Genomic DNA, 72,089 nt, shown 5'->3' with positions numbered 1-72,089 from the left:
CATGTCTGTCTGTGAGATTGTGTTCGACTGCGCGGTATTGGTTGGAATCAGTCAATGTTCTGTTGTAAAGTCAGTCAGTTGGCTAATGCTGGGATTGAAAATAAACACAAGAAATGCTGGAAATACTGAGCCCCAGGCTGCTTAGATGGAAAGGGAAACGTTACCACGCGTGTCGTAGGCCTCCCTGAGAACAGTTCTGAGGCGAGACACTTCAACTGTTTTTTCTCCACAGTTTTCGTTTTGTCCAGATGAATGTTTTCAGCATTTCCTGTCTTTTGTTCCGTCCTTCGGCTGTTCTGTCGCGGTCGGGGAGCGCCATGGTAATTGATAATTGTCTTATGGAAGAATCCCACCAGCAGCACGTGGATTTATTCACGTCATACGCACGAGACGCCGAAGGCGCCGTTCGTGAACGTTCCATCCATTAATGACTCTGAGGAGTTCGGTACTCAGTTTTAGCTTTGAGCTGTCACTTCACATTTCAGTCATTAATATTCGCCTCTGCTCAGTATTTTCTTAACTTGCTGTTCACTGTCTCACTTCCAGCGAACTTGGTGGCGATTGTGATCCTGTCCCGGGGAAAGTGCGGTCTTTCCAAATGTGTCACTCGTTACCTGGTGGGAATGGCCGCGGCCGATCTCCTGGTCGTTATCTTCGATCCGCTGCTGAGGGTGACAGCTTGGAGTTATTTTCCCGGATCATTTCTTGCCATCACTCCCGTGTGCAGCCTCCGTGAATGGCTTGTTTTTGCGAGCACTGCGATTTCCGTCTGGCTGACTGTCGCCTTCACAATCGATCGGTTTGTGGCAATTTGCTGTCAGAAGCTGAAAGCAAAATATTGCACCGAGAAAACAGCGGCTGTGGTTATCGGGACAGTGAGTGCGCTGGCCTGTTTGGAGAGTGCACCCTGGGGTTTTAAATTTGAGCCTGCAGATATAATCCATGGGGTTCCCTGGGGTTGTGTTCCTAAACCGAGCTACTATACATCTCCCTCATGGGCGGCGTTTGCGATGTTTCACCGCATTTTAACGCCCTGTGTCCCGTTCTTTCTGATTTTGCTGTTCAATATTCTGACTGTCAGGCGGATTCTTGCGGCCAGTCGAGCTCGCAGGGGGCTCCTGGGACAAAAGTGTGGAGAGAAAGAAAAGGACCGAGAGATGGAGAACCGACGAAAATCCGTCGTTTTGCTCTTCAGCATAACCGGTAGTTTCATATCGTTGTGGGTGACACAGGTGGTATTTTATATCTATCAACGGATTTCAATGATTTTTGTTTATTCTGTCACTGATCCCCGTTACATCACAGTATATACAGCAGCAATGCTTCAGGTTCTCAGTTCCTGCACCAATTGGTGCATTTACACCCTGACTCAGAGCAAATTCCGAGACGAACTAAAGAATGCGGTGAAGTACCCATTCAATCGGATTTTGAAACTCATGAAACGTTAAAAATAATTCCTGTAAGTTATTACCATTCAGTTGCCTCTATTTTCTGTTTATACTTGGGTGAATGGAAACAATGTGATCAACAGGGTTACAAATCAAACACGAGAATATCTGCTGATGCTCGTAATACAAAACAACACACACAAAATCAAAGTCCCGATTACGGGTTCGACCCAAAACGACTGATTATTGTTTTCAAAGGTTCTGCTGAGCTCCTCCAGCATACTGCATGGTGTTACTAAAAAGCAGTTCATAGCTGATGCCGACGGCTTCACTGGCATCTGAAGCCGAGAGACATCGGTTTTGCACCATTCGCACGATTATATTGATCTTGAAATGAAGCCTGAGACATGCAATGATTTGTATTCAGACGTTACCTGCCGGAGATGAAGCTCAACTGAGGTCCTTCATTCAAGGGTTTGCTCCTGATTTGTTGTTCTGTAGAGTCAATCCAGTTCATCTGGAGTGGGTAAAATCCTAGCATGAACTCGGAATGACCGTGGAAATTCTGCACCCATTCACCGCTACCCTTTGCTTTTTATCTGCCAACCAGTTTTCTATCCATGTCAATATCTTCCCCCCGATGCAATGAGCTCTGATTTTACCCACCAATATCCTATGTGGGACCTTATCAAATGCATTCTGAAAATCGAGGTACACTACATCCACTGGATCTCCCTTGTCCAATTTCCTGGTTACATCCTCGAAAAACTCCAATAGATTAGTAAGCATGATTTACCCATGGTAAATCCATGCTGGCTCGGCCCAATCCTATCACTGCTATCTAGATATGCCACTATTTCAGCTTTAATAATGGACTCTAGCATCTTCCCCACTACTGATGTTAGGCTGACAGGACGATAGTTCTGTGTTTTCTCCCTCCCTCCTTTCTTAAAAAGTGGGATAACAGTAGCCATACTCCAATCCTCAGGAACTGATCCTGAATCTAAGGAACATTGAAAAATGATTACCAATGCATCCGCAATTTCCAGCGCCACCTCCTTTAGTATCCTAGGATGCAGACCATCTGGACCTGGGGATTTGTCAGCCTTCAGTCCCATCAGTCTACTCATCACCGTTTCCTTCCTAATGTCAATCCGTTTCATTTCCTATGTTACCCTATGTCCTTGGCCCATCCATACAACTGGGATATTGCTTGTGTCTTCCAAATTGAAATCAGATCTAAAGTACTTATTAACTTCTTCTGCCATTTCTCTGTTTCCCATAACAATTTCACCCAGTTCATTCTTCAAGGGCCCTCCATTGTTCGTAACTATCTTCTTTCTCTTCATATACCTAAAAAGGCTTTTGCTATCCTCCTTTATATTCCTGGCTAGCTTCCGTTCGTATCTCATTTTTTCTGCTCGTATTGCCTTTTCACTTAAGTTCTGTTGTCCCTTAAAAATTTCTCAATCATCTGTCCTCCCACTCACCTTAGCTCTGTCATCCTTTTTTTAATGCTATGCAATCTCTGACTTCCTTTGTCAACCACTGTGGCCCCTCCCCCCCCCCTTGAATCCTTTCTTCTCCGGGGGATGAACTGATTTTGCACCTTGTGCATTATTCCCAAGAATACCTGCCATTACTGTTCCACTGTCTTTTCTGCTAGGATATCCGTCCAGTTAACTTTGGCAAGCTCCTCCCTCATGGCTCAATAGTCTCCTTTGTTCAACTGCAAAACTGAGACCTCCGATCTGCCCTTATCCTTCTCAAATTGCAGATAAAAACATCATATTAAGGTCACTACATCCTAATGGCTCATTTACTTCAAGATCGCTTATGAAATCCTGTTCATGACACAACACTAAATCCAGAATAGTCTTGTCCCTGGTCGGCTCTCGTACAAGCTGTTCCAGGAATGCATCCCGTAGGCACCTACAAACTCCCTATCCTGGGGTCCAGCACCAACCTGATTCTCCCAGTTCACTTGCATGTGGAAATCCCCCATAACTACTGCGACATTACCTTTGCCACATGCCATTGTGAACTCCCTATTCAATTTGCATCCAATATCCATGCTACTGTTTGGTGGCCTGTAGGCAACACCCATTAGAGTTTTTTTTCCCCTTACTGTTCCTCAGTTCTATCCACACAGTCTCTACTTCTCCTGATCCTATGTCCCCCCTTGCAAAGGACTGTATCTCATTCCTCACCAACAGGGCCACCCCACCCCCTCTGCCCACATTTCTGTCCCTACGAATGCACGTATACATTCATTTCCCAGGTCTGATCTTCCTGCAGCCAAGTCTCCGTTATCCCAACAACATCATAGTTACCCATTCCCACCTGAGCTTCAAGCTCACCGCCTTATTTCTGACACTTCGTGCATTCAGATATAGAATTTTTAGCCAATTTCTCCTCTCTCTCTTTTTAAATCGCTGCCTATTGTGCTTAACCCAGCTCCCCGAACTCCCATCGGGCTCTCAGCCCCTTGAATTTTGTTGTCCTTCCTAAATGTACATATTCTTTCTGCACATTTCACTCCATGTTCCGTCAGACCATCCCGCTGTACATTTGTCCTCCTTATCATTTGTTCCGCCTCACCTTTCTCTACTACACACTTAATATTCCGGAACCGTGTAATCTCCACCTGTCCTTTATTCTTCATCTCGCTATCCTCTCTCGCATTCTGGATCCCTGCCCCCTGCAAATTTAGTTTAACACGACCCCCCCAAGAAGCACCAGCAAATTGTCCTGCAAGAATGTTAGTACCGCTCCAGTTCAGGTGTAAACAGTCACGTCGGAACAGATACCACCTTCTCTGGAACAAAGCCCAATTATCTAAAAACCTGAAGCACTCTTCCCGCACCATCCTCACAGCCACGTATTAATTTGTATACTCCTTCTTTTCCTTGCCTCACTCGCACGTGGCACAGGTAGCAATCCTGAGATTGTTACCCTGGAGGTCCTGCCCTTCAGCTTTGCACCTAACTCCCTGAACTCACTACGCAGGACTCCCACACTCATCCTACCCACGTCGCTGATCCCTACATGGACCACAACATCTGGGTTCTTGCCCTCCCTCTCGAGAATAACCTGCACCGGATCTGAGATGTCCCGGACCCCGGCACCAGTGAGGCAACATACCATCCGAGACTCCCGATCTTCCCCACAAAATCTCCTATTCGCCCCCCCCCCCGACTATAGAATCCCCTATCACTACCGCTCTCTTCTCTTCCCTCCTCCCCTTCCTAGTCGAGGGTCCAACTTCAGTGCCAGAGACAGGACCACTGCAACTTGTTCCTGGTAGGTCATCCCCACCAACAGTATCCAAAACGGCCACAGGGCTGCTCTGCTCTCTCAGTCTGCTCCCCCTGCCTCTCTTGACTGTCACCCATTTGCCTACCTCCTGTCTTTTCGGTGTGACTACCACCCGATAACTCTTATCTATCTCTCCGTCTGCCTCCCGAATGATCCGTAGTTCATCCAGCTCCTGCTCCAATTCCCTAACTCGGTCCGATAGGAGCTGCAGCTGGATTCACCTTTTGCAGGTGTGGTCATCAGGGACAACTGTGTTGACTCTGACCTCCCGCATACTGCATACGGAGCACACCACTGCTCTAACTGTCTCCCCCATTACCTGATCCCAGATTAGTCAGAATAAATGAAAAAAGTACCTACCGACCTTACCTTTTTACCTCAGCAAGCACGTACTCAGGCTCACTGATTTCCTCTCACCGAAGTCCCCTTGCGCTGAAGCCCGCTGAGCCAAAGCCCAGCAATCTGCTCCCACGCACTCTGCTGACCGCTCCTCAGCCCGCGCCCGCGCAGTTTTACCTTCCTCCTCAGGTAATGTCCAGGTAGGTCCGTGACTGGTACTGTCTCAGCTACTGTCCCGGTAGGGTTGCTGGGTGCCGTGACTCATTGTGCCTTAAAGAGCTGTTACCGCTGTATGTTTTAAATAAACAAATAATAAATCAATAAATAATAGGAAGGTTGGTGGTGTTGTAAATAGTGTAGAACGTGTTCATAGGTTATAACGGGACACCGACACGTTGCAGAGCTGAGCTGAGAAATGGAAAATGGAGTTCCATCCGGAAAAATGTGAGGCACTACGGAATGAAAAGTGAAACTGGATTACAGAGTACAGGTGGCAGAATTCAGTCACAATATGAAAAAAAAATGGCGGCATTTGATCTTCGTGCTTTGGAAGCCCACAGATCCCTTAAGCTTTCCTCGTATGTTAATTGGCTGGTTATGAAAGCTTTTGATGTGTTGGCCTTCATTATTCCGAGCATTAAGTTGAAGAGCCGCGTGACATTATTACAAATCTGCAAAACTCTGATTCACCACACTGAATACAGACAGACAGACATACTTTATTGACCCCGAGGGAAATTGGGTTTCGTACAGTTGCACCAACCAAGAATATTGTGTTCCCTTCCTGTCGCCTGATTATCGGAAGCATGTGGTAATTTTTTAGATGGTGCAGAGGGTATTTGACATGATTCAGCCTTAACTAGAGAACCCGTACGGACTCCCTTTTCTTCCCGGGCGTCTCTAAAACATGGTCACTAGTCCTCGATGGCAGGAACCCAACACAGCACCGAAATAATTGCTGTTCTCCAGCCGCGTACGTCTGAGGATTACACACTTTGTTCCCGCCAAATCGGTTGAGATTAAGATGTCTCTCCCACCCAAGTTCTGGATTTTGTAAATCCTGTGTCACTCAGAGCTCGTTGCCAGGATGTTACAGGCCGCATACTGTAACTAATTAAAGGATGTATAAAAACGAATATCAACTTAAATAAAGAATTTCTAAATCAGATAAAAGCGAAACAAAAGACTAATTATAATTAAACAGACAAATATGCACACGTTGGAGATCAACTCTTCCATAAGTCACATTCGTCGATTGTGAGTAGTCTCTTGCACCTTGCTCCATCGACCATGGTCTTCACTGAATCGAATCTACGACCCGCTGTTCCCTCTTGATCTCACGACGATCAAAGCCAAAGGCTCACACCGGTGTCAGACACAAAATAAAATAAAAGTAAAAATTAAAAAAAGCTTCTCCCGCCTTCTCTCCCGATTGGATAGCTCACATTCCTCAGCGCCATTCATCCCTGACAACCCAAACACTGTTTCTACAGAAAGACCATTACATGGGTTATCCTACAACGTTAGCAGTGAAACCCTTACGAGGGAGTTACACTCTCCCCAAACTAAACATAGTCGTTTTCCCTTGACTTTGAGATAATTGATCCCCCTTCATGAATAAGCCCGATTTTGAAAGGAGTTTCGCTGTGTCAGTCGTTCTGATCCAGGTGAAAATGGCAGTGACATATCTCAATATGAAGATTAGCACAACACACAGCTTTCCGGTGCGAAATTGTCCAAACTCTTTGGGGAACTCCAGACTCATCATCTACTCTTTCGGTCACATCCTAGTTTTTTTTTCTGTCTACATGGGAATGGGTCTATTTGTCTATTACTATCGCCTCCCGACAACTCAGGCCCCCCTGTCGTTTGGCTAATCTCTATTTCAGCTCCAGTTATTAATAAGTCCAGTATCCCATAATTTTCGAACCGAAAACCTATCTGCCACTGCTAGATCCCCCCATTTCACCTGTATTAAAGTTGGTGGATTTGGGAATCTCGTCCTCTGTACTTAGGGAGTTTGCAAAAGGCAACACACCCCATTTGTCCATCTTCTGAGTCGGTAACACATTCAGTTGTTAAGTCCTGCCCAGATCTTTTTGCTGCTTGTCCTTCGGTTCTCCCACGTCGCCGAAGAGTCCTATTACTGAGTGTTGGGACCATGTCAGTCTCTGGCTCAACACGTACCTCTTGTCCCAGAGGTTGAAGGCGTTTCCGATAGAGAATCTTAACAGGCCCATTCCTATTCTGTGGTTTCACCTGGAAAACTAGTAAGTTTGTAATCCGACTCTCCACTGCACAGGACGCATCCGTGCAGCGATCAACCAACTTATGCATCCCAGGTTACCCAGGAGGACTCGGTCTCCAGGCGTGAGCTGGGAAAACCTAAACTTCTGATCGTACCTCTTCTTATTCCCTCAATATTGCTTGGTAGCCGCGACCTCCGCTAGTTCATGGGTCCTTTTCAGTTCCTTCCAGATATCAGACACAAACTTTGTGTGAAAACCCTACCCTCCAGTCCCAAAACAGACGTGCAGCCTCGCCTCGCTTCCAAACATCTGGTACAATTGCGAGTACCTGGTAGCTTCACTCGCAGCCCAGTTATAGCAGGTGTCCAGATGCCCAATATGTTGAATCCACCTGTTCTTCCAACTGATCTCCAAAGTTCCTACCACGTTTAGTAACGTCCGTTTGAAGCTCTCGGGCTAAGGATCACCCTAAAGTTGACAAGGGGTAGTCATCGACATGGAGCTCCTGGCCACATCAGCATCTACACCTCCTCCATCACCACCCACCATTCACAGAAATCTGTCCTTCCAAGTCAGACCTTTATATCGGGTTCTGCCAGTATGGCAGCCCCACATTGGTGAGACCCATTGTAGATGTGGTGAGGCATTGTGGAACACGATCGTTTGCAGTCACTCTCTGCAATCCACGGTCTTTGCATTAGCGAATGGACTTGTGAACAATTCTCAGTATCCCTATCCAAATGGATATGCGGTTGGTCTATAAGCATGGAATCCAGTGATTCCCAGGTTGGTTGGTAAATTGAGTTTCAGACTGCATTGCAACAGAAGGCACAGACTTACGGTGGAGACCTGATTTGTGAGTCCCTTCTTAAATTATTCTACTTTCTGTCCACACACTGCACGTAACAAGAGTAATGATGGAATATTGCCCGCTGAACAGGGAAATGGGTCTTCAACAAGTCGCAAGGTGATGAAAACCATCCAGAAAAGGAACTCCACTTGATCATATTTCATTCAGCACTGGGTACCGGGTGCAGTGATCGTCCAGGCAGCATCTCCAGCGTCTGGAGCAACGACCACAGTTACAGGGAAACCTCGCCACCTCAGAGATCCCGTGCGAGTCAGACTCCCGCTTTGCCAGAAATAAATCTCCATCCGTCACTGTTCTTCGGTCAACATCTTTCCGTTCGCTACTTGAAAGTCTGCAATCGGACAGAACAGAAGTTATTCAGATCCATCTGAGGAACAATCGGAAACAAAAAAAATAAATGATGTTTTGGTAACAACGCATATATCGGAGAAGTAAACAAAACCAATGCTGGCGTGAATCTATTAATCAGTTAATCCGATGTATTGATTAATGGCTCCGTTGGCTATAAAATAGCGGAGTAGGATTTGTGCGAACAGCTGTCGCAATACAGGGCGGCTGCTCACGAGTTAGTGGTGAAAATAATTCACAAGAAAAAGTGAGTAAAACGGTGAGACTGGTGCAGTCAGCCTCACAAATGGTATTCAAAGTGTGAGAGCGGAAAGAGTGTATCAGCGCTGAGATATTCTCAAATGAGCCGAGGGCCACGCATCAGTACGAGGGTCACAATCGATGCATGGTGGCCGACGGCCGCTCCTCGATAACAGCACCACAGTGGATAGGGAGAGGTGGGAAATCCCAGAGTGATCAGAGGCCGCACAGCGATGCCAGTTCCACAATGGATACAGAGTGGTGAGACTTTATTTCCAATAAGCCGAGAGCCGCTCATCGGTACGAGTTCCTCAATAGGTACAGAGAGATGTACTGCGGGAGCAGAAGTAAGTGTGGTTGAAATGTGAATTTGAACACATCCCCAGTTCCGCACATACTTAGATTGGTGACGAAGTGAAAAATCAGAAGATGCTGAATGGGGAAATAGGACAGAGATAGTCATGATGTCACAGATTATTACTACAGAGAAATAGGCTCTTCCGTCCATCTGGATCATTCCTCTGTGATCTTCCACAATAATGCAGCAGATAATACGCTGACAGATCCTTCCACACTCCTCGACCATCCTGGACGGTCAGCTTTAGCACATACCCCTCCTGCAAATTTCAACTTCCACTCCACACCTATGAAGTAGTTTTATATTCACTCAGCGGATAGGGAAAATCTGCGAACAATCACCCTGTCCGTAACTCTCACAAATGAGTTACTTCTGTAAGATCTCCATTCATTGTCCTGCTGTCAAGGGAATGATTTCCAATTTAACAGTTCCTTCTAACACTTGTCCTCAGTTTCCGAACTCCTGCTTTCAAATATTCGCTACACACTTTGAAGCTGATTGACATTGTAAAACGGTAGGCAGCTGGTTAGAGCGGCCCACCATATCCGACCTACGGCAGTAACAACGTGTTATACAGCTTCAACGTAACGTCCCCACTCCTATACTCAGTGAACTGAATGTGAAGGTCAGTGTGGTTGGAACTCAATACGAGCCGATCTTCCCGTGACGCTGCTTTCCTGGAATTATCAATCTTTATTCCCAGGTCTCCTTCTGCACACTAAATTCCACCTATCCAATGTGCATCCTAACCTATTGTATCTACCCTCACAATGCAGACAAACAGATACTTGTCTCTATTAAATTCGTTCTGCCATTTTTAAACCCAATTCCCAGCCAGTCAACATCAAGCTACAAGCTTGGATAGAGTTCCTGGCTGTAACAACACCCACAACCTACGATTCGTCCGAATTTTTTCTGATTCAGTTTACTACATCTAAATCATTAAAATACATGATAAATACCGAATTGCCTGACACAAATACCTGCGGTAGGCTTGTCAGAGTCAAAGATTCAACCATCCACTCTCTTTTAATCCAGAAAAGAACGTTTATCAATCCGTTCACAATCCGCAGATCAAGTCATATGAGCCTTTAACTTTTTATTATGAAATGTCCCTGTAATATTGCTCTCGATCTCGTTTATATACTTAGAAGAGCGTCTTTTATTGCGAAACATGTCATCAGCTATTGCTGTGACTTGCATCAGTCAAATAACTCGAAATGACGAGAAGGAGCGATAGAAAAATACATCTTATCTTCCCCTTCAATAAAGTGCACTCCATTTCACCTGCTGAGCTAATGTACTGATCTCAATGTGAGAAGCGAATGTGCTCCGCCGATGTGACAAAATAAACCTGATGGAAGGTGATTCTCCGTGTTAATTGTTCAAGATGATTGTCTATGTTAGAAACAACACATCATAAAATATCCCATTTCAGCAGCTGAAGCCAGAAATTAAATTGGCAACGTTCATATTATCTTTCGTTTAAAAGTTAGTAACTTGTAACATCCCATTGGGATACGAAGTCATGGCAAGATGAAAGAGTGAGAAAAACAATTTAACGTAAGTGTTTGTGTGGCTGGTTGTCGCTAATTCGACTGACGTGATAACCACCCTAATTGCCTCAGTGGAATTACTCTTAATTGCATACAACACTGTAAAACCGATCACCCGTCCATACGAACCTTTGGAACGTTCTGTACACCAGAACGGGGCTTCTGTCGGAATATGGGATATCCAGCGATTTACAATATCGTGGGCGTTTTCTATCCTGCAATTGTAGCGATCGGTATCCCTGGTAAGATACTGGATCTGGCCACTCTATGTATGGTTCCGTCGTCTTGCTTTCGTTCCGCCGCACTGTTCGGACTTTTACTCAGCACAAATGTGACTGAAATGTGTTTCCAGAACTGAAGACTCACTCATTTGATTTTCTTAGAAATTCAGTTTCCACATTTTGTCGATGTGGTTGTTTTCCTTCTCTTTTGTCAAATACTATGTTGCCGTTAGTTTCATAGCTGGTCATTCTCGGCTTTCTGAAACGGCAGAGATCGCTTCTACAGATCGGCTGTTTCGAATGGCTGGCCAGTCAAATATCGACACGCAGGTCTGTTCTTCCAGAAGTAACGAAATAATAAATTATGTTTTAAATTTCCTGAATTTCTCTTCCAATAATCCCTTCAGCTGTTTCACCTCCAGTAAATGGAAATGGTGTTGCTCATGGTGATGTTTGCAGGAGCCATTGAACGCTCACCGATAGGTGAGAAGCGGAAATCAGATGCCTTGCTCTGAACTATCGGAATGTCGTCGGTCTATTGTGGTCCTCCAGCAGGAGTCTAACAATGGAGACGGCACACATTGAATTTCTGCTTTTCACTTCCAAACGTCATACCATGCATAGTATTGGAAGAATGGTGGACATTCAGGTTGCTGCAGCAAATGATAATCCTGTTTTGCTTCTAATCTCTTGTAGTTAATTTAGCGGCAATTGTGATTCTATGTCGACGGAAGTGCGGACTCTCCAAATGCATCACCCGTTACCTGGTTGGAATGGCAACAGCGGATCTGATGGTGGTTATACTTGTTGCTTTAGTGCAACAGACCAACAATATCTACATTTATTCCAGATCCCTGCTCATCACTCCTGTATGCGCTCTGACACTTGTATTTAGGGTTGTAACGACGGACTGTTCTGTTTGGTTTACGGTCAGCTTTACCTTCGATCGTTTCATCGCAATATGTTGTCGAAAGCTCGGGGAGCGATACAGCACTGAGAGAACAGCAACGGTGGTTATGGTGACTGTGGTTATAGTGAGCTGTGGGAAAAGTGCCCCGTTTTACTTTGCCATTGAACCTTACGTCATTATTGACAACATACCGTGGCGTTGCGCCAGCACGGTTGAATACGCTACTTTACCTGTGTGGAAAGTAGTTGAATTACTGGATAGCATTTTAACGCCGTTGCTACCAATCGGCTTAATTCTAGTGTTCAATGGGTTAACAGTAAGACATATCATTGCGGCAAGTAGAGTCCGCAGAGGGCTTCGGAAGAGCAGCGATAATCAGAAAGATACCGAGGCGGAGAACCGCAGAAAGTCAATGATTTTGTTGTTTGCAATATCAGCAAATTTCATTTTATTTTGGATGCCCTATGTAGCCCATTCCCTGAAATGGCAAGCGGAAAACTATTTTTATCAGGACAAATATTTGAGTTCCCCTGTGTATATACTGCAACAATTTGGGTTTATGTTACAAATTCTAAGTATGTGCACCAATACTTGTATCTATACACTGACACAGAGGAAATTCAGAAAAGAATTGAAGAATGGAATGAAATATGTGTTTACATTAAATGATCGCCTCTGTAGATGACGCCTGTGTCCAATTGCAATTCAGCGGAGGTTTCGAATAAAACGGTTTTAAAATGAGTAGATTTGGCAAATACATCATAAATTCAAACTTTCATGTGTTACGAGTCCGCGGTCTTGTACTGTGAGTGTTACTTTAAGAGCGTCTGTGTGAGTTGGAACTATACTTGGGTCTCAGGCTTAAATTAATGTGTGTGTATACTCACACACACACACACACATACAGACACACACACACACACACACACACACACACACACACACACACACACACACACACACACACACACACAGAGTATATACAGAGAGAGAATGAGAGAAAGAGAGAGAGAGAGAGAGAGGTGGGGGGTTTGGAACTATTCTCCGCCCAGAAGGTTGGGTTCATCATCGGCACGCAGTGCACAATATAAATGTGTCTATCACTTTGTATAATCCATGTGTGCGGATTCGTTGGGGTATCCTGTGGTACCACTTTTGTCGGCCCTTGCTTACAAACGGGGTGCTATTTGGTAATCAATTGATGACGATTTGCTGTGGTTGTCCCCTGGTGATATTTTAACTGGATTCGGTACGACTCGACGGACAAGATATTCGACGACTGTTATTTAGTTTTACCAGCGTGGAACCTGGGGAATTCGACCTGAAACGCGCTCTCTCTACATTCCACTCTGAATTACAAAATCTTTCTCCCATTATTTATTCTGTGGATTAATGTGCAAATTTGCCACCTTCAGACTTTAATTAGTATTCCTAAGCTTGATACTTACACAGACACACGGTTAATTTTTGTTTACTTCGTCCAGTACAAGTTAGGAAGACTAAAGGCGGAGGCTGGGAAAGGCCAAGACAGCAGTAGCTCGAGGCTGGGTTAAAACGAAAAGAGCTCGACATGGAGCTACAACAAAAACAATTCGAGGCTGAAGAAGCAGGAAAACAGCAGGACTTCCAGCTCGAGAAGATAGAGAGATTGCAGCAAAGGGGTCTAGCGTTAGATACTGGTGATAAGTTTGTTGCCAGTCAGTAAGTTAAATTGTTCCCTCCAGTTGATGAGGTTGTGAGAATCCAGATGTGGGTTAATATTCAACATATTAAAATCATGACGTCACCACACGACGAAATCTCCAACGACATAAATGTGCTCTTATCTCCAATCACTGACCAAAGAAAGGATTAAGACTAAGTAATCGATTTGTTGCATCGTATCAAGCTTAACAATGGCCATTACCAGCGTTGAAGTAACAGATTTGGACTATACTGGGAACTTTGTCACATAGACCTCCAATCGGGAACTATAGTCATTAATGCCTTGGGGATGAAGTCGAAGTGGATTCCCTTAGTTAGCATTCATTTTAAGTGGTCTAGCATGCCAGAACAAGGATGTGATGCTGAAGCTTTATAGGGCATTGTGATTCACGTTTGTGCAAGTTTTGGAACATAACGCATCCATTGTTATTGATGCTGCTGTACAATCTGTACACTTCTTTATTCTTCAAACTCTTTAATGCGTACTGGGATTGAACTGACTTCCGAGGAAAAGAATCAGGTTAAGTCGCTTTGTAGGGAATGTAGATCAATGGTTGGCATCTCCTGTTGCCAGTTGACTCGTTCTCATGTGGACAGAAGGACAGAGATTGTTCAACGTCAGATGTTTGTCCGGTGAACTCGCGTGCGTCCTAAACAGACAGGCACGTTCAGGCCTGAATTTCCTATCAAATCCAACTGATGGTCACATGACAGATTCCAGAAGGTTACCGACCGTAATATAAAACAGGTTATGTAGAATTACATAAAATTATTCAGGATACATGAAATTATTCATACATATTCCCACGAACTACAGGAGCAATAATACTCATTTTCCATTACCCCTGTACTTGTCAAAGGGCTGCTCCATCGTCAGGATCCGAAGGGATTTGACCCGTTCCATCGATTATTTCAGTGTATATCAACTATTAACTGATATTGCCTGCTGTTTTACAGGGGACAGGCCGCTTTTTGATATCGCAAGGACGCGGCCTAGAAGCTAAGCGCGCCTTTGGGTTTCCGAGGCCTTGCAGCCCTGTGGAAGAGCCGACTGAAACGACGCGGGAGAAAAGGGAACATCGGGAACAGCTGATCGGCTATCGGGGGCTCTGTACTCTCCTCGGTAAACTGCGCGCTCTCTCTCTCTTTCGGTGTCTGAGACTGCGTTACCGATTCTCAGGGAGATCTCAGGGGAGAAAAGTGACGCGACAGATTATACCATCGCAAATCAGCGAGTTGTTTTGTTTATGACTTCCCTGAATTTCTTTGTTATTACTTTTAAGAATAGAAACAGGTAATATCAGTAACGGGGAGGTTAACGCGAGCCTGACCTATCAGGAAGGGAGCTTTTATAATATCGGTCAGGCGTGAAAGGAACTGATTTCCTCGGATACCCCCGGCCCAATTTATCCGAAGCTATTTGTTAAACAATCATATCATCGGGCTCGTACACACACAATCCCCAAATGTCACTCATCAGACTGGATGCATTTCTGCATCCAGACTCCGAGTGAATAACAAGGTCCAAAAAGAAATCGGCTAAAGGTTTGACGGCCATGCACAGAAGCTCTCTTTCAGAAGGAAGCTCTGTTGTCGGAATTCGGGGGTGACGACACTCATCGTTTCACAAACCCATGCTGTGCCCAGACGGATGGTGCTGAACTGACCACCTATTTGAGATTATTTTACAACTTTACACGCACGACATTGCCATCATAATCACAACATAATTAAGCAAAACCACAATGATGCGCGAAATGGTTAAAATATGTTAGACCATGCGTTACTTTAATTTATCGGGCCAAGTACAGACCGTTGGAATAGGATAATCAGCATCTTTCGTACATTGGATCGTGGCTCAACTCGTGTTGGAATCATATTTGATTTTGATTCTGTCTTATAGTTCACCTCAGAGTATAACTAAGTTCTGGAATCCTAAACGATTTATCAACAGTCTGATTTCCCGGTCAGGTAAAAACAAAAACGTTGTGCAAAATTGATGTTAGTTACAGCCACTTAATCAACAAAAAAGGAGTTCCGCTCTTGCACAGCCTGGTCTGCAACAGGTCGATAGAGCAGCTCTACCTAAAATCTGAATAATTCACATTCCGCAACGCATCATACCCCCAGAGGAAGTGACGTCAGCGGTCGTTCAGTGGTCCTGCAGAGAACATACTTCCTTTTCAATTCTCGGTGCTTCAGTGAACACTTCATTCTTCCATCTCCTGTGGGGATCTAACGTGTGTCACAAGGATCGTGACAGAAAATCATTCCGAATTAATGCAATAAGCATATATAACAGCACGTCTCTTTGCGATAGGAGAACACACATAGGAGTAAAATAGCCTCTATCTTAATATTTGATAAATTATTATTGCTCACTACTGCAAATCATTGCACATTGGCAAATTATACCGTGTGCATTATTATTCTGTACTTTATTATCAGGTTAATCTTCACACCGCTCAGTCTGTTTATAACTGTTGCTACTCTAACGAATGGTGTTTTCCCCACTCGCGATCAATAAAATATTATTGTTGTTGTTGTTGTTGTTGTTGTTGTTGTTGTCGTCGTCGTCGTCGTCGTCGTCGTCGTCATCATCATCATCATCATCATCATCATCATCATCATCATCGAGGCTGGTGGTCCAAGCCTAACATCTAATTGCCGACACTTTCCAAAATATATACCTTCACACAAACAAAAAGACCGACGGGATGCATCACTGTTTAGTATGGGAATCCGTTTGAACGGAACATCCTACAAAAGGCAGTGGTTACATGGTCTATTACAACCATGGGTAAAGCCCACCCAACCATTGGGACCATCTACATGAAACGTTGTCTTAGGAAAGCAGCATATACCATCAAAGATCCTCACCACCTCATTCAGGCTTGTTTCTCACTGCTGCCATCAGATAGAAGGTGCACGACCCGAAAGACTCTCAGCAAACAGGTGCAAGCAGAGTTATTGCCGCTCAGCAATCAGGCTCTTGAACAAACAGGAATAACCACACTCACTTGCCCATCCATTGAGATGTTCTCACATGCAGTGAACTCACTTTGTTATTTCGTACCCTCGTTACTTATTGCTATTTCTGTATATTTGCATTTGGACTGTTTGTTGTTTTCTGTTCTGTACTTGATTTTGTATTAATCACATTACAGATAAAATTCCATTAATTCTTGAATATGCACGCAGGGAAAATAACTTCAAGGTTGTATGTGGTGACATTTGCGTACTCCGATAATAAAGTTTACTTTGAACTGTGAGAACAGACTTTGCCAGCACAGTGATAATGAGGGTATAGTCTCTCTGACGATAGCAGTCTGCGATTAATAATGGAGGTTTTATTGTTACTTTTTACGTGGTCACTGCAAACAGGCAGGTCCAACCCCCCTCCAGCAGCACTGAATGCACTCATATCAAACGATTGTAATCAGCTTTGCAGGAAAGAGAATACGGTGGACTCCGTTTAATTGGGCATCGGTTCATTTGGCATTTCCCTATTAGGATGAACTCTAAAAGAACAAGGAATAAACCAGGAACATAGACGAAACTCCCTTCGTTTATTTGCGACACTATACCATTTAATTGGAGGTAGGAGATTGATGCCGAAACTTCCTAACTGGCATTAGTCGTAGGCACATGTGTGGCTGTTAGACACTACACTGGGTCTGGAGACAACGGTTTATACATAGAGTCAGTTACGAGCTTTTGAATTCAATAGCAAGGTTTTTGTAACCGATAGCTGGCAAGAAATAAGCAGATTGATAATTTGGAACAGTTTTGATCACCGCAGTTTCAAGCATTTAGGCATTATGATACCAGAAGCAGCTGGGGGCGAAAATATACCAATTTCATAAGCTCAACAAGTTACGAACAAAGAGAATCGACTATTAACTTGAATGTGAAAATACAAATGAATATTTGGAGAATGCAATTCTCTAAAGAATTGCCCTAAGGCAGTCAATGATCTGCACCAGATTTCTGCGCAGATTTTGTCCTTTTTAAAGGTCAATCGGAAAAAAAAACAAAACAGGTGATTTCTATACTCCATAAGTATTAGGATCTCATAAGCAGTTTTATGGTACTGAAGAGGTATTGGTGAATTCTAATTTGTTCTGTATTTCATTTAAATACATACTTTTTTACTCAACGAATCGAAGGATATTCCTTTTCATATCTGAGAATAATTCTATGAATCTTCCCCAACCAGCCCTCATCACTCACGGGCAATTTCTCCTCCAAAAGGAAGCGGTGCAACATTTGTCACTACAGGCGTTCTTGTCAGCAGATGGAGACATAAAATACCCTTCAGATGAGGCACAGATTCTGGACTAGCTCCTCGAAACTCGCCGACTGCATGCACTCTCTTGATGTGCCACCTCTACATCAGCGAGATCTAGCGTACACTTGGTGATTGTTTACGGAAATTGGTAAGTCTGATCAACACCAGTCATCATCAGCTTCCAATAATGGCATTTCAATTTCCCTAATCATTCATACACCGAACTACTATGGGAAGCCTTATTATGCACCTTTTTGTAATCCATATACACTACAACCTCTGGTTTACTTTCATAAATGTGGGTCCTCGCAGCATCAAAAAATTCAATTAGGCTAGAGAGGCATGGCTTATCCCCCACCCACACCCCCACATATTGACTAGCTATACTGAATATCCCTAATCAGGCTATGCTTCTCCAAAGACATGAAAATCCTGTATCGACGAATCCTCTACCAATGATGGTCTACCATGATTCACTCTCAGATAATATCAACTCCTTTAAGGCAAGTTTAAGGGAGGAAAGAATTAAGTCTGTTGGAGTAGCTGGAGCATCTCTTGACCCTGTGAACTTTCTCTCGGAGGCCTAAGCTGGAACATCGTTTGAGAGGGTGAAATCTGGCGTCAGGTCCTGATGACGATCTGAAACCCTTCGCCAAACAGCTGGCTGCAGTTTTCAGAGACACCTTCAATCATTTTTCGCGCGAGGAGTAAGTTCCCATCTGCTTCTAATGAGCTGCAATCATACCAGTGCGCAAGAAGCTTCAACGGCTGTCGCCCATTTACATTTACATTTACTGTGATGGAGTACTTAGACTAGTGATTGATTATAGCTAAACAGGGACCGGGACCTATTGTAAATTGCGGGACGTCATAAGAAGTCTACGGCCGATGCAATCTCATTGGCTCTCCTCTTGGCTTTGGATCACATGGACAAAATCAATAACACGTCAGGCTGCTAGTTGTTGATGCAACCCATTATAAGCTCATTACGAATGAACAAACTCCAAAACCTCGGTCTCCGTGCTTCGCTCTGCAACTAGCGAGGATGCCTAAAACTTTTGCATTGTACTAGAATTGTCAACGTGGAGTGGAGAACGAGTTTGTATATCTATCGGGAGCAAAGAATGTTTGGAAAGGCTCGTGGGGAGCGCCGTAGAAAGATCATGGGACATGTGGCCGAGAAGCAGAGCCACGGTCAGGGGTGGGGATTTGTAGTGTAGGTGCAGACACATCCAGCCCTGAAAATAGACGATGCTTTTTGATTCCAAATAATTGGTTTATTGATTATTACAGAATGCCTCTCTGGTGATTCCCGCTTCTTCTCCATTTTTCCATCCATGATTCCCCTCTCCCTCTTCCCTTTCCGCAATCAGACTTCCATAGGGACCCTTGTCAGAATCAAGTTTATCTTCACTCATGAAATTATGTCATGAAATTAAATGCTTTAAATTATTATTGTGGTAGCAGTACAGTGCATGCATAACTCTACCACAGTACTATGCCGTTATCAGAGTGCTGTAGTTACTTCATACTCTAAGTACTATAGTATAGCTATATATGTGCGTAAAACGTTTGTACAAAACTGTATAAATTTGTCAATTATACAAATACTGTTGGTAGAATTTCAGATGGTGAAGAGGAGGGGTGCGGGGGCAAGGTAGATCTGCTGGTTGAGTGTTGTCGCAACAACAACCTTATACCCAGCGTCAATAAGATCAGTAAATTCATTGTGGATTTCAGGAAGGTGTAGTCAATTGAACACGTACCAGCCCTGGTCGATGGATCAGCAGGAGAAAGCGTAAACGGTTTCAATTTGCTTGGTATCAACATCTCAGAAGAGCTGTCCTGGGCCCAAGGTGTTAATGAAATTACAAAGAAGGCACAAGAGGAGCTCTGTTTGATTAGGAGTTTGTGGACACGGTGTGAAGTTAAAGACTCTCACAAATGTCTGAAGATGTGCGTTTGATTGCATTCTAACTGGTTAAATCTCCGTCTGCTCAGTATTCAATAAAGCTACGGGACATTGAGGACTAAGCTTCTATCATGGACAATAAACTCCCCAGCATCGAAGATATCTTCAAAAAGCGATGTTTCAAAAACACGGCATCGATCATAAAGGACTCTCATCACACAGGACATGCCTTCTTCTAATTTCTGACATCAAGAAGAAGGGAGAGGAACCCGAAAACACATATTCCACTTTTTGGGATCAGCGACTTCTCCTATACCTTGAGATTTAAAAATCGATAGTGAACGAGGGAAAACAATGCATGACAGACTGAACAATCAGTCGTGCTTTTCTCCGTTTCGTTGCATGGGGAACAGCTGATTGTGAAATCACAATTCGCGATAGCATTCATTATCGTGACAAATCTGGTGACAAGAAGGGACTTAATTGACAGTTTGACATTATTATGTCGTCAGACTACTGTGTGAATTACAGTAAAATTTCCCGCTGCACCATCTGCAGAAAAGCGACGAGTGATTTTCTTCCCCGATCATCTAACCCTGGGCAGCGAATGTGTTCCCAGGCTGGGACACACCCATGATTTCTCTAGTCCAAATGCACATGTCCCCACTATGGGGCGAGTACCTTGCACCTGGGAAAATCAGCGTCGGATGAACAGCCAACTGTGCCACCTGGTAGCAGGATCGCGTATCCAGCCGCCATATGCTCAGCTCGAACCGGGATCTACTGGAAGCTTTGATAGAAATCTCAAACTTGCCCGTTAAAAGGAAGTACGGATAATCAGCCCAAAGTGTTTCTATTCCGCTGGTCATGCTGTTCACATAGAGAGCCGATCACAGGATTACTGCCAGTCCTGGTCTGGGTTCCTGCAAAGATCTAAATTCCTTCTCCCCGGTCCGACTGAATGCATTGTCCCTCAGCCTGAAGAAGATGGAATAATAAGGAAGAAATGAACGGATTACACTGTGTGAACAACAGCGATCTGCGCTAATATTTCAACACGATGTTATCGAAAAATATTATTAGAGGAAACAGTAACACCAGTGATTTTATCTACTGAACAGAAGCACAAAGACTCACTCGATCCACTGAAGGCTTGCGGCGGTCAGTATGAAGCGACGGAGAGCGGGGACAGATCGATCTGTGAATGAGTTCGATCCCAGATCCAATACATTCAGAGAAGTGTTTTCACTGAGAGCGGAGGCGAGATCCTCGGTGCAAGAATCAGTGAGACCTGTCTTGTACAGACTGAAGATGAGAGAGATGAAAGACACGCAGAGAAACGTGACAGGGTGAAAATCCCCAATGTTTATCAGTAACACAATTAATGGTCATAACAATCTTCAACCTGAAACAAATTCTCCAGTATTTTGGAACTTACCCCAGATTCTGGATTTTACACTCCGGGTTTCTTAGAGCCATAGACACCAGTTTCGCTCCCGAATCTCCCAGGTCATTACTGCCTAGTCTAAACACAACAGGACAGAAAGGAAAACGATAGGATTGAAACTCCATGTCCGGTATTACAGGATATAACTTTCATGTTGCAGGAAACACTTCAGGAGATTAATAAATAAACGTAATTATTTCCCGCACTGCCCGCCGCTCAGTCATTTACGGAACGTCAGTAATTTATTTAATACAATTCTCTCAGTTTTTCGCCTAATTTAGCCTCATTCCGTCGATTGCAAAATTTTCCGCATGGGAACGGTAGGGGGCGAAAGAGATAACGTTGTCAGAGTTGGTGAATTTATCATTCATTCATCGGTGGAACAGGGAGCCATCCTTCAAACACAGGGCAGGAGGCACAGGCACAGAAACAAAAGAAAGCGCAAACTATTTACAGTTTAGAAATGAATATATTTACCCTAATTGCTGGCATTTGTGCAGCACGAGAACCAGACGCTGGAGGCCTTCACTCTCGATGCGGCAACCCCATAGATCGAGATGTTTGACTGAATCGCAGAACTCAATGGCGTAAGACAGGACGGCGCAGTCAATCGGAGTGAATCGCAGTCCACTAAATGAGAGTGTTTCCATAGATCCCAGTATGGCCTGAGCCAGTCCACTATTCTGCGACTCAAACAGGTAGTGCAACGTATTAATGAGATTCCGTTTTCCGGCTTCGCTCCATGTGTTTCGAGCTTGACGTGCAACTTCCTCCTTCACCCAATCAATCACCCGGCAGATTGTTTGATGTGGAAATGGGCCAAGAAACTCTTCCAAGCGCCATGCTGACCCTGGGGAAGAGAGACCCGCAACAAAACGGAGGAATACCTCAAATCGCCCATCCGTCGTACTTTGGACTTCACTCAGGAGCCTCACAATGTCTCTACGTTCTGGAGTCAGGAATTGTGCAAGGGCGGCTACAAACTCCTGGATGGTCAGGTGTGGGAATGTGTACACCACGCTCCGGGCAGAATCCTCTCTCTCCAAAAGCTCCATCAGGAACCCGGACAGGAACTGGGAAGACTGTAGATTGTACTTGATCAAATCTCCATCTGTAAACACAATCTTCCTCTCAGACACTCCTCTGAAGGCCATCTGACCAACCCGCAGTAACACATCACGGGGGTTGTCAATCTCACGGCCGTGGTTTTTCAGAATGTTGTATATATAGTAGGAATACAGTTGGGTGATGGTCTTGGGAACACGCTGGAGCTCCCTGTCTCTTTTTGTGAAGAAGGGGCCCAGGGCCAGGGCGAGGATCCAGCAGTAGGAGGGGTTGTAGCTCATGGTGTACAGAATCCCGTTCTCCTCAACGTATTTAAAAACATCTGCTGCCACTGCCTGGTCTTTGAAAAACTTGTTGAAATATTCCTTCCTTTGCTCACCAACAAATCCCAGGATTTCCGACCAGACCCTGATATCTGCCTTTTCTAATAAATGTAACGCCGTGGGGCGGGTGGTCACCAGCACTGAACACCCTGGGAGCAGCTTGTTCTGGATTAAACTGTACACGATGTCAGATACTTCACACACACGTTCTGGATCTGTGCACATGTACAAAGGTTCCGTGTCTCCTGAATTGTTGCCAAAGTCGATTCTGTACTTGAATTCATCCAAACCATCGAAAATAAAAAGTAGTCCCTCTGGGTTCTTCCAGAGCTCTGCCACAATATTCCCCAAGTAAGGATACTGATCCAGAATCAAGTCTCTCAGGTTTATTCTACAGTTAATTAAGTTTAAATCCCGGAAGTTGAAACTGAATACAAACTGGAATTCATGGTATATTTGCCCTGTGGCCCAATCATAAACAATCTTTTGTATCATTGTTGTTTTCCCGATGCCCGGGACGCCGGCGACAACAGCAGAACTCCCAGTAGGACATTTCTTGAAGTATTTCTTTATTTCACGTAGAAATCGACGTGAGTAACTTTTGTGGAACAAGTGTTCGGTCGGGATTTTATCCAGCTCCCTCCGGAGATGTTTCTCTCTCCACTCTTCATGGTCTCTGCCTCTTGCCAGCAGCTCATGTTCCACCAGCCTCCGATCTCGAACAGTTGAAATGACCGTGAGCTCAGCGTATCGATCAACCAGCTGGAAAACCTTCACCTTCTCCTTCATCAATATGGTGCTCACTCTCAGAGTTTCAGTTTGCACCCGCAAAGTCTCCTTGTGTTTATCTTGAGCCGCTTCAAATATAAGAAATTAAGGCGTTTATTCAAATATGTTCTTTAATGTAAGAATAATCAGAATCAGAATCAGAACCACGTTTGCTCGCACTGTCACATGCGAAAAGTTATTTTGCGGCAGCAGTGGTGTGTAATACATAAGGATACTGTAAGATATAATAAGAATATATAATAAATTGTCAGTACAAAATTTACTGACTCATAACTCATAAGCTGCTCTTCATGTGTGCATGGACCTTTCAGTAATGTTCTATCAAAAGAGAAGAAAATATTGTATATGTCTTCATTCTCCTGTACCTTTCCGCCTGACAGTAGTAGCGAGAAAGAGGACATGTTCCGGATGGTAAGAAAATAGAAAGATAGAAAACCTACAGCACAATACAAGCCCTTCGGCCCACAATGCCGTGCCTAATATGTACTCATTTTAGAAATTACCTCGGGTTACCTCGAGCTCCCTACTTTTCTAAGCTCCTTGTGGCTATCCAGGAGTCTCTTAAAGGACCATATTGTATCCGCCCCACTACACTCGCCAGCAGCCCATTCCACGCACTCACGACTCTCTGCATAAAAAAATACCTACCGCTGACATGTCCACTTCCAAGCACCTTAACACTGTGCCCTCTCGTGTTAACCGTTTCAGCCCTGGGGAAAAAGCCTCTGACTATCGACACGACCATTGCCTCACATCATCTGATACACCTGATTGCTGGATGACGCCTTTCTGGGAGATCACTTATTTACAATAACCTCGATGCGTGGAAGACCCATAATGAAGCTCTCCGCATGTTTATTTCCTTTTAATCTTTTGCATTAACCACTGAACACCATTTAGAACTCCATCCATAGTACATCTGCTGAAATTTGCTGGAGGATTTGGTGACATACCAGACTATCTCAAATTCCAACTGAAATGCAGCCGCTGGCTTCCTTCGTCGGAATTACATCAGTATGCTGGGCCGACGGCAGAGCTTCAGAGTTATTGACGCCCAGGAACTGAAACTGCTCACCCTATCCACTGCTGCCTCTCAGTCCGACCTAGTCTGTGTTCCCTTGACATTGCTTCTTGGCCACAATGAATTCCTTAGACCTGGTGTGCAAGGCTGCTTCAAAGATACCATTCATCTTAATGATCTATGCGCCTCCTCGTCACTGTCTGAGATTGTGCAGACAGCATTTCCAGCGAATTCAGATATCGTGTTTGCACTACGCCTGGTCACAACGTCATTAATTAGAAAACGTATACGATGTCTTTGATGATTGCCATCGAGAAAGAGCTGTTTTGTACAGATTCCCTTATACCTGTGAGAGCTCAGAGATACAGATGGAAAGTGAACTACGAAGATCGAGGTTTTGAAGTTTATTGATTCGTTCTGAGGATCTGTCTATAGCTCGTAAACTGTGGCAAGTTTTCAGATATTCTGAATGTGAGCAGTTAGAGACTTGTCGCCAGACATTAAATGAGACCTTCCCCATTTCATTATTGCTTAAACTATTATTGCCTATTATTTGGCTGGTGACAATGCTCGTCTCTACCTCTGCAGAATAAGTAGAGGCGGATTCTATAGGCTCTTTTAAGAGACTTTTGGATAGGTACATGGAGGTTAGAAAAATAAAGTCTATAGGTAAGCCTAGCAATTTCTAAGGTAGGGAGATGTTCGGCACCACTTTGTGGGCCGAAGAGCCTGCATTGTACTGTATTTTTTAATGTTTTTATCTTTCTAGAATATGTGTTATTTCTTGGAAAAGAAACGTGACGACAGTCACTGTTCTGCTCCATCTGGTATCACAGTCGTGTCCAGTAACTATTTATCATCACACTCAACGGCCCAATAATCGCTTCCCTTTACCACAGTAGTCGTTTTAGGTATATATGGGTTTCGAAATGAATGAGAATTGTTTGTTTTTTTTTCACTGATGGTCTACCAGGACCCATTCAGTTACAGAGTTCATGTTCTTTCTCTTTATAGCAACATCCTTACAGGTTTTCATCTGCTCTACAAGGAATTAAATGAATTGGAGCCAAATCGTAAACAAGTAGTGAACAAATTTTCAAATGTATTTGAAGTCCCCAGTCAGCGACAACGTCTCAAGAATTGTAAACATAATTATGAGATTTTATTGTATTTGTCATGTTTTCCGACCTAGAGAGGAGTGTATGGAGTTTCAAAATTCATCAGTCAAGGGTTTAAAGGATTTCTACTTTTCCCGGATCATTTCAAATTGCAGTTGGTATCATAATGCTTTGGGATACTTTGAATTCTGACCTGAGATTAAATACAAACATAGAAAACACAATAATGCCCTTCTGCCCAGAAAGCTGTGCCGATCATGTACCTGCCTTAGAAATTAGTAGGCTTACACATAGCCTTCCAACTTTCTAAGCTCCATGTACCTATCCAAAAGTCTCTTAAAAGACCCTATCGTATCCGCCTCCACCACCGCTGCCGGCAGCCCATTCCACGCACTCACCACTCTCTCAGTAAAAAAAACTTACCCCGACATCTCCTCTGTACCTACTCCCCAGCACCTTAAACCTATGTCCTCTTTGGCAAACATTTCAGCCCTGGAAAAAGCCTCTGACTATCCACACGACCAATGCCTCTCATCATCTTATAAACCTCTATCAGATCACTTGTCATCCTCCGTCGCTCCAAGGAGTAAAGGCCGAGTTCACTCAAACTATTCTCATAAGGCATGCTCCCCAATCCAGGCAACGTCTTTGTAAATCTCCTCTGCACCCTTTCTATGGCTTCCACATTCTTCCTGTAGTGAAGCGACCAGAACTGAGTACAGTACTCCAAGTGGGGTCTGACCGGGTCTTATATAGCTGCAACATTACCTCTCGACTTCTAAATTAAATTCCACGATTGCTGAAGGCCAATACACCGTACACCTTCATAACCACAGAGTCAACCTGCGCAGCTGCTTTGAGCGTCCTATGGACTCAGACCCCTAGATCCCTCTGATCCGCCACAGTGCCAAGAGTCATACCATTAACACTATATTCTGCCATCATATTTGATCTACCAAAATGAACCACTTCACAGTTATCTGGGTCGAACTCCAACTTCCACTTCTCAGCCCAGTTTTGCATCCTATTAATGTCCCGCTGTAACCTCTGACAGCCCTCCACACTATCCACAACACCTCCAAACTTTGTGTCATCAGAATACTTACTATCCCATCCCTCCACTTCCTCATCCAGGTCATTTATGAAAATCACGAAGAGAAGGGGGACCCAAAACGGATCCCTGAGGCACACCACTGGTCACCGACCCCTACAGATTATGACCCGTCTACTACCACTTGCCCTTCTGTGGCATCCAATTCTGGATGTACAAAGCAATATTCCCTTGGACCCTAGGCCTCCTTACTTTCTCAATAAGCCTTGCATGGGGTAGCTTATCAAATGCCTTGCTGAGATCCATATACATGACATCTACTGCTCTACCTTCATCAATGTGCTTAGTCACAACCTCAAGAAATGCAATCAGGCTCGTAAGGCAGGACTTGGCCTTGACAAAGCCATGCTGACTATTCCTAATCATATAATGCTGCTCTAAATGTTAATAAATCCCGCCTCTCAGGATCTTCTCCATCAACGTACCAATCTCTGGTCTGCAGTTTCCTGGGCTATCTCTTCTTCCTTTCCTGAATAAAGGAACAATATCCGCAAACCTCCAATCCTCCGGAACCTCACCCATCCTCATTGATGATCATCGCCAGAAGCGGAGCAATCTCCTCCATCGACTTCCACAGTACCCTGGGGTACATTACATCCGGTCCCGGCGACTTATCTATCTTGATGCTTTCTAAAAGTTCCAGCACATCCTCTTTCTTAATATCTACATGTTTAAACTTTTCAGTCCGCTGCGGGTCATCACTACAATCACTGAGATCCTTTTTCATAGTGAATACTGAGGTAAAGTATGCATTAAGTACCTCTGCTATTTCCGCCGGTTCCAAACACACTTCCCCACTGTCACACTTGATAGGTCCTATTCTCTCACGTCTCTTTCTCCTGCTCTTCTCATACCTGTGGAATGCTTTGGGGTTTTCCTATGTCTATCACGGTATTCCTCAGCAGCTTGCAAAAGCTACCTGAAGAATATGAGATTGCTCAGCATCGGGACCTTGCGAAGGATTTCAAATATAATCAAATAAAATTCAAGTTTCATTATCATTCAACCATACATGAATACACCCGAACGAAGCCACGACCACACACACACACACACACACACACACACACACACACACACACACACACACACACACACACACACACACACACACACACACACACTAGCACAAACACACACACACACTCAAAGGTATATTTGAGTATATTTGGTATATTTCAAAAGTGATTGTAGGAAGGTATGGGAGGCGTCCAAGGTTTCGTTTTGAACTGAGAGCAGCAGGGGCAATGAACACAGTACCGAGAGAAGTAGTAGAGTTAGAATCATTCAGGACATTCCGAGGACTCTCAGAGAGGCACATGGAGTAAAGGAAAGTGAAGGCCTATATGGGACAGCAGGGTTAGATTGATGTTTGAGTAAGTTAAAATATCGTATCCTCTCGTATTTGATTTGATATTGCTACCTGTGTAAACTCGTTGTCTGTGCATGATTATTTTAAACACGCCTTAAATGTTATCATTGTTTTTGTTTCTACCATTTCTAATGGGACTGCTCGGGTACCGAGCACCCTGTGGGCTAAAACCTGTTTAGAAACGTTCATTAAAACACCCCTCCCGCTATGGTCACCTGTATACACTTCCCCTACCATTAGTCTTTTCCACCCTCGAAGAATATTCTTTCATTGTCTGTCCCTTCTGTTCCTCTCTCAATCGAGTGGTTTCTCATTCTCCAAACTCCAAATAAACAATCCAGGTATGTCCTTTCTCTACTTAGATCTAATACTCTCTAAAGTGACGACATCCTAACGAGACTTTTCTGCACATGCTCCAAAACCGTCAGCCTTCCTGTAATGCGGTCACCAGAATACGCGAAATACAATTTCACCACAGTACTGAGGTGTTGCAGTTTAACCTCCCGACTTTTATACTTAACATCCAGGCCCACAAATTCAAACATTATTTATGGCCATATATGTTGTGCTGCCACTCCAAGAATGCATGGACCTTGCCATTACCTGTGCAGTCGGCTCTTCAATTGGATCTCACAAGATGAGTTCGGCTGTGACGAATCACAAGAGTGAGTTGCGCAAATGGAGCTAATTTTCAACCAGTTCGCAGTTAAGATTCAAAAGGCAGAGCTTCAGGGCAGTTTCTCTGAAACGGCCTGCGACTAATCATCGAGTGGGATGCAATTGAAAGGGCGAATGATAATAATGCAAGTGTAAACGGAACGGCCGCTCTATTAAGTGCGCCGGTGTTGGTTTGCGTTGCTTAGCTGAGATCGGACTTGGGACAGGTAAAGTATTGTCAAGTTTCTCTCCTTTTTGTACGATGGTGCTAAATCACTAAAAAGGATAAAAAGGCCCTGGTGGGAGTTATATCCAGACACCTAAACAGTAGTGAGGATGTGATGTATAAATCACCAAGGGCGACAGAAAATGCATGCCGAAGTGACAATGTCACAATAGATATGCGGGATTTAAATATACAGATGTATTGGGAAAATCAGGTTGGTGTTGGATCCCAGGAGGCGAAATTTCCAGATTATCTCCGAGAGGGCTTTTCAGAGCAGTTCGTGGTTGTGCCCTGGATTGTTTGTTGTGTAATGAACCAGAATTTATTAGAGAACATGAGTTATCAGAACCCTGATCATAATATGATGGATTTTACAATAAAATTTGTCAAGGAGAAGCTAAAGGCAGATGGTTCAGTATTACGGGATAGTAAAGGGATTTACAGGGACATGAGAAGAGAATTGGCCGATATTGATTGGGAAAGAACACCGGCAGGGATGACGGCATAGTAGCAGTAGCTTGAGTTTATGGAAGCTATTTGGAAGGCCCACTACATGTAGATCCGAAAGAGAAATAAGCTTTCTAAGGGCAGATGACACAACTGTGGCTTACAAGAGAAGTCAAAACCAATATAAAAGACAAAGATATGGCATATGATAGAGAAATGTTTTGGGAAGTTAGAGGTTTCTAAAGCCTTTAAAATCCAACAGAAGGCAATGGAATGGTCATTTAGAAGGAAATGGTGGAATATGAGAGTAGGAGAGCAAATAACATTAAACAGGATGCCAAAAGTTTTTTTCGGATAGGTAAAGTGTCAAATAGGAGCAGGAATGGATGTCTAGCCGCTGGAAACGAAGCTGCATAGGTAGTACTGGGGGCAAAAAATTGGCGGACGAACTTTTTATCAGTCTTTGCTGCAGAACACACTGAGAGTACGATTTAAGTTCAAGAGTGTAAGCGGTTAGAAATGTGTGATGTTGCCATTGTTAGGTAGAATGTCCTTGGGGAGCTGAATGATCTCACCGTAGATAAATCGGATGGATCAAATGGTGTACGCCCCAGGGATCTAAAAGAGGTGGCCGAAGAAATTGTAGAGGCATTAGTAATGATCTTTCAATATTCTGTGTAGTCTGGAACGTTTCCGGAAGACAGGATATTTGCAAATGTCTCTCAAATCTTAAGGAATTGAGAGAGGCAAATGAAAGAAAATTATAGGACAGTTAGCCTGACCTCAGCAGTTGGGAAGATGTTGGAATCGATCGATAAGGATGTGGTTCCACGATACTTGGAAACACATGATAAAGTAGGCTGCAGTCAGCATGGGGTTTACAAGGCAAAATATTGCCTGACAATTCTGTTAGAATTCTTTGAAGACATAACAATCAGGATAGACAAAGAAGAATCGGCTGATGATTTGCACTTGGATTACCAGAATAACTTTGTCAAGGTGCTGCACATGAGGCTTCTGAACAAGTTCTGAATCCATGGTAATGCAGGAACGATATTAGCATCGATAAAACTATGGTTAATTGGCGGGAGCCAGAACCTTGGAACAAAGGAAAATTTTCCGTTGACCTGCGGTGACTAGTGGTGTTCCACAAGGGTCTATGTTTGGTCCGCTTCTTTTTAAGTGACATGTAAATGACTTGGATGACAGAATTGATGGTTTTGTTACAAAATTTGCGGACTATACAAAGCTAGAAGTAAGGGTTGATAGTTTTGAGGAAGTCGAGAGATGTCAGAAGGTAGTTTAGGAGAATGAGAGAAGTGGCGGATGGAACTCAGTGTCCCGAAATGTATAGGCACGCATTTTAGTAAAGAAATAGAATGGTGACTATTAAAAAGAAAAAGAAGCTTATCTGTGGCCCTAACGGGGGTCCCTTCAGAACTGAGATGACGAGCTTTTATTTTCAGTGGTGTATCTGAGGAATTCGTTGCCTTGGGCATCTGTTGAAGCCAAGATTTATGCATATGTAAGGCAGAGGTTGTTTGATTCTTGATTGGTCACAACATGAAGGGATACAGGAAGAAGGCAGGAGTTTGTGGCTGAGAGGGATGATCAGTTAGCCATGACGAAATGTGGTAGGTGGGTTTAATGGCCTAATTCTGCTCCTATATTGTATCGTCCAGTGGTCTAAGTGCAGGACACAACACATATCTGGATTCAGAATAACGTGTTTCTTCTCCTCCCACAGTTCAACTGTTCTGTTTCCTGCTGAGGAATCCATTGACAATATTGCTCGCTGTCCATAATTCCCCCACTTTATTGCGTCTTCCGCAAACCTGCAGCTATTCCACGCACATTTTCGTCACTAATCTTCACTGAACAAAGCTAGTGTCTGACTTCCAGTTAGGAGAAAATTTCCCAACACACGCAGTGTCTTTCATTGCTAAGTCATTTTCAAATCCAAACCCCTAAATCATCATGAGTCTCAAGGGGATTTTTAAGCTTTCCACGAGGAACGATTTCACAAACTTTACCTAGATTGATGTATATCACATCTGAAGCCTTTTCTCCATCAGTCATCTTTACCATCTCCTCATAAAATCTCAGTCAGGTTTTTAAGAGATTACACAATCCCGAAGAAATCTTAATCGTCTATCCCAAATAAGTTTGTGCTGCCGCAAATGTGAGAAAACCTGGTGCCATTAAATCTTTCCGCGTAAGTTTTGCCACTGATGTAAATTTCAGCGGACTATAATTCCTAATTTGCCACGTGCTGATTCTAAAACCTCAGTTGTTTGTAAACTATGAAATCTAGAGTAGTTCTTGTCCTACCTTGCATATGACAGAGCACTCTGGATAAACCCCGCTCAGTGTCCATATAGGCGAACAGACCTGAACCTAATGAAGGAAAGGCATTTTCCAGTAAACGAGCTTGAATAAATGTAGGAAAACAGGTTGCGTTTAAATCTGAACTTGACTACACTGTCTAAAGTTGCCGTACCGTGCTCCTCGATTTCTTGCACTATTTTCTTCAGCTTCGGTAAGGTCTGGCGCATTTCTATGAAAGACTCCCACATCACCCTCCGAGCCCGAGACCCTTTCTCCATTACTAGGTTCAGAAGTAGTTTGGAGCCGCTCTTCCTGCTACCTTTTTCAGCGAGTTGAGTAACCTTCTGCAATAAGTGATAAAAAAATATATAAATACGTATAACATATGATCCTCTGTTCATGAATGTGTCATCTTCTGATTCATTTTTTTTCTGAACAGAAAGCGAGCCGTGGACATGTACAAATATGATGAAAGTACCTTGGTTAAACTTATTTCTCTCCTCCTACATGACCTCCTTAACTATTAAAGCGGTGCAGAAGTATGTGTTCTAGAACTTTTGACGCCTTTAGAATTACAATTTATAGTACAGAGAAAATAGAATTAAAAAGAATGCAAGTTGGAAATACTTAGATCCTGACACCGGACTCACTTTATCTCGCCAGATCTATGAAATGTCTCTCAAGTGTGCAACCAAAATTACATTTTCAGGAATCTTGGGCAGCTTATGGATATTAGCTGGTAATATGTTACTAAATGTATGAGTTTGGTTTACATGCTCTTACGAAAGAGTGAGCTTTAGTTGCTTGAATACCCAGACGCAATGTATCCACGTGGACAACCGTTATAATGAATCAAATGAAGACAAAGGTGGCGGGGACCTGCCATAAAGATTACCTTAGGAGTTACCATGAATAAATGGCTATTGTCCAAATGCAGTATGAAAATCTGTCATGAGCGCTGGTGCCGGAAAGGTAACTTCCTGTCTTTGAAATTCTGCCTCCATTGGCATAAACTCTGTCTACATTTCTCCTACTTACGTGATACTCTTGGCCGGTGAATTGGTCTGCGCCTGTTAACATGAGACTGATGCCCTCCACCCCCTCTTCAATCGCCTGCTCCAGTCGGTCTCGGTAGAATCTCGTCAACTGCAGCAACTGGTGATCGTCACAATTTGACAAGAAACACGTGATTTTGGAGTTCGGATCTGTAAACAAAGCATCCAGAATCTGAAAACATGCCTCACCACTCTCCATATATTTCGAAGTGTTAACCCCAGATATAAAGCTGCGGACTCATCTCGTGCACGTAGAACCAGACATGTGGCACTGACAAGAAGAACATAAATTACAGACAACTGAACAAAGCGTAGCTAAATTGTGAGAGATAAATGAGCGTTCTGGGGCAAGATTGCTTACTACCTCAACGATAACTTCCACTCAACGTCAGTAGAACAAAGCAGCTGATTTTTGACAGACGAAAGGGAAAACTCGGCGAACATACACCTACCTACATTGCGCCGAAAAATATCTGAAATCCAAATGCTTCCCGTGTGCAGAGTGGGAATACTCTCTCTTCTGAACATATTGTCCCTGGCTGCATCAAGCGCAGTCACGTTCCTCTAAAATTCGTCGTCCAATTCGATAGGAAAGGAACTGCAGCTCACACGTTGTTCTCACAACTCTAGCCCAGCTGATCTTGAGTATTATAGTTTTGTTCTTCAAATCAAACTACGGAAGTTAAATCTTGCCATTCTTTTATTCATGTAAACGCAATAATCCTATTGCTCACACATTAAAACACGTTCTTAGAGAATCCTACAGCATGCGCAGGCCATCTGCCTAATTCTTCAGCGGCATCTGGAAGTTATCGTTGAGGTAGTAAGCAATCTTGCCTCAGAACGCTCATTTATCTCTCACAATTTAGCAACGCTTTGTCCAGTTGTGGGTACCTTTCCTTATAAACCCTGTCCCCATCACTTCGCCCACAGCGATAAATGCCTCAGAGATTCAGATTTTCATCGACATACGTCTCAAATACTCAAAAATACAACTGCAGATGTTGTGGATCAAAGGATACGTACACAACGCTGGAAGAACTCAGCATCCGTGAGAAAAGAGCAGCCAACGTTTCGGGCCGAGACCCTTCATCAGGAATGGGGGGGGGGGGGAGAGGGCCGAAGCCCAGTAATAGAGATAAGGGAGGTGGTAGGGCTAGAGGCCCCAGGTGGAGAACCAATCAGAGGAAAGATAAAGGGGAGAGGGGATAAGCATGAAAGAACTGTAGAGATAAAGGAGCAGAAAACTGAAAGGGGAGCGAGGCAGAGAGAGAACTGGGATAGGGGGAGGGGGAGGGAATTACCGGAAATTGGAGAATTCCTTGTTCATGCCCTCAGGCTGGAGGCTACACAGACGGTAGATGAGGTGTTGCTCCTCCAACCTGAGTTTGGCCTCATCATGGCAGTAGAGGAGGCCATGTATGGACATATCTAGATGGGAATGAGAGGCAGAGTTGAACGGGGTGGCAACCTGGAGGACCTGCCTATTGTGACGGACGAAGCGGTCCCCCAATCTGCGTCGGGTCTCGCCGATGTAGAGGAGGCCGCACCGGGAACACCGGATGCAATAGACAACTCCAGCAGACTCGCAGGTGAAGTGTTGCCTCACCTGGAAGGACTGTCTGGGGCCCGGAATGGTGGTAAGGGGGGAGGTGTGGGGACAGGTGTAGCATTTGCGCTTGCAGGGATAAGTGCCGGGTGGGAGTTCTGTGGGGAGGGACGTGTGGACCAGGTAGTCGCGGAGGGAACGATCCCTGCGAAAAGCTAAGAGGGAGAGGGAGGGAAAGATGTGTTGGGTGGTGGGGTCCTGTTGAAGGTGACGGAAGTTGCGGAGGATAATGTGTTGGATCCGGAGGCTGGTGGGGTGGTAGGTGAGGACAAGGGGGACCTTGTCCCTGTTGTGGTGACGGGAGGATGAGTTGAAGGCTGAAGTGCGGGAAGTGGAGGAGATGCGGGTGAGGGCATCTTTGATGACGCCAGAAGGGAAACCGCGATCCTGAAAGAAAGAGGACATTTGAGAAGTCCTGGAACGGAAAGCCTCATCCTGGGAGCAGTTGCGGCTGAGACGGAGGAACTGGGAATAGTGAATGGCATTTTTGTATTGGGCAGGGTGGGAAGAGGTATAGTCAAGATAGTTATGGGAGTCTGTGGGTTTTTAGAAGATGTCAGTGGATAGTCTGTCTCCGGAGATGGAGACCGAGAGATCAAGAAAGGGGAGAGAAGTGTCCGAGATGGACCAAGTGAATTTAAGGGCTGGGTGAAAGTTAGAAGCAAAGTTGATGAAGTTGACGAGATCAGCATGGGTGCAGGAAACAGCACCAATGTAGTCGTCGATGTAGCTGAGGAAAAGTTGGGGATTGCTGCCAGTATAGATTTGGAGCATAGACCCACAAAGAGGCAGGCATAGCTGGGGCCCATGCGAGTGCCCATGGCAACACCCTCGATCTGGAGGGTGAACCAGAGGAGAAGTTATTGAGAGTTAGAACAAGCTCCGCCAACCGGAGAAGTGTGGTGGGGCTGGGGAACTGGTGGGGTCTGTTATCCAAAAAGTAGTGGAGGGCTTTGAGGCCTTCTTGATGTGGGATGGAGGTGTATAAGGATTGAGCATCCATAGTAAAAATGAAGCGGTCGGGGCCGGGCAATTGGAAGTTATTGAAGAGGTGAAGGACATGGGATGTATCCTGGATGTAGGTGGGGAGAGTCTGAACTATGGGGGATAAAATGGAGTCCAGGTAGGCAGACACAAGTTCGGTGGGGCAGGAGCAGGCTGAAACTATGAGTCTGCCGGGAAGGTCAGGCTTGTGGATCTTGGGGAGGAGGTAAAACCGAGTTGTGCGGGTTGTGGGAATTATGAGTTTTTTGGCTGAGGGAGGAAGGTGTCCGGAGTTGATCAGGGTGGAGATGGTGCGTGAGACAGTGGATTGATGTTTTTTGGTGGGGTCCCGTGGCAGGAGTAAGTACGAGGAGGTGTCGGAGAGCTTCCGTTTGACCTCAGTGAGGTAGAGGTCCGTCCGCCAGACTACTCAGCACCACCTTCGTCTGCAGGTTTGATGGTTAGTGCGGAGAGAGTGGAGGGCTGTGCGTTCAGAGGGAGTGAGGTTAGAATAGGAGAGAGGGGTGGTGAAGTTGAGACAGTTGATGTCTCGGCGACAGTTAGAGATGAAAAGGTCGAGAGCAGGTAGAAGGCCCGATGGGGTTGTCCAGGAGGAGGAGGAGCATAGAAGCCGAGATAATGGATCATCGCTGGGGGGAAGGGGGAATCCTTGTTGAAGTAATAGGCTCGGAGACGTAGGCGGCGGAAGAAGTGTTCAGCATCATGGCGGGCACGGAACTCACTGAGGTGGGGGCGGAGGGGGACAAAACTGAGGCCCTTACTGAGGACAGAGCGTTCTACCTCAGATAGGGGAAGGTCGGGGGGTGGGTGGTGAAGACACGGCAAGGGTTGGGACTGGGGTTAAGGGAGGATAAGGAGTGGGAAGCCTCAGGAGGAGGAGGGGTATTGGAATGTTCAGGGAGAGCGGGCAGAGGGGAGGATGAGGGATCGGAAGGATGGAGAGGGGATAGGGGATGAAGGAAAGGCTGGGAGTCACAACGAGAATAGGAGGTAGCAGGGGAATAGGACGGGTGTTAGAACCGCGGCAGCACCGAGAGTCCCGGCCATAGGATCCCGGTCTGAGCCAGACCCGGAGCTGGGGCCTCTGGAGCTTATAGCCCGCAGGTCGTCAAATCTGTGGTCCGAGTCCCGAGCTGGAGAGTTCATTTTCCGCCGGGGGCTGGTGCCCATGTCCAGGGGGCCGTGGTGGACTAACCCTAATCCTAACACTCTTCCAAAGTGTTATATTTATTAAATATCATTCTTAGGTCACAGCACTCAGCACTTTCCAGCTTCCTGTCGAAGCAACGCATTTCCGTTTTCTCTGAAGAACATTTGCTGGTTGATATAATAAATACAGGCATTTCCTCCTCCTTGTAATCCGTCTTGTGTCACAGCCTCGTGCTCATCTCTTCTTTTCGTGCACTGCCGGCGTAAGGAGTCCCTATATCCTTCCTAAACCTGCGAATGAAGGCCAATCTGGAGTTGGCCCTGAAACCACAATAAACCATCCTCCTCCAGAAGGGTAGATGTATGTAATTGGATAATATGATGATGATTTCTGAAACATTTTGTACCCAGAATCCCAACCAATTCCTAAGCTATGCTGCTCGCCTGGAACTTCAATTACCTGTTAGATGCACTGAGGTTGTGGCTGCAGAGGGGCCTGTCTAGTCCCTGACTGTGGAGATTGCAACTGATAGCTCCCTTCCCGTTTGTCGCCACCTTATCGTCACCGTTATCAAAACGCTCATCGTAGTTATTTTGTGCTCCAGCTTATCCCTGTTATAATTTATCGGTAATGGCGCACAACACGTCACAGACACTTTGTTTAATTGTTACGCACCAGAACTCACTTCAATTAGAAGGTATCTTATTTCTGGTTCCTTTCACATCAGGGTGACAGTCCAGCGAAACTGGAGGAGCTCTACGTCCTCTCCCATGTCTAACTGGTCTTCCCCAACTTTCACTGACTTTAGCACCTGGTGGACATTTCACTTCTCCCCAGCAATGGTGAGCCACAATCTCTGTCTCTCTGTCTGTCTGTCTCTCTCTCTCTCTCTCTCTCTCTCTCTCTCTCTCTCTCTCTCTCTCTCTCTCTCTCTCTCTCTCTCTCTCTCTCTCTCTCTCTCTCTCTCTCTCACACTCTCTCTCTCTCTCTCTCTCTCTCTCTCTCCCCCTCTCTCTCACTCTTTCTCTGCCTCCCTCTCTCTTTCTCCTTCCCTCCCTCCCTCACGCCTCGCACAAATCCCTCCTTCCCTTTCCGTCGCAATCTCTCGTTCACTGTATTTAGTTTCAATTCCCTTCTCATTCGTCGGATAATTTAATTCTTCCATCCACTTTCCCCATTATATTTCGTCTCAAGCAACCCATCACAATCCCAAAGCAGCATGCATTGCTTCCTCAGTCGCTGGCAATTCCAAATTTCGGATTGACATCCTTTGCTTTTCGTTTCAACGACAGGGATACTTTTTTAAAAATTTCCTGAAATCCTACCTTTCGCCTTTTTCCGGGGATATATGCCCACGATTGGAACGTCAGACATGATGACTGCGGGTACTCTCAGAGTTAGATTCTCTGCAATAAACATTTAATATTCAATATGAACGTGTCTTTGTAAATTTAAGTCCCTCTCGTTACCGGACCACTCATAGAATTGGAATTGTTGGCCGTTTTATCGTCACAAGGACAGAGCTGTACCACTGATACAAAACATCAACTCTATTCCTTGGTATCTGCAGAACGTTGTCATCATTTTCTGTTTTTTTTTGTTTCAAAGTTCGGTGATAAGCATCATTTTGCCTTTAAGGCATCGAGCTTGCGACCCTCCTCTGTCACTTTTATTCCTGCTGAGACTCCTTACCAAGAGGAATCACCCACATCGTCCACACCAGTATGCTCCGGAACGTTCGCAAATAGAAAATATTGGACAGCAGAACAGGTAACTGTCCCTAATGATTAACTAATCCTAAACTGGATTTACAGTTTATCACGCAGTGCTCACGTGACCATTACAGGTTGACTTGCTTGCCTTGACAGGTTCGTGCATTTTAGCCTTTTCGAAGATTATGCATTCTCTACTTAATACGATTTAAATGCATAAACAGCACGAATAACTATATAATTGATATGAATCCTTTTGCTCTTTACATGCAGTGATATTATGAGATCTTGCTGACTACATTTATATATTTATTTTCAGTCCTGTTTGTCCTTCATAGCCTCGACTCTCAGATAATGATTAATTGTACATAATCACACCAATTTCCTCTGTTTCTGCTTGCATAAGATATCACAACTCTCTCTCTCTCTCTCTCTCTCTCTCTCTCTCTTCTTAATCCTAAAAGTCAAATTGTTGCATACAGTATGAGTGAATGATATGTTCTCCACTCTGGTCAGACAACTTGACGCGAGTGTGAGTTGAGGGACTTCAGTCTTGAAAACAAAAGTGGATTTTGGAAATCCAGAGTAACATGCACAAAATGCTCGAAATAAGCAGTTTGAAAGATTATGGAGAACGGTAAGCAGTCGAATCCTGGGGTTGAACCCCTGCATCAGACATCTTCTGCCTCTCCATAGATCCCAATTTAACTGTCGATTTTGTGTGCGTTACTGATGAGTCTCCATTGACTTTCTCCTGTAAGGACTCCCTTAGTAGATCGAGTTGCAGTGAAGAGATATGTACTTTTGCAAATTGACCGGGTTTCGAATTAGGTGGGCGGGTGGATATTGTCATTGGGAGGACATGGTCTTCTCTACAGTAGTTGCTATCCCAAAAAGAAGAATAGATGATGCACCTGTGTTTACAAATCACCAATTCCATATAATGTATTAAGATCCAGAACTGGACTAGGATGTTACGAGGTTAAGAAGATGCCGTGGAATTTCATGGAATTCCCTGTCTGTAGCCGCATTTCTATTAGTTGATTCCTCTGTATCTGTTGCATGAAACCTTGTTCTTTGTGGGGGAGGGGGGGACCAAAGGAATCTGATTTGGCTGTTGACATTGTTTGAACGTTCAAATCATGTTCACTTAAATTAACAACGCTTATGAGTTATCCAAAGTAACTGTGACGGGTTTAGGAGAATTTCGCTTCCACAGCAGGGATATTCAGCATAATTAGTAGAAGAAGCGGAGGGGAGAAGGTGAGAAAGGGGTTTCAGTCAGGGGTTGACAGAAGTTTAGAATTACTTGCATGTTAACTCAATGAGAGAGATCGGACTTCCTTCAGAGTTAAAGAGTATTTTGAAGTTTACGAGAAAGTGAGTCCCTTCCGTGCACATAGCCTTTGCTGTCTCGCAGCAGGAATTTTACTTTATATAATGTGCCGCGCTGGCTTTCTGGCCGTGTGAAACATTCCTGCTCGGATCAATAGTTGGTCAGCAAAGCTGTGAGAAAACAGATAGAAGGAAAGTTGTTTGAAGGGAATGGCAACGGTGGGTTTAATAGGGCGAACGTTGGGATCAATAGGGTGAATACTTTTTCCCTACTGGCACAGACTCACTATGGCTGATGTACCCTGTTGCACATTTTCTACAATTATATTTTCTCCTGCTCCGCCTGTATTGTCACTAGAATGCAAGAAAATGAAAGTTTACTTCTAGAGCCTATTGATCTACTTTGCGGCTAAAGTATGCAAACATTTCTACAAAGTGAATTCAGGAGTGAGTCTGACATGATTGGTGTCTGATTCGATCATTCAATTTCTTTAAAACAATCTATTTTCTTATATTTGCTATATATTTTTGTAGAGCATACAAAACAACGCCGGTGGAATGATTGCTTAATTTTCTAAAACTACCCAATGTTGCCAGTATATTTCATTTTGTCGAGTTTATATAACGTTCCTTACCTTCTGTTGCGTCTTCTAGCTTGAGGCACAGAGTTTGAGGAGACTAGCGATTAGAGTCAGCACTTTGAGTGAACGCTGCCAGGGTAAATTGCACATCACTATCATAAACCCGACCTATAGACTCTCTGCTGCAACCGCGCCCCGTCCTTTATGCACTGAACCACGCACATTATCATTCCAACCGAATTTTAAAGATTAGTTACTTGTCACACTGGTTATATTGCGGTTATATTACCCACGGTTCATCATTCGGTGCAACTTCACTTCCAACTAGGAATTCCTGCTTGTGGCTACGTGAGCTTTGATCTCAGCTGTCAGGTTTTACTGTGAGTGGTGTTATCAGTTGATTCTTTGCAATAAATTCGGGAGATAACGTGGGGCAAAGATCGGTGTCAGTCAATCTGATTCATAAACAGGAAAGGATATTCTGCACCTAATCGACTGTAGGAGTTATTGATTAACTTCAAGGAGAGTATTCGAACAACTCTAGAATGCTCACCCGAAATAGATTTGTCAGCTAGCAGGTTGATATGTACAACCAGCGAAGTCAATGTTGGTCGGCCATTCATAGCCATTCAACGTGGAAAAAGGACAGTCGGTTCACCGAGTGGACATCGACAGTCCAGCATCTATTTGCATGGAAACCATTTATTCTTCGCACATTCCCACGAACTCCCTGAGCTCTACAACCCACAGTGTCTTTAACTGAAGGATAAATCCATTAAAAAAATTAGTGACCAGTCCGCGAGATATCGGGAGGCGAGTAGAAACCTATCCGCACAGTGAGTACCCAAAATCACATCGACAGATTGCATTTCAGGATTGAACAAGAACAGCTGCATATTTGAGGCAGCTTTCCGGATAGCTTGTGTTTCCGGACTGTTCAAATTCCCCCTTCCAGTAGATGTTACTGGAAGATTACTGCAAGCCTGTCGGTACCCGAGGAAACCATGAATGACAATATATTGTGTTACTGATCAATAAGCGACGGTAAGATTGGTTCAACATGGTATCATTAGAAAGAGGTGGCATAGGGTTCGATGGTGTTGAATTATTTTTGATAGGGCGAAGGAACTGCAATGGTTATAAAACACTGTTGGGAGTTGTATACAGACACCCAAACAATAGAAATGATGTGGCCTACAAATTACAAAGGGAGGGAGAAGATGCATTCCGGAAGGGCCATGTTACAACTGTCCTGGAGGACTTCAATATGCATGTAGATTGGTGGATATCAGGTGGGTGCTTCATTGCGGGATCCATAATTTCTAGAATATCTACTAGATGGCTTATCAGAGCCCCTCGTGTTTGAGCTCAATGGATCGGCTCTTCTGGACTGGGGGATGAGCAATGAACCAAAATTGATAAGAGAGCTCCAGCTATCAGAATCCTTAGGAGAAAGTGATCATAACATGATTGAATTCCCCCTGAAATTTGAGAAGAAGCTAGAGCCAAATGTATCAGTATATCAGAAGTAAACAGAATTACAGAGGCATGAGTGATGAGTTGGCCAGAACTGATTGAGAAAATAAAACACTGGCGGGGATGACAGCTGAACTGCAATGTCTGGAGTACGGGGAAACAATCCGGAAGGCACAAGATATATACATACAGGAAAAAATATTTTAAAGAAAAGATGACACAACCATGGCTAATACCACGGCAGAGGATCCGAATGCGCATTTTGTATCAGTCTTCACAGTGGAAGACGTCTGCAGTAAACTGGACATTCAAGAGTGTCCTGGAAGTGAAATTTGTGCAGGGAAAACTACGACTGCGAAGGTGCTCAGGAAGCTTCCTCGTCTGTTGGTGGATAAATCATCTGAACTGATGGAAAGCACCATCGGGATCTGAAGGGAGCAGCTGGAGAGATTGCGGAAGCATTAACGATGATCTTTCAAGAATCGATGAATTCTCGCATTGTCAACGCGAGTGAATCTGCAGATGCTGGAAATAAATAAAAAAATAAAAACACAAAATGCAGACAGAACTCAGCAGGCCAAACAGCATCTATGGGAGGAGGTAGTGGCGACGTTTCGGTCCGAAACCCTTCATCAGGAGGGGAGGGGACAAAGGAGATGCAGTAGAAGTGGTGTACTTGGATTTTCAGAAAGCCTTTGACAAGGTGCTACACGTGAGGCTGCTTGACAAGTTAAGAGCCCATGGAATTACAGGGAAGTTGGTGACGCCAGGGAAGCATAGGTTGGACAAGAGGGCACGACTTCAGGATTGAAGAATGTCCATTTAGAATTGAGATGAGGACAAATTAGTTTAGTCAGAGGGTGGTAAATCAGTGGAATTTGTTTCCACGAGCGGCTGTGGAGGCCAGGTCAGTGGATGTATTTAAGACAGGGATAGATAGGTTCTTGATTAGTTAGAGCATCAAAGAGTCTTGGGTGAAGAGACAGCGGAGTGAGGATGACTGGAATATTTGGATCAACCCATGATTGACTGGTGTAGCAGATTCAACAGGCCGAACGGCCTACTTTCGCCTATATGTTATGGTTTTATGGTCTTAATACGGGATTTCAAGACGAAAAAAAAACAAATGAAAGAGTGAACAATTGAGCAAGATTACTGGGAAGTTGGAGCACCGGAAAGTGATTATGAATGGAAAGATTGAGTACGAAAGTAAGTTAGCAAATAATATTAGCAAGGATATCAAAATATTCTTCATATATATAAAGTAAGAAAAATAGCAAGACTGGACATCAGATCGCTGAAGAACGATGCTGGAGATGTAGCAATGTGGGACCATCAAATACCAGACGAACTAAATAAATATTTTGCATCAGCCTTCGCTGTGGAAGACACTAGCAGTGTGTTGGAAATTTCAGGTGTCATGGTTATGAAGTGTGTGAAGTTACCATGACGGGACAGAAGGTTAGTGAGTAACTCAAATATCTGAAAGTAGATCAGATGGACCATACGGTGTACACACCGTAGTTGTGAAAGAGTTGGCTGAAGACATGGTTGAGGTATTATAAATGATCTTGCAACAACCACTCGGTCTGCAATGTTTCCGGAAGACTGGAAAATTGTAAACGTCACTTCACTCTTCAAACAGGGAGAGACAGAAGAAAGGAAAATCTGAGCCAGTTTGTCTGACCACAGGGGTTTGGAAGATGTCCGAGTTAATTATTACTGATGATGTCTCAGTGTACTTGGAGACACATGATAAACTAGGCCGGAGTCAACATGGCTTCATCCAGGGAAAATCTTGCCTGAGAAATCTAATGGAATTCTTTCAAGGGAGAACAAGCCGGACAAATGAGAATCATTTGGAGTTGTTCACTTAGATCTTCCGAAAGCATTTGAGAAGGTGCCACACGAGGCTGCTTGACGAGCTACGCGCCCATGATAATACACTATAGGTTCCAGCATGGACGAAGCAGTGGCTGATTGGCTGGGAGTAAAATGGAGTAATACATAGAGCGTTTTCTGACTGGTAGGCCGTGTCCAGTAGTGTTTCACAGGGGTCTGTGTTGGGATCTATTATTTTTGCGTTATATGTCAGTCATTTAGCGATGGAAATGGTGGTTTTGTTGGAACAATAGAAAAATCCTATGACTTCCGTAGCTCTGCCGATTAACGCACACTCTGTAGTTACTCGCTTTATCCTGATTTCCGTTCGGCAAGATGGAGCAACATAGCTATTCCCCTGTCCCACAGAGTCCTTGGCAATCCGGGGTATTGATACATTGGTTATGACCCAGAAACCTCATCTCTGCCTCTCTAGCCTCAGGCAAATCCCATCAGATGCCAGAGTACATGATTAATATTACGTCCACTTTTATTTTAATTCCCTTGTAATTTTGCATTGTTTATTTGAATTAAATTGGCCTTATTAATGACATCGTTCACTCGTGACACGAGGAGTAAAAATCTTTACGATTACGTCTCGGTCTAAATGAGCAATTTGCAATTGTTGTAATTTCTAAACAGTATTATGTACACTAGGACAGTCATTATAACATAAAAATACAGTTGCGTCAGCATGAATTAAACCACCTGATGGCCTGGTGGAAGATATCCCAGAGCCTGTTGGTCGAGGCATTTGTGATGTGGAACAGTTTCCCGGATGGTAACAGCTGGAACCGTTTGTGGTTAGCGTGACTCGGGTCTCCTATGATCCTTCGGACCCTTTTTACACACTTGACTTTATATCCGTCCTGAATGGTGGGAATTTCGTATCTACAGATGCGCCTGGATGTTGGAGTCCTGCGATGGAGCGAAGTACAGTGTGCATCCACAATTGGGAGCATCCTGACTGGTTGCAGGATGCAACCAGTCAGGATGCTCTCAATTGTGCCACTATGGAAAGATCTTAGAGTTTGGGAACCCATACCAAACTTTTTCAAACGTCTTAGTTAAAGGAGGCGCTGTTGTGCATTTTTCACCACATAGCTGGCGTGTACAGACCACTCGAGATCCCCGGTGATGTTTATGCCGAGGAATTTAAAGTTGTTCACCCTCTCAACACCAGATCAATTGATGTCAATAGGGACTCAAACTGAGAACAAATTCCACTGGTCACATCAGTCACTGTGCCAGAAATTTTCTGCTTGGGAGTTCCGGAAGTTTTGCACTGCCCTCTACTTCTGGTGATACCGACTGTGAATCCTCACTCTGATCTTCAGCCCATCAGCGAGCGTCTTGGCAAAGAATGTGATTACCAATTATAAGTCAACACTAAGACCCGTGTTTAGGAAGGTCAAAAGGAATAATTGTTAAAGTAATGAGCTAACAGTCGCAAGGTATTAGTCACTACTTCAGCCTGGTTATCATTTGCAACTTTCATGTTTTATTCAATATTTGTATTCATTTATCAAATGTACAGAACCCCATTTTTTAAAATTATGGTATGTGGACCGAGATCCATAATGTACACCAATTGGGCTGTTTCTCAAATAAAACTATTGTATGTTCTCTGCATTCATGTTGTGTATTAGTGTTTGTAAAGGATTGCCGATTTAAAACAGTGCAAGCCGAAGGAGAGTGTTCATTCACAGAGTACATGTAAACATATCACTGAAATCTGCAACAGCCTGACAACTCCTTGAGTGAAGTAGCCTCTGTCTCAGTAGTCCAAACAAAAAGACAAAAGATTTCTTGTTTAGAGCCGTCAGCGGAGCCACCACTGAACTGAAGTTGTTCTTAAACTTTGTATAAAAGTTGGCAAACTCACAGTGGATGTATCTTACTAGAGTTTCTCTTGCGACTACCATTAGAGATGATGCAGCCCCAAAAAAGGACATCGTGTTTACCGGAAATTCAGAAGTCATCAGGCTGAACTAAAGCCCATGATGAAGAACATGCCGTTTATAAATGCTTGGATAACTGCTGGCGCGTTCATAAGTCTAAATGGCATGATCTCACCTGGTCCAGGAACACCACTGGGATTGTAAAACGGGCACAGCAGAGATTGCACTTTCTGAGGAAACTTAAACAAGCATCACTCCCCACTAACATCTTAACTACATTCTAGAGAGGCGTGCTTGAGAGTGTGCTGACCTTTTGCATCACAACCTGGTACTCTAGCTGCAGTGCTGCCGACAAAGGTTATTGGGGTCTCCCTACCTTCTGTCCAAGACCTCTTTTAGAGTCGATGCTTCCAGAAGACACGGTACATCATTAAAGACCCCTCACACCCTCTCCATGAACTGTTTGCTCTTCTGCCATCAGGTAAACGTTACAGGAGCATCAAAACTAAAACCACAAGGCTACTAAACAGCTTCCTCCCACAGGCAGTCAGATTGCTAAATAGCTGCTCTACTTGACTTCTCCAACGAAAAATCTCAACGCATGGACGAGAACGAATTTTTCCATATTTACATTGAAACCAATGGCATTGTGATCACAAGTTACAGAGAGTTCGGAAAAATAAGCTTTTATCTCTTGCCCTGACTCATTAATTTCATAATAGTACATCAAGTATCGCACACGCTCTCGGCAGCTCGTAAACGCACAAATAAAAATTAAAAAATCCTGAACACATTTGACGATCACCTACCCATATAGTCCTTTCAAAGTGTGGAATTAACAGTCAACGTGCGGAATGTTAAAAACACCTATTCTAACAACCGTAATGATAGGCAATAGACAGCGATATCTCCTCAACATTGGCCATCTAAATAATACAGACTATTGGGTGGTCAGTAAACAATCCTCATTAACGTGCTCATACCTTTCCTCTTTTTCAGTTTCACCCATAAAGCCTCAATAGATTAATTCTGCATCTGTCCTGACTGAAGTCAGCCGTGACAGCTCCTCCTTCTTTAGTCCATCCCGCTCTATCACTCTGAAACAAAGGAACTCAGGGATACTGAAATGACAGACCAGACGCTTCTGTAACCAAGTCTCATTAACGGCTAAGTTACCACGATTCCAGTTTTTGATCCAAGCCCAGTGTTCATCGGCTTATTCTCCGATACTTCTACTACTGAAGTACACGCAGCGCAGGACACTAGTCGTACCTTCCTGACGTTGTGTGAGATCTTACCAACATGTCTGCACAAGCTCTGCACTAACTGTTCTGACACTTTAGTTACCATCCCCCTGCAAATGCAGTTTAAACCTAATCATGCAGCGCTAGCTAACCTTCCAGCAGGATATTAGTACACTTCTAGTTCACGTACAAATCTTCTTTATCAATAGGTCTCAGGTTCCCTGGAAGAGAGATCAATGATCAACAAATCCTATGGCCTCTCTCCTACACCAGATACTTAGCTACGTGTTGATCTGTATCATATTTCCATCTCTCCCGTGATTATGACGCGACACGTGTCGCTGTCACATCGCCTAAGAACCTGCCCTCCACCTCAGCACCTAAATCTCTGAATTTCCATTGCTGAAATCCGTCACTCTTCCTACCGATGTCATTGGCAGCGAGATGGAGCTAACCGCTGCCTGTTCAAGCACCTACTGAAGAATGTTCGAGAATTATTCCAAGTAGTCCCGGACCCTGGCACCAAGTTGGCAATATACCCATCCAGGAATCTGTTCTTCCCTTACCCTTCTGAGTCACAGACCATACTCAGTGCCAGAGATCCGACCTCTATGTCTTTCCCCTGCTGGGTCATCCAACCACAAACGGCATCCAGGTCTTGCTGAGGGTGATGGCCATGGAGATAGTCTGCACTTGCTCTTTAAACCCTTTTTCTTCCTGATCGCCACCCAGTTTTCTATGTACTGCACCCTGGCTGTCCTACCACTCTATATGTTCTGGTCCATCACGCCCGTGACCCTGAATGAACCGGAGTTCATCCAAATTCAACTCCAACAACTTAAGGCGAATTGGTACAAGCTGCAGCTGTGTGCACTTCCCGCAGGTGTCGTTATCAGGAACTCTGAACGTCTCCTCGCCTTCCACATCCCGCGAGGAGCCTTTTACTTAGACGATGGCTGCCCCGCTTGTCCATGTCTTACTTTAATGTGTTCTGTGCCTTTAACACTGGATCAGACAACCTGAGGGAATTACGTTCTGTTAAGCGTCTCATCTCTCAGAAAGGCATCTGCTCTACCGTTCAAAACACCCTGCTTCTGTTTCCTCTCTATCGGATTAAACATTGGCCGACAAGCCTGCACAACATTCTGACTGTAATAACTCATCCATGACGGAATGATGAAATAAACACAGGAGACGGAACGGCCTTTCTGCATGATGTCTTATGTTCTTGTGAACCTTGTCACATCTTCGCTTTCTTCCACAATCATCAGATTATTGGGCCTTGTAGTCTACTTACCAACATCCATCTGTAAAGCAGCGCTGCCCGGTATCATTAAAGCTCCTGCATTCAGTTTCTGCTGACTTTGTCAAGATCAACTCCCACCCAGCTTTCAGATTCAGTCCTGTTCATAAACGTTTATTTCTCTGCTTCCCTAAATGTGAAAACAATGAGTCTTCCAAGCGTTCTCATCCATCTGAACAAAAGTCCTTCCCAAATTCTTGCCGAGACGCGTCTCACAAGTCTTCGATGTGTAATTTTTTTATAGCTTCACTTTCCACAGAAGTTGCCTAACCTGAGAAAATTGTAACACTCTCGCTTCATTTCCGATTGGCAGGACGATATGCGTGTTTGTGTGTCTATAACTTTGCTTCCAAATCAAGCATTCATTCCCTTCTCAAACACAACTCAAAAATTGTCAGGATGGCCGAGTGGTCCAAGGCACCAGACTCAAGCAATGAAAGTTCTTCTGACAAACGGGAGGGTTCTGGTCTCCATCTGGGGTCGTGCGTTCGAATCCCACTCCTGACATAATTTGCCTTTAAGCATTCAATAGAGGTGATGTTACCCCTTTTGCAAACAAACCCTGGGTTGTTGAGGTGGATTAAAAAACCGGTTGGAAGATAAGATTATGTTTTTGACACTGTTCATCGCATTACAACAGATCACCGTACAGCAAATTCTGGGTAAGTGATTTATTCAGAAACAATTTCACGGTGAATTATTTCGTCCTGAAAAGCCAACTGTTTACGCTTGTCCACAGATGCTGCCTGGACTGCTGAGCTCCTCCTGGCATACTCAGCTGATCAATATAGTTTCTAAAGTGAAATGATTGGTTGTCGGTATATTCAATGGATTGGCACGTAGTGTACACTATCACCTTTTGATCAAAAGTCTGACTGTTGATGGGTAGTAACTGTTCTTGAACGTGGTGGTGCGTGTCCTGAGGCTCTTGTACCATCTACCCGATGGCAGCAGCGCAAAAAGAGCATGGCAGGATGGTGACGACCTCTGACGGTGGATGCTGTTTTCCGATCACATCTTTTTATGTGGATCTGCTTAATGTTTGGGAGTGCATTTCCCGTGATGGACTGAGCCGAATTCACTAACTTTTTAAAGATTTTCCTTCAAAGGTACGGTATTTCCGTACCACGTCTTGTTGCAGACAGACAATATACTCTCTACGACACATCTATAGAAGCTCATCAAGGTTATTGATGTCATGCTGAATCACCGCAGTCTCCTAAGAGAGCAGAGGAAAGAGTTATACCAACAATTTAAAGTTACTGACGCGCCCCGCCTCTGATCCTCCAAGGAGAACTGGCTCAAGGACCTCTGGTTTTCCCTCTGCTGAGGACAACAATCAGTCCTTGGTCTTGCCGACATAGAGTGGTAGGGTGTTGGCACATCTTGTTTAAAACGATCCCCTCTTAGTTGAATTGTATGCCCGAAGAGGGGATCGTTTAAAGACATGCAAACACTGGAATGGAGATAACTTCTGCGTCCTCTACCATTATCTATGCTTCAAAATCTAAGAAACGTCTATTAGATTCCCCCTCACCTCTGATGATCCAGAGAAAAATAACAAGTTTGCCCAAACTTTCGCTATGGCCACAAATCAAATCTGAGGCCACAAACCAGGCACGCCCGGGATCCTCTTCAGTTTGCGTATAAGGAGAAGGTGGGAGTGGAGGATGCTATCACGTATTTGCTGCACAAATGACTCTCTCACCTAGATGGGGTCAGTGGTGCTGTGAGGATTACATTCCTGGACTTCTCTAGTGCCTTTAACACCATCCAGCCCAAGATCTTAAGGCACAAACTAACGGAGATGGGAGTAGACTCTCACATGGTGGATTGGATAGTGGAGTACTTGACAGATAGACCTCAGTATGTGCGGTTGGGAGACTGTAGGTCTGACACGGTGGTCAGCAGCACAGGAGCGCCGCAGGGGACCGGGCTCTCTCCCGTCCTGTTCACCCTGTACACATCAGACTTCCAATATAACTCGGAAGCCTGCCATGTGCAGAAGTTCGCTGACGACACGGCTATAGTGGGGTGTGTCAGGAATGGACAGGAGGAAGAGTATAGGAAACTGATACAGGACTTTGTGATATGGTGCAACTCAAACTACCTGCGTCTCAATATCACCAAGACCAAGGAGATGGTGGTGGACTTTAGGAGATCTAGGCCTCATATGGAGCCAGTGATCATTAATGGAGAATGTGTGGAGCAGGTTAAGACCTACAAGTATCTGGGAGTACAGTTAGACGAGAAGCTAGACTGGACTGCCAACACAGATGTCTTGTGCAGGAAGGCACAGAGTCGACTGTACTTCCTTAGACGGTTGGCGTCATTCAATGTCTGTAGTGAGATGCTGAAGATGTTCTATAGGTCAGTTGTGGAGAGCGCCCTCTTCTTCGTGGTGGCGTGTTGGGGAGGCAGCATTAAGAAGAGGGACGCCTCACGTCTTAATAAGCTGGTAAGGAAGGCGGGCTCTGTCGTGGGCAAAGTACTGGAGAGTATAACATCGGTAGCAGAGCGAAGGGCGCTGAGTAGGCTACGGTCAATTATGGAAAACCCTGAACGTCCTCTACATAGCACCATCCAGAGACAGAAAAGCAGTTTCAGCGACAGGTTGCTATCGATGCAATGCTCCTCAGACAGGATGAAGAGATCAATACTCCCCAATGCCATTCGGCTTTACAATTCAACCGCCAGGAGTAAGATATGTTAAAGTGCCGGGGTTAGGACTCAATGTATTTAAGTAAACTACTTAAGAACTTTTTAAAAGCTATTATTAATGCTTTTTAAGAGAGTGATTTAGATGCATATCATATTTTTACTGAGTTAAGTATTGGTTGTAATTAGTTTTGCTTCAATAAGTGTATGGGATATTGGAAAAAAATGTTGAATTTCCCCATGGGGATGAATAAAGTATCTATCTATCTATCTATTGCACAAACCGTCTAATTCAGGTAGCACCTTGGTGATGCTCTTCTGCACACTCTCCGAATCCGCGTCATCCTTTCTCTGGAGGATGGCCTGAACGGAGTGCAGCACAATTCCAGTGCTGTGATGCTGTACGCTCTGATTCCGCACATGCTCGGCAATCTGAGAAAATGCATCCCGTCCATATTCATTTAAAATCCCAGGATATAGAGTGTGTTTGTATGTATACCCGCTCAACAAAACAGTCATTCAGACTATTCCGAAATACAGCTGTTTATCTGGCATGTGGAGAGAGTACAACAGGGGCTGTCAGGGTGGCCGAGTGGTCTGAGGCGCCAGACTTAAGGCGAGTAAGTCGCTTCCTAGTAAACGCGAGTGTTCTGGTCTCCACCTGGAGGCGTGGGTTCGAACCCCACTCCTGACAAATACTCTGTTTTTCACGTGCTGTTATTTATAATGTAACCACTGTAATTTTACTGCAGCGATCAAAGCGTGGTCTGTTTGGGAGTATGAGAAAGACACAATTAAGATAAAGATTTTGTTTTAGTCACAACAGAGAGCAGGACAACGGGTTACATGGGATTCAGGCTGCAGATTTTGATGAGAAAGAGGCCTCGTTGGAGAGTGTCTGTGTCACGTTCTTAACCATGGCTGTTGTTTGGTCAGAATGACATTGGGGCCATTCAAACACGTTGTTGGTCTCTGTATTGAAACGACATTTTACATTGTTGTTCTTAAGCGTACATCTGCCGCAGAGCTCCGTAACGTGTGTTTAACACATTTTTGGATTTGGGAATATCGGATTGATCATTCCGGACTAGATTATATTGAATTTCCGTTGTTTAACAGGCCACTCGTCCTTGTTTTGCAAAGCAGATATTTTAAATCGTACAGCATGGAAAATAGCCTTCGGCCCAATTGGTTCAAAGTTCAAAGCTGAAAGTATATTTTGCATCACAGCATATCTATATACATATATCACCATTCGCAGCAATGGGATTGACATTCCTGCGGGCATCCAAGAAACACAATAAAATCCATGAAGGACCGCACTAACAGGACGGTCAAAACACTCAGTGTGTACAATACAGCAATCTGTGCAAGTCAAGTGAAAGAATAATGATAATAGCAATATTAATTGCTATTTTACGCAATAATCCAGGGCGACTATGAAGCTCACTGGAGTTTGTTTAGATTTAACCTCTCTCAGAGACAACCAGATGAATTACACATTGACAGAGGATCGAATATGCACGATTTGAAATTATTCACGTAAAGCTGAAACACTTAATACAGATAGTAAATATGATTTCAAAAGTTATAAAAATAAAATCTGGACAAAATAAGCATATTAGATTAAACGTAAAGAGAGTTGCAATTGATGTAGCATAATATATAACAGAACTGCAGGATACAGTACAACTGATGGATGAATACTCTCATTTTATATGTTAATGACTTGGATGCTGGAATTGACGATCATACGGACAGGTTTGCGGTCCAGATGAAGATAGGTGGAGGTGCAGGAAATCTGGAGGAAGTAGAAAGTCTACAAAATGACAGAGGAAGTGGAGGAAAATGGGCAAAGAAGTGGCAGACATAAAACACAGGCACGAAATGCATGGTGCTGCACTTGAGCAGAAGAAATAAAATGGAAGACTATTTTCTAATCGTACAGAAAATTGGAAAATCTGAGGTGCAAAAGGACTCAGCGTTGTTCGTCCAGCATTCCCTGAAGGTGAATATGCAGGTTGCGAAAGTGGTGAGGAAGGCCAATGCGATGTTCGCGATAATTTCCAGAGGAATGGAGTATGGATGCAGCGATGGAATTTTCAGGTTTTAAAATGCACTGATGAGGCCTTACCTTGAGTACTGTGAGCAGTTTGGAGCCCCTTGTCTGAGACAGGTTTTGTGTTGTCACTGAAGACGGTTCAGAGGTGGTTTAGAAAATTATTCCCGGGTTGAAAGCTTTGTCATGCGAGAAGCATGTGGTGGTTCTGGGTCTCTACTCAGGGGAATTCAGGAGAGTGAGTGGTTCGCGCATCAAATCACCCCTTGGACAGTCTCTAACACTCATGTCACCCAGTTGACTACTGGACCGTCTCTCCCCGTGTCTATCACTGATGTCACCCAGTTGACTACGAGACCGTCTCTCCCCGTGTCTATCACTGATGTCACCCAGCTGACTACGGGACCGTCTCTCCCCGTGTCTATCACTCGTGTCACCCAGCTGACTACTGGACCGTCTCTCCCCGTGTCTATCACTCGTGTCTCCCGGCGACTTAGGCGCTCCTGCTCCATGACTAAACTTAGCCTCCCTTAGTTTCATCAGCTGCGGATGAAAGTCAGGAACCCCCGCTGGAACCAGTCGGCGAGACCTCTCTCGGAAAGGGATGCCCTCGGTTCCTCTAATACTGTGGCAAGTACTCTTGGAGAAATCAAACTCAGAACTGCCAGTGGAAAAGGCGTAGGCGTCTTCGCGTTCCAACACGCTATCAGTTAATCTCCATTTCCATTCCTCGAACATTTCAGCAAACGTAGGGTTTCCGGTCGCTCTAGCTGCTCCCAGAATGTAACATGACAGGTTTAGACAGGATGCACCTCACAGTTCCTCCTTTCCGCTCATCATTCTACTTAGCAGGATCTTGCACCTTCTTAAAAGCAGCTCTGAACACATGGTCAATGGACAAGGTGTTCAAAAAGTTCTCTCTACTTCTCTCTGCTTGCTCCTTGGAACCTTCTCACAAGAACAAAAAGTTCCATCCGTTTCAATAGTCTCAGTTACTCCAACATCTGCTTCCATAAATGCCAGCTTCAACGAAAAGTAGCCATTGTATGGGTATTTATCAGTACTAAGCCCCGGAATTCCAAGGGCACTAACAGGCACCAATGGCAAGTACGTGGACACCGATTGTAAATGACACTAGCAGACACTAGACAACAGGATATGACAGCACAATACAGACCCTTCGCGCTCGATTTTGAGCCAAACCATATATTTCTTCAATCCATTTGCCTGTGCAAGAGGCTCTTAAATACCACTAATGTTTTAGCCTCCACCACAATTCCTGGCAAGTCATTCCAGGCACTCACAACCCTCTGCGTAAAAAAAATTACCCCTGATGTCTCCCATAAACTTCTCTCCCTTAACTTAACTGTGTATGTATGCCCTCTGGTGTTTGCTATTCGTGCCCTGGGAAACAGGTACTGGCTAGCACCTTATCTATGCCTCTCATAATCATGTAGACCTCTATAAAGACCCCTCTCGTCCTTCTATGCTCCAAAGAAAAAAGTCCCAGCTCTGCTAACCATGCCTCATAACACTTGTTTTCCAATCCAGGCAATGTCCCTGTGAATCTCCTCTGCACCCTCTCCATAGCTTCCACATCCTTTCTATAATGAGGTGACCAGAATGGAAAACAATACCCTAAGTGTAGTCTCACCAAAGTTTAGTAGAGTTGCAACATGACCTCTCTACTCTTGAAATCAATCCCCCTATTAAAGAAGCCTGGCATCCCATAAGCCTTCTTAATTATTCTATTAATCTGTGCAGCGACCGTGAGGGATGAATGGATTTGAACCCCAATGTCCCTCTGTTCATACACACTCTTAAGTAACCGACCATTAACCCTGTACTCAGCCTTCTGGTTTGTCCTTCTGAAATGCATCACCGCACACTTAATCGGATTGAACTCCATCTGCCACTATTCTGGCCAAAACTGCATCTTGTACATACCCTCTTGTAACCTTCGACAACCTACAGCTCCATCCATAACTCCTCCAATCTTCGTGTTATTCCCAAACTTACTCACCCGTCCTCCTGCGTCTTCATCCAGGTCATTTATAAACATCACAAAGAGCAGCGGTCCCAGGACTGATCCTTGCAGCACTCCACTAGTCACCGACCTCCAGGCGGAATACGTTCCTTCCACAACTAACCCCTGCTTTCCTCCAGTAAACATTTTTTTATCCAAACAGCAAGGATCCACTGATCCCATGCCTCATGACTTTCTGGATGAGTCTCTCGTGGGGTACCTTCTCAAATGCCTTGTTAAAATCGATGTAGACGACATCTACCGCCCTACCCTCATCAATTTATTTTGTTACCTCTTCAAAAAACTCAATTGGGCCCGTAAGGCACGATCTTCCCTTCATAAAGCCATGTTGACTATCCTTGAGTAGACTGTACTTCTCCAAATGCTCGTAGATCCTATCCTTAAGAATCCTTTCCAATGGTTTGCAGACCACCAACGTAAGACTCACCGGTCTATACCAGGTTTCTTTGTTACCTTTTTTAACAAGGAAACTACATTAGCCGTTTTCCAATCCTCCGGCACCTCCCCTGCAGCCAAAGAGGATTCAAAGTTCATAGCTACTGCTCCAGCGATCTCTTCTCTCACTTGCCACAGCAACCTGGGGTATATCTCGCCTGGACCTGGGGATTTGTGGTTTTTAAGAAGATCCAACACTTCTTCTTCCTTAATCTCCACATTCTCCAGCACACAGGCCTGTTCTATTCCGACCTCACCCTGATCAAGATCCTTTTCACTTATGAATACTGAAGCAAAGTATCCATTTAGTAACTCTCCAACCTCCTGCGCCTCCAGGCACATGTTGACCTCTTTATCCTTTTGCGGCCCCATCTTCATTCTTGTCATCGTTGCTCTTCACATACGCATAGAACACCTTGGGGTTTTCCTTAATCCTAGATGCCAAGGCCTTTTTATGCCCCCTTCAAGCTCTCCTAAATCCTTTCTTAAGCTCCTTCCTGGCTATCCTATATTTCTCATGAGCCCCTCCTGCTTCCTGTTTCTTATATCTAACATATGCTTTCTTCTTTCTCTTGACGAGTTGCCTCACATGTTTTGGCAGCCACGGTTCCCTTTTCCTACCATTTTTTCCTTGCCTCAGTGGGACAAACCTATCCTGAACCCAGCACAAGTGTTCCTTAAACTTTCTTCACATTACTTCTGTGCTTTCACCTTTGAAAATCTGTTTCCAATTTACTCCCGCTAGTTCCCGCCTCATCCCTTCAGTTAGCCATTCCCCAGTTAAGCACTTTCAAATTGCCTGTTTTTATCCTTTTCCATAGCAATGCTGAAGCCAAGGGAGTTGAGGTCACTCTCACCAAAATGCTCTGCCACCTGATCAGGTTCATTACCTAGAACTCGATCCAGTATGGCTTCTCCTCTTATTTGCCGGTCCACATACTGTATCGGGAATCCTTGAACACACCTGACAAATTCAGCCCCATCTATCCCCCTTGCAGTCAGGTGGTGTCAGTCAATATGAGGGAAGTTGAAATCACCCATAACTACAACCCTGTATTTCCTGCACCATTCTAAAATCTGCCTGCTTATCTGCTCCTCGGTGTCCCGAGGGCTATTTGGGGGCATATAGACTACTCCCAGCACACGCGATTGTTCCTTTCCTATTTTGACTTCCACCCTGACCGACTCAATGAACACGTCCTCCCTTTCTATAGACGTGAAACTATCCCTGACCAGTAATGCTACTTCCCCCCGCCCCCCCCCCCCCTTTTCTACCTCCCATCCTATTCCTTTGAAAACACCTCAACCTCGGTACCTCCATCAGCCAATGCTGTCCTTCCTCCAGCCAGGTTTCAGTAACGGTCATAACAGTAAGTGTCATAACTCCACATACTGATCCATGCTGAGTTCATCCCCTTTATTCTGAATACTCCTAGCGTTGAAATAGACACATTTCAACCCCTCTGTAGCTACATTTATGTTTTATCACCTGCCTGTCCTTCCTCACTAACTCAGAACACATAGCATCATGCCCCTGTCCTTGTACCCTAATCTCTGCACTCACATTCTGACTCCCACCCCCTGCCAAATTAATTTAAACCCTCTCCAACAGCTCTAACAAACCTGGCCGCCAGGATATTGGTCCCTTTCCAGTTCATGTGCAGCCGGTCCACTTTGTGCAGGTCAGACCTTTCCCAGAAGAGATCCCAATGTTCCAGAAGTCTGAACCCCTGTCCCCTGCACCAACTCTTCAGCCACCCATTCAACTGCCATGACTTCCAGTTCCTCCCCTCTCTGCATCGCGGCACAGGCAGCAATCCTGCGATTACCACCCTTGCTTTTTAACTTTTATAATAACTCTCTGTATTCCTTCTTCAGGACCTCATCCCTACTCCTATCTATGTCATTGGTCCCCACTTGGACCACAGCTGACTGCTCACCCTCTTTCCTGAGAATACCGAGAACTCGATCCAAGATATCACGGACCCTGGCACCAGGGAGGCAACACACCATCCAGGATTCTCGATCTTTCCCACAGAAACTCTTATCTGTCCCCCCTAACTACTGCTCTCCTCTTTTCCCTCCTTCCTTTCTCAGCAAAGGGGCCAGTCACTGTGCCAGAGACACGACCACTACAACTTGTCCCTGGTAGGTCATCCCCACCAACAATATCCAAAACAGTAAACTTACTGATGATGGGAACGGCCACAGGGGTGCTCTGCTCTCTCTGTCTATTCCCCCTCCCTCTCCGGACAGTCGCCCAATTAGTTCCCTGTCTCCTGACTTTTAAGGGAGACTGTCTCCCTGAAACTTCGATCTATTACTGCCTCTGCCTCCCGAATGATCCGAAGTTCATCCAGCTCCAGTTCCCTAACTCGGTTTGACAAGAGCTGAAACTGGATGCTTCTCTTGCTGGTGTAGTCATCAGAGACAATTGTGCTGTCCCTGACTCCTACATCCTACAATCGGAGCACTGGACTGTCCTATCTACTGCCTCCATCAACAACTCCTAAGTTAATTAAATTAATTAAAGAACCTTACCCGGCCTTACCCACTAGGAGCAAGTTCGTCCTCCGCCTGTGCTCGCCAAAACCTCTCGAGTCAAAGCCTCAAAGCTCCACTGCTGCTCTGGCCCCACTCACTCACTGGCCGCTCCGCTTGAGCTACCCCTCTTTTTATTTATTTGTTGAGTTATTCAATTTCCGATTGCCCAATCAGACTGGTTGGTCACCCGACCTCGATTGCCCAATCAGCTGCTTTCTGCTGAGTCTGAACTATTCAAATCTTTTCATTATTATTGTCCAAAATAACAAGAGTACATCGAAGTAAATAACACTTATTGTCAAGGGGAAAAAAAACATTGTTTTAAAAATTGAAAAATATGGTGACACAAAAAAAGGAAAAAAAAAACACTAAAGCAAAGTGAGGAAAAAAAATATTAAGAACTCAACCCCGGAGCCATGCATTATACAAAAAGCTTCTAAAGATAACCATCAAACCTCCAGCAAGAAAAAAAATACAATTAGATCATGGAGAAAATTATCAATTAACTCAAATGGTAATAACGAGAAAATGAACTCCTTCTTTTCTCAAAATTAAACACAGGTTCAAAGATTCAACTTCTAATTTTCTCCAAACTAAGACATAGCATCACTTGGAAGAACCATTGTAACAGAGTGGGAGCCAACGTATCTTTCCACTTCAACAGAATGGCCCTCCTAGCTATCAATGTAACAAACGCAATAGCATGTTGGTCAGACAAAGAAATAGCTTGGATATTTTGAGGAATTATTCCAAAAAGTACAGTTAATTTGTTAAGTTGTAAATTAATTTTAAGTGCTTTAGAAATTGTAGAAAAAAACTGACTTCCAGAACTGTTCCAGTGTAGAACAAGGCCAAAACATGTGTGTCAGTGTAGCTGTCTCAGTTTTACATCTATCACAATAACTATCAACATCAGGAAACATTTTAGACAATCTCTCCTTCATCAAATAGTAATGATGTACAACTTTAAATTGAATCAGTGCATAACTAGCATAAATCGAAGAAGGTTAACCAACTTCAGAATCTGTGTCCAGTCCTCCATCATAAAAGTCAAATTAAGTTCCAATCTTGTTTAATGTTAAATAAAGGACACTTATCCCATTGTGATAGTAATTTATAAATTCTTCCAATGGAATACCTAACAAGCCAGCATTCAATATGTAAGGAAAATTAGTTAAATATTTTTGTAAGAAGTGTCTAACTTGAAGGTATTGTAAAAAGTGTGAGTACGAAAGAGAATATTTATCAACGACTTGTTCAAAAGGCATCAGTCTATCTTCTTTAAACAGATCCAAAAAAGAATTGATACCTTTATTTTCCAAAGTAAAAAAATTGGATCACTCAAATAATGCTTAAAAAAATTATAATAAATTAAACTACAAAATTTAAATTTTTTAATATTAAAAAATTACAAAACTGGAGCCAAATTTGTAAAGAATACTTAATCACAGGGTATCAATTTAAATTAGCAACTTGAGCTAATTGTAAAGCAGATCCCAATAACGAGGTTAAATAAAACTGTTTCACAGCTTTCAATTCCAAATCGACCCAAATTGGCCGTTCGTTCTTATCAACCCAGTGTAACCAAAAGGACATATATTGCACATTAACAGCCAAGTAATACATTCTTAAGTTAGGCGAAGTAAGACCTCCATCCTTTTTCAATTTTTGTAAGTGACATTTACTAATTCTTGGTCTTTTATCATTCCATATAAAAGATGAGATAATAGAATCAATCCGATCAAAAACACATCTTCATTAAAAAAAAAACAGGGATATTCTGAAATAAATATAATAATTTTGGTAAAATCAGCATTTTGACTATATGGATGTGACCAACAAGTGAAAATGTAATTGGGTTCCATCCACTAAATTAATACTTCATAGAATCTACTCAGGGAACAAAATTAGCTTTGTAAAGATCCTTATTTTTTTTAGAGATTATAACACATAAATATCTAAAAGAATCCGTAATGTTGAAAGGAGTATTACCATATATAGAAACAGATTCATTTAAAGGAAACAGTTCATTTTTATTAAAATTTATTTTATATCCTTAAAAACCTCCAAATTCATTAAATAATTTTAACAAGGCAGGGAGATTCCTCGCGATTAGATACATAAACCAGAAAATCGTCAGCGTAAAGAGAAATCTCATTCACAAGAATCCCATGAATATCTTTACCTTCACGAAGAGTGATACCAAGGGATTCTAATTTTAAGTTAAATAACAGAGGACTTAATAGACAACCTTGTCTTGTCCTCCGTGAAAGCTGAAAAAAGAGATCTACAATTATTAGTAATAACAGAGGCAATAGGAGTTTTATATATCATTCTAATCCAATTATTTAAATTAACACCAAAACCAAATTTCTCTAAAACATTAAATAAATATTTCCATGCAACTCAATCGAACGCTTTTTCAGCATCGAAAGAGAAGACACATGATGGAGTTTTAAAAGAAGATGGGTATATAATGTTAAATAATCTCCAAACATTTGAAAAGGAATAACGGCTGTCTATAAAGCCTGTTTGATCTTTAAAAATAACTTTACCCAAAAATTTTCCAACCAATTGGCCATTATCTTTGACAGGATCTGAGCATCAACATTCAAAAATGAAATAGGCACAATCCAATTTTTTTATAAAATTCTACAGGGTACCCATCAAGTCCAGGGGCCTTACCAGATGGCATTGAAAAAATAGCTTTATGAATTTTGGCTTCGGTAATTTGGGCATCAAGAGTTTTTTGACCCTTAACAGAAATTCGAGGAAAAACAATCCTTCGTAAAATAAAATAATTTTAGAAGAATCTACTGGAAATTGAGATTTATAAAGTTGTATAAAAATCTTGAAAAATCTTATTAATGTCTTCATATTCCCAAGCCAGGGTACCATCTTTCCTACAGATTTTCAAAATTTGCCTTTTGGCTCTGGCCATTTTTAATTGAGATGCAAGCAGTTTGTTATTTTTATCTCAAAACATATAAAATTGACTTTTTAGCTTAAGCAAATAGCCTTCAATAGGAAGAGTTAATAATAAATTATATTGTGATTGAAGTTCCATCCTTTGTTTAAATGTCAATATTAGGGGAAATCGCATAAATAATATCTAAGTGTTTAACTTGTTTGGTAATCTGATCTAATTCTATTTTAGTTTGTTTGTTCAGGTTAGCAGAATAAGAAATGATCTGACCACCTAAAAATGCTTTAAATGTATCCCATATGATTAATTTAGACATACCCCCTATAACATTAAAAAGAAAAAAATTATTTTACCTGGTTTTCAATGAAGCTAACAAAGTCTGAATTCTGCAATGATGTCTGAGACAGGCGCCAAGGTGGGTGGGGAAGGATGGCATCATCAAATTCGAAAGACAAACTGAAAGCTGCACGAGCAGATACAGCGATAGTGTCATATTCACAATTCTTAACACTAGGCAAGAAGTAAGGGTCAACTATAATATAATCGATCCTTGAATATTTTCTATAAACATGTGACAAAAAAGAATATTCTCTATCATCAGGGTGTAAATACCTGCATAACTCAATCAATCCGAAAATCAGTCAAAAAGGAATCAATAAGTAATGCGGAGTGATTTGGAAGTTGCTGGTTGGTTGAGCTCTTGTCAATCAAAGGATTTAAACAAGTTAAAATCCCCGCCCATTATCAACATATATTCATTTAAATGAGGCAGTAAAGCAAATACATTTTTTTTTTTTAAATCATCTGTTAGGACCATACAAATTGACCAAAACAGCTTTTCTGTTACAAATTACTCCTTTAACAATTAAAAATCGACAACAGAATCTGACTTAATGTCCTCTTGAATGAATGAAATATTGGATTTAATAAAAATAGACACTCCCTTAGTTTTACTTTGAGAAGTGGAGTGAAATTGCAAACTCTTCCATGATCCAAAAAACCTGTTTTGATCTCCCGCCCTGATATGTGTCTCCTGGGCAAAAATTGTATCAGGTTGAAATTGATTAATGATTTTAAAAGTCTTTTTTCATTTGATAAGATGATCTGCTTAGATTCCATACTATAATTTTATTCTACTTTACACATGCGCCGAGCACATACCAATACGGGATGATCAAAAATGGTGGCGATGGAGAATACAACCACACAGAAAACACACATGCTCCGGAACCACCCAATGGGAAAAAAAACCCTAATTCTAACCCCATCCCACTCCCCCCACAGCCCAGAAAAAGCAGGAAACCTATGATAGAAAACACAGCCAAGACTGCGCTGTCTGTCTGAAAAAAAAGATTAAAAAAGGTTCTCTATCCCTCCCCCAGTTAAAAAATGAAAACCACTGACCTTGTAAGAGGAACGGCAAAGTCTCAACAAAGGAAAATGTTTACATTCCAGCATCTACAAACTATCCCATGTTTATATTTAATCTTTTTTTAAACAAAGAGGAAACCAAAAAATTGTTATCTCTTAAAAAGTAAAAAACAGCTCCATCTTAAACTTAACATTAAATCCCCTAAAAAAGCTTTAAATTCAGTTATAAGATGCAATAATATTCATTATATTAAAAACATTCCAATATATTGAAAATAATTTTAAAAAATAAGCAGTTATTAAAATCTAAAACATATTACCTAGAGAAAACAAGCATAGTGTTTAATATCAGATCAACACAATCTTTAAAACTAATATTATACAAATAATTGAAACCTCTGCTAAGTATATATAAGAGAAGCAAATAGCCCCATTAGTAGGAAAAACTACCAGTTAGTTAATTAAGAAAAAAACACAAAAAATATCAAACCAGATATTAGGTTAAAGGAGTAAGTCCTTTTATGTTCTTTTTCTCTGTCGAATGTCCAAATAACCATTTAAACAGTCATACCTGAACCATAAATCTTCTTACCAAAAAAAAATGATATGCAATAATAAACAAATCTCCTAATCTTCTTTTAATAGTCTCTTAATGAAATGTCCAAGTAGCCTTCATAAATCTTCTTTCCAAAATGCTATTATGCAGATAATATGCCAGACAGTTCAATCGGCAGTCGCAGCAGCTATAGTTTAAACAAACGGCAGTGCAACTTTAGGATCACAAAATGTACGAGGAGGAGAATCAGGAGGAAAAACTTTCATCCTTGTTGGGTGACGCAAGGAAGGAAACAATTTCTTATCATATGCCTGTTTCATTACCAGAGCAAATTTTAATCTTTGTTCCATTACCTCCTTAGAAAAATCTTCATAAAAACCGAGCTCAGATGTCTCAAATCTAAAAACTCAGTTTTCTTGCCTGTCACATTATTTGACCTTTAATCCTAAAATAATGAGAACAAACCAGAACAGCCCTTGGTTTATTTGGATCTTGAGATCTCGAAGTAAAAGTTCTGTCTGCTCTTTCTACAGTAGGCGGCTGTGATAGTATAGAACAAAATAAGGTATGAAAAAGCTTACCAATGTAAGCAGTTAAATCTCCATTTTCAACTCCTTCCTGCAGCCCAACAATTTGTATATTCCTTCGGCGAGACCTAGTTTCCAGGTCTATAATCTTATTTCGATATCATTCCAAACGAGCTTTACTTTATTTTACTTTCAAGCAATTTTTGCTTAATTATCTTCAATTCCTCTTTGTGTGTAGTGACTTGAGCTTCCAGATCCTTAAGTTTTCCCAGAAATGACATCATTTCATTACTATTCTTTTCGTTAGTCTTTAAATGAACTGCGTCCAAGCCATATCTTCAGCCCACAATGGCATTTCATCAGATCCTTCCTTTTGCATCTTTCCTTTCCTGTTGCCTTTATCACTAGGTTCAGACAAGTATTTCCCACTCCTCAAAGATATGTTGTTCCCCTTCAAGAATCAGCAACTGAAGATATTAAATTCAGTTTAAACTAGGGGGAAAGGGACAAAACTAGGAGCAGCTCAGAAACTGCTGTTACTCCATTCACAGACAGGCGCAGCCTCCAGGAGCTATTCAAATCTTGATTGCACAATCCATCTGCCAAAACTACTTGAGCCAAAGCCTCAAAGCTCCACTTCTTCACTGGCCACACTCCACCCCAGTCAATATTAAACTCCAGTCCCATTAAAGGTGAATATGCAGTAGAAGAAACTCCTCCCATGCCCAGAACTGGATGTGGTGAGCAGCAGCAATAATTGCAGAGTTCAGCACTGATAGTCACTCTCAAAATAGCTTTAGCAACAGTGATGGACAAATATCCAGCATGCAGCTTATTGAAACTTTCTCCCCAGTGTGAACCCGGTAGTGTGTCACAAGTGTAACATACTGTGAGATTTCACTGCTAATGTAATGGTCTCTCTGTTATGTTTCACTGCTGAGCTAATGGTTTCTCTGCAGCAGCAATGTTTAGCTTATGACTGGAAATAACAGGATTTTGCAGTGCCTAGCTATCCAATGAGAGAGATATTGTTCTTTCCTGTGAGTCTGGAAGGTAGATTTTCACAGTCTTTTGCCAGGGAGAGTTGAGAAGACACAAATGGAGAGAAAGGGCCCTTTTACTTTTCTTTGTTTCCTTTACTAATCTTATAGTCAAAGTAAGAATTAAATAGCTCAATTGTTTAATCGCATATTGTGTACGATTTGTTATTTTTGGGGTATTGATTTGTAACAGGGGACACATCATGCAGCATTCACATAAACGAGATTTCTTATATTTGGCCAAGCTCAGGGGCTATCAACCCCTATATTAAGTTGCTAGCTGAAGCAAGAGTTACATAAGGTTAAATGACCTGAGTGAATCGCTCCCCACATTCACAGCAGGTGAACGGCCTCTCCCCACTGTGAACTCAATGATGCACATTTGGTTGATTTTGCTGACAGAATTACTTCCCAAAGTCTCAGCAGCTGATCGGCCTCTCTCCTGTGTGAACTCATTTGTGTGTCTGTAGATGAGATGACTGAGTCAATCCCTTCCAACACACTAAGCAGGTAAACGGCCTCTCTACAGTGTGAACTCGCTGATGTACCTTCAGTTGAGATGAACAAGTGAATCCCTGCCCACCGTCTGAGCAGGTGAACGGCCTCTCCCACTGTGAACTTGCTGGTGTGCCATTAGGGTGGATGACTGAGTGAATCCCTTCCCACAGTCTGAGCAGATGAATGGCCTCTATCCAGTGTGAACTCGCTGATGTACCTTCAGTTTAGATGACTGAGTGAATCCCTTCCCACAGTCTGAGCAGGTGAACGGCCACTCGCCAGTGTGAACTGACTGGTGGCTCAGTAGGTGAGATGATATAGTGAATCCCTTCCCACACACTGAGCTGGTGAACGGCCTCTCCCCCGTGTGAACTTGATTGTGTGTCTGTAGATGAGATGACTGAGTCAATCCCTTCCCACACACTGAGCTGGTAAACGGCCTCTCTCCAGTGTGAACTTGATTGTGTGTCTGTAGATGAGATGACTGAGTCAATCCCTTCCCACACACTGAGCAGGTAAACGGCCTCTCTCCAGTGTGAACTCGCTGATGTACCTTCAGTTTAGATGAGTAAGTGAATCCCTTCCCACAGTCTGAGCAGGTGAACGGCCACTCCCCACTGTGAACTTGCTGGTATGCCATTAGGGTGGATGATCGAGTGAATCCTTTCCCGCAGTCTGAGCAGGTGAACAGCCTCTCTCCTGTGTGAACTCGCTGATGTCTCTGTAGATGAGATGACTGAGTGAATCCCTTCCAACAGTCTGAGCAGGTGAACGGCTTCTCCCTAGTGTGAACTCTCCGATGTGTTAGTAGGTGAGATGACAGAGCAAATCCCTTCTCACAGTCTGAGCAGGTGAACGGCCACTCACAAGTGTGAAATCGCTGATGTACCATCAGTTGGGACGAAGAAGTGAATCCCTTCCCACACACTGAGCAGGTGAATGGCCTCTATCCAGTGTGAACTCGCTGATGTACCTTCAGTTGGGACGAAGAAGTGAATCCCTTCCCACAGTCTGAGCAAGTGAATGGCCTCTCGCCAGTGTAAACTGACTGGTGCATCATCAGCTGAGATGACTGAGTGAATCCCTTCCCACAGTCTGAGCAGGTGAATGGCCTCTCTCCAGTGTGAACTCGCTGATGTACCTTCAGTTGGGATGAGTAAGTGAATCCCTTCCCACAGTCGAAGCAGGTGAACGGCCTCTCCCCAGTGTGAACTCACTGATGTACCTTCAGTTGGGACGAAGAAGTGAATCCCTTCCCACAGTCTGAGCAGGTGAACGGCCTCTCCCCAGTGTGAACAGACCTGTGCACCTGTAGGTGGGATGATTGAGTGAATCCCTTCCCACAGACTGAGCAGGTGAATGGCCTCTCCCCAGTGTGAACTCGCTGATGTATCTTCAGTTCAGATGACTTAGTGAATCCCTTCCCACTGTCCGAGCAGATGAACGGTCTCTCCCCAGTGTGAACTCGCTGATGTACCTTCAGTTCAGATGACTTAGTGAATCCCTTCCCACAGTCTGAGCAGGTGAACGGCCGCTCGCCAGTGTGAACTGACTGGTGGCTCAAAAGGTGAGATGATTTCGTGAATCCCTTCCCACAGTCTGAGCAGGTGAATGGCCTCTCTCCAGTGTGAACTCGCTGATGTACCTTCAGTTCAGATGACTGAGTGAATCCCTTCCCCCAGTCTGAGCAGGTGAACGGCCTCTCCCCAGTGTGAACTCGCTGATGTACCTTCAGTTTAGATGACTGAGTGAATCCCTTCCCACAGACTGAGCAGGTGAATGGCCTCTCCCCAGTGTGAACTCGCTGATGTACCTTCAGTTCAGATGACTTAGTGAATCCCTTCCCACAGTCTGCGCAGGTGAACGGCCGCTCGCCAGTGTGAACTGACTGGTGGCTCAGAAGGTGAGATGACTTAGTGAATCCCTTCCCACAGACTGAGCAGGTGAACGGCCTCTCCCCAGTGTGAACTCGCTGATGTACCTTCAGTTCAGATGACTGAGTGAATCCCTTCCCACAGTCTGAGCAGGTGAATGGCCTCTCTCCAGTGTGAACTCGCTGATGTACCTTCAGTTGGGATGAAGAAGTGAATCCCTTCCCACAGTCTGAGCAGGTGAATGGCCTCTCTCCAGTGTGAACTCGCTGATGTACCTTCAGTTGGGATGAGTAAGTGAATCCCTTCCCACAGTCGAAGCAGATGAACGGCCTCTCCCCAGTGTGAACTCGCTGATGTACCTTCAGTTGGGACGAAGAAGTGAATCCCTTCCCACAGTCTGAGCAGGTGAACGGCCTCTCCCCAGTGTGAACAGACCTGTGCACCTGTAGGTGGGATGATTGAGTGAATCCCTTCCCACAGACTGAGCAGGTGAATGGCCTCTCTCCAGTGTGAACTCGCTGATGTACCTTCAGTTCAGATGAGCAAGTGAATCCCTTCCCACAGTCTGAGCAGGTGAACGGCCGCTCGCCAGTGTGAACTGACTGGTGGCTCAGTAGGTGAGATGATTTAGTGAATCCCTTCCCACACACCAAGCAGGTGAATGGCCTCTCCCCAGTGTGAACTCGCTGATGTACCTTCAGTTCAGATGAGCAAGTGAATCCCTTCCCACAGTCTGAGCAAGTGAACGGCCGCTCTCCAGTGTGAACTCGCTGATGTACCTTCAGTTGGGATGAGCAAGTGAATCCCTTCCCACAGTCCGAGCAGGTGAACGGCCTCTCCCCAGTGTGAACTCTCTGATGTACCTTCAGTTTAGACGAAGAAGTGAATCCCTTCCCACAGACTGAGCAGGTGAACGGCCTCTCTCCAGTGTGAACTCGCTGATGTACCTTTAGTTGGGATGAGTAAGTGAATCCCTTCCCACAGTCCGAGCAGGTGAACGGCCTCTCCCCAGTGTGAACTCGCTGATGTACCTTCAGTTGGGACGAAGAAATGAATCCCTTCCCACAGACTGAGCAGGTGAACGGCCACTCCCCAGTGTGAACTCGTTGATGTTCCTTCAGTTTAGATGACTGAGTGAATCCCTTCCCACAGTCTGAGCAGGTGAACGGCCGCTCGCCAGTGTGAAGTGACTGGTGGCTCACTAGGTGAGATGATTTAGTGAATCCCTTCCCACAGACTGAGCAGGTGAATGGCCTCTCTCCAGTGTGAACTAGCTGATGTACCTTCAGTTGGGATGAGTAACTGAATCCCTTCCCACAGTCCAAGCAAGTGAACGGCCTCTCCCCAGTGTGAACTCGCTGATGTCCCTTCAGTTGGGACGAAGAAGTGAATCCCTTCCCACAGCCTGAGCAGGTGAACGGCCTCTCCCCAGTGTGAACAGGCCTGTGCAACTGTAGGTGGGATGATTGAGTAAATCCCTTCCCACAGACTGAACAGGTGAATGGCCTCTCTCCAGTGTGAACTCGCTGATGTATCTTCAGTTGAGATGAGCAAGGGAATCCCTTCCCACAGTCTGAGCAGGTGAATGGCCGCTCGCCAGTGTGAACTGACTGGTGTCTCAGTAGGTGAGATGTTACAGTGAATCCCTTCCCACACATTGAGCAGGTGAATGGCCTCTCTCCAGTGTGAGCTCTCTGATGTACCTTCAGTTTAGATGAGCAAGTGAATCCCTTCCCACAGTCTGAGCAGGTGAACGGCCGCTTGCCAGTGTGAACTTGCTGTTGTGCCATTCGGTCAGATGATTGAGTGAATCATTCCCCACAAATTCAGCAAATGACCAGCCTCTACCCAGTGTGAACTGACTGGTGTGTCCACAGGTGGGATAACTGACTGAATCCCTTCTCACACTTACAAAAGGTGAATGGCCTTGTCCCAGTTTGAACTTGCTGATGTACCTTCAGTTGAAATGACCGAGTGAATCTGTTCCCACTGTCTGAGCAGGTGAATGCATTCCCCCCGTCTAAAATGACGGGCACGCCAGTTGTTCTGATGATCGAGTGAATCCCTTGCTCCTCTTCTTAAATATCTGGACAGAGACAGCAAAACTGGCGTGTTGTGTTCGAGATTCCTGGAGACAAATTCCTTGTCATATTTAACCTGTAAAAAGATTTTCAAAATCGATCAATGGGTGTGGGACAACATTTCAGATGAGATCACTTGAGTTATCAAGGTGTGCTCTGGCATCACACTGTTACAGTGAAGTTCAACCCAAGTTGGAGAGAGAAATCATCTAACTGGGCACAGTGCTGGTATCTGGAATGACCATCAAACTCTCTGATGCTCTTCCTGTCTCTACAACATAGGGGCAGTTCTGCCATCTCCAACCTGTGATCTGGCTCAGTTGTCTCTCTCCATTGGTATTATTCCCTGTTCCCAATGAGCTGCATGGGTGCCTGGTCCCACAGGAACTGAAACACTCCCACGCACCCACCACTCTCTGTGTAAAAAAACTTACCCCTGACATCCCCTCGGTATCTACTTCAAAGCACCATAAAACTATGCCCCCTTGTGTTAGTCATTTCAGCCCTGGGAAAGAAACCTCTGACTATCCACACGATCAATGCCCCTCATCATCTTATCCACCTAAAAAAAAAGGCTCTAAACATAAACAAGGAAATTATACATTGCTTTAAGGATTTATTAGAAGTCTACAAAACTATGAGGAAAACGATAGGTTAAATGCCAGCAGTTCTTTCCACTGAGGTTGGGTGGGATGACAACCAGAGGTCGTGGGTAAGTGGGGAAGGTGAAAATTTAACGAGAGCATGTGGAAAAGCCATTCACTGAAATGGTCGCGAGAGTTTGGAATGAGATGCCAGCACAAGTGATGAATGTGAGCTCGGTTTCATCATTTAAAAGAAGTTTGGATGGGAGTCTGGATGGTAGGGGTATGGAGGGCAATGGTCCCGGTGCAGGTAGACGCATCAGACAGCTTAAATGTTTTTTTGGCATTGACTATATGAGCCAAATAGCCTGTTTCTGTGCTGAACTTCTCCATGTTTCTATGCTGGAGAAGCTGGTCTAACTTGCTTCGAAGGGAAAACAAGTAGGAGTGACAATGGAACAGCAATGGCTGGAGTTTCTGGGAGCAACTCGGGAGCTGAGTGATCGATACTAACGAAAGACATGGAAGCATTGGAAAGGCAGGAGGACACAACCATGGCTGAAATGAGAAGCAAAAGTCAACATAAAAGCCAAAGAGACAGCAAACAAAAGAGCAAAAACTATTGGGAAGCTTTTAGGAACCAACAGAAGACGACTAAAAAAAAAGTCAGATGAGCTCAGGAATTGGAATGATGATTAATGAGTCAGTCGTTAATGAGTCTTGGCTTCACCCAACAGTCTGATGCATTTAGAGGAACAAAATATCCGGGGCCTCAATCTCTCTTGAAAACCAGGGTTCCCTGCACCAGTTACCTTTCAACTTTTATTTTGACTGGCACATACAAACTCCACACCCTCAAAATTTCACTTCTGAAGGCCTCCCACTTACAAGTACTCCTTTGCCAGAAAACAGCCTGTCCCAAACCACACTTGTCAGATCCTTTCTGATACCATCAAAATTGACCTTTCCCCAGTTTAGAATCTCAACCCATGGTCCAGACCTCTCTTTTTCCATATTTACATTCAATTTCATGGCATTATTATCACTAATTTCTGTCAACAGCCCTGGATCATTTCCTAACAGCTTATTGCACACTTTACATCGGGAATTCTACGTCCTGATTAAGGGCACATTTGACAAACTTTACCCCATCTAATCCTTTCACAGTGTGGGAATCCCAGTCAATATCTGGGAAGTTAAAATCACCAACTGAATCAACCTTTGTTTCTTGGCATGGTCTGTGATCTCTCTACAAATTTGTTCCTCTAAATCTCTCAGACTGTTGGGTGTAACCAAGTCCCAGTGATGGCTACAATATCATAATTCCCTGTCCTGAGCTCATCTGGCTTTCCTACAATGCTTCTTGCATTGTGATATCCACAGCTCAGCACATTCATCACACCATGCTCAGCCATTTGATTGCTGACTATATGTGAGGGCTGAACAACATCTGACTGTTGTCAAGAAAACAAACTCTCAATCATTGTCACAAAAGCAAAGGAGCTAATTGTGGATGACAAAAGGAATGGAGACAGGCTAACCCCTATTGGCATCAATGGATCTGGGGTTGAGAGGGTCACCAAGGATCTGACATGGTCTGTATATACTAGCTGTGTTGTGATAAAAACACAACAGCACCTCTTTCACCTCAGAAGGTTGAAGTTTGGGATGCGGACCCAAATCCTAAGGACTTTCTACAGGAACACAAATGAGAGCATCCTGACTGGCTGAATCACTGCCTGGTAAACTGCACTTCCCTTAATTGCAGGAACCTACAGAGAGGGGTGCACACAGCCCAGCACATCCCTAGATGTGAACTTCCCACTATTCAGGACATTTGCAGAGGCAGGTGTGATAAAAGGGCCCGGAGGATATTGAAGACCCAATTCACCACAACCACAAACTGTTCCTGCTGCTACCATCCAGGAAACGGTCCCACAGCAAAAGGACTAACGGGCTCCGGGAGAACATCTTCCACCAGGCCATCAGACTGATGAATTGATTTCTATGTCATATTGACTGCCCTATCTACATACTATTTGTTATAAATTACTATAAATTACACATTTAGACAGAGACGTAACGTGAAGATTTCTACTACTCATGTAGATGCAGAATGTATGGAATAAATTCAATTCAATTCTCCCTCTCCACTATCTGTTCTGTCATTCTGGCTCCCGTTCCCCCTACACTTATTTTAACCCCATCACACCCCCCACCCCCACACACACATTAGTTCTAGCAAGCCTTACCGCTAGGATATTAGATCCCTCTTGTTCTGTTCCCATAACTAACGAATCCCCTATCAACCCTTTGACTTTCCTCTGCTAATAAGCCCCAACAGTTTCTAAAGTGGTCCACCTGTTGTTGTGTGGGATAGTCGCAAGAGTATGTTGTGAGGGATGTTTAACCTCATCCCTTTCCTTTCCTGTGTCCTGTACCTTGGGTGTAACTCACCTACTTCATGTCATATCTATCACCCCCTCCAACTCCTGGATGATCAGGAATTCATCCATTTCAAGTTCCAACTCCTTCAAGTGCAGGGTTACAAGCTGCAGCTGGATGCACATCTTGTAGGTGAGGGCATCAGGGACACTGGAGGTCTCCCCTCCTTCCCTCCAATGTCCCCTCTAACTTGTAATGACCAGTGGGCACATAAATCTCGTAATGTGCATTTTTTTACCCAGTGACAACATGTGCACAGTGTATTTTATGTAGAGAGGTATTCATTTTAACAGCTAGCAAAGCATTGTCCATAAGAACTTTGATCTCTGAGTTAGATCAAGTTCATCTGCACTCTCACACAACCTATGTAACAAGCTTGTTACGGGTAATGAAAACTTTTCTCACCAGAGCTTTTGTACTTTGTCCATATGCGGTTTGCTTGCTAAATTACACTTTAAAATGTCAGATTTCCAAATATCACTCCACATCTTCACCCTTGTAAATTCTCCAGCAACTTCTGCATCGCCACAATACACACAGGTAACATGAGTATTTCTCCTGAGCACTCCTGGGGAATTGAGGA

At 43.9% G+C, this 72,089-nt stretch overlaps 2 protein-coding genes and 2 non-coding genes across 4 annotated transcripts; 2 read left to right on the top strand and 2 right to left on the bottom strand.

Moving 5' to 3' along the window:
• Positions 1-19,537: 19,537 nt before the first annotated feature.
• On the bottom strand, positions 19,538-37,802 carry LOC140722959 (NACHT, LRR and PYD domains-containing protein 3-like). Its single transcript, XM_073037580.1, has 8 exons — positions 37,754-37,802; positions 32,648-32,814; positions 31,782-31,953; positions 31,613-31,678; positions 21,630-23,397; positions 21,144-21,230; positions 20,843-21,010; positions 19,538-20,683 (listed from the first exon to the last, which is right to left on the bottom strand). Exons 1-8 carry the CDS (start codon positions 37,800-37,802, stop codon positions 20,596-20,598), a joined length of 2,565 nt encoding a protein of 854 aa, XP_072893681.1. The 3' UTR covers positions 19,538-20,595.
• Positions 37,803-48,254: 10,452 nt separating this feature from the next.
• Positions 48,255-48,368, top strand: trnal-caa (transfer RNA leucine (anticodon CAA)). Its single transcript has 2 exons — positions 48,255-48,292; positions 48,334-48,368. It is a non-coding gene; the product is annotated as a tRNA-Leu (tRNA).
• A 2,729-nt stretch (positions 48,369-51,097) lies between these two features.
• trnal-uaa (transfer RNA leucine (anticodon UAA)) lies at positions 51,098-51,213 on the top strand. The gene is made up of 2 exons: positions 51,098-51,135; positions 51,168-51,213. It is a non-coding gene; the product is annotated as a tRNA-Leu (tRNA).
• A 12,224-nt stretch (positions 51,214-63,437) lies between these two features.
• On the bottom strand, positions 63,438-71,992 carry LOC140722958 (uncharacterized). Its single transcript, XM_073037579.1, is given in 3 exon segments — positions 63,438-63,476; positions 65,664-68,553; positions 71,912-71,992. Coding segments are annotated over 2 exon segments (2,562 nt in total). The 5' UTR covers positions 68,187-68,553; positions 71,912-71,992.
• Positions 71,993-72,089: the final 97 nt, after the last annotated feature.

Source organism: Hemitrygon akajei, unplaced genomic scaffold, assembly GCF_048418815.1.
Source record: "Hemitrygon akajei unplaced genomic scaffold, sHemAka1.3 Scf000095, whole genome shotgun sequence".
Taxonomy (NCBI): Eukaryota; Metazoa; Chordata; class Chondrichthyes; order Myliobatiformes; family Dasyatidae; genus Hemitrygon; species Hemitrygon akajei.
This window is presented reverse-complemented; position numbering and strand designations above follow the sequence as displayed.

What these genes read in the sequence shown, in the direction of transcription:
- LOC140722959 (XM_073037580.1), bottom strand. Translation starts at nt 37,802, where the DNA reads ATGTCTGACGTTCCAATCGTGGGCATATATCCCCGGAAAAAGGCGAAA. An exon ending in TGTAAAATCCAGAATCTGGG is followed by an intron (nt 21,011 to 21,143) that starts GTAAGTTCCAAA and finishes TCTCATCTTCAG; the next exon opens with TCTGTACAAGACAGGTCTCA. An exon ending in GCAAGCCTTCAGTGGATCGA is followed by an intron (nt 20,684 to 20,842) that starts GTGAGTCTTTGT and finishes CATCTTCTTCAG; the next exon opens with GCTGAGGGACAATGCATTCA.